This window comes from Hypanus sabinus, chromosome 3, assembly GCF_030144855.1.
Source record: "Hypanus sabinus isolate sHypSab1 chromosome 3, sHypSab1.hap1, whole genome shotgun sequence".
Taxonomy (NCBI): Eukaryota; Metazoa; Chordata; class Chondrichthyes; order Myliobatiformes; family Dasyatidae; genus Hypanus; species Hypanus sabinus.
Genome location: NC_082708.1, coordinates 175,857,902 through 175,929,990, shown reverse-complemented (window position 1 = coordinate 175,929,990; position 72,089 = coordinate 175,857,902).

Sequence of the window (72,089 nt, the reverse complement as noted above, 5' to 3'; positions counted from 1 at the left end):
CCACCAAGATTCTACGTTAGCTCTTCAAGAGTATGCAGCTGGCTGTAATGTGTTTTGGGAGCATTCTTTAGATGAAGTGTGCTGTGGAAGTACATTTTTTTCTTCTTCACAGCATTGTAAAGGCATTTTTCTTGGAGGAATATCCCAAGGGACTGCTATATTCTTCTGAAATCCACTAGATAGCATACCTGTATAACTAGTCATTAATACAGATGTGTACATAAAGGTTTACTTGTTGTGGAGTGTCATGTATTGTGCTCCTGTTAATGTTCCCCACAACCCTACCACCCCTGCCATAAAGTTCAATTAAAATGGAAAATCAATTGCTGTTTCTGACTGGAGCCAACAGATGGTGGATGAGCATAGAAACGTACAGCAAAACACTAAACGCTGGAGGAACTCAGCAGGTCAGGCAGCAAATGTGGAGGCAAATGGATGGCTTCAGCTCAAGGTCTTTCATCTGCTCAGAAAGCCAAAGCAGAGTCAGCCAGTATTAAAAGGTGGGGGGGGGGGGGGGGAGTCTACAGCAAGAGGTGGAATGGGGCTTGTTTGTTGGTTGTTGTTGGAGGTTTGACCCTGCTTCAAAAGGATGACAATTATACCAGCGCTCAGGAAGAGCAGTGTGAGCTGTCTCAATGACTATCACTTAATGGCACTTACATTTACTGTAATGAAGTCCTCTGAGAGGTTGATCATGGCCAGAGTCAACTTCTTCCTAAGCAAGGACTTGGACCCACTGCAATTTGCCTATCACCACAATAAGTCTACAGTGGATACAATCTCACTGGCTCTCAACCTGGCCTTAGACCTCCTGGAGAATGGTAATATCTACGTCAAGCTGCCGTTTATGGTCTACAGCTTATTGTTCAACACAATCATACCCTGAGTTCGCCTCAAAAAAGCTCCAAAGCCTAGGCCTCTGTACCTCCATCTGCAACTGGATCCTCAATTCGTTCACCAGGAAACCACAGTCAGTGCAGTTTGGAAATAACATCTCCTCATCACTGACAGTCAACACTGCCACACCTCAAGGATGAGTGCTTAGCCCATTGCTCTACTCTCTCTACTCCCGTGACGGTGTGGTTTGGCACAGCTCAAAAGCCATTTATAAATTAGCTGATGACACAACTCTTGTTGGCAGAATTTCAAATGGTAACGAGGCAGCGTGCTGCAGTGAAATAGATTAGCTGTTGCAGCACCCTGCTCGCACTCAATGTCAGTAAGAGCTAGAAATTGATTATGGACTTCAGGAAAGGGAAGTCAAGGGAACACACATCAGTTCTTATCGAGCAATCAGAAGTGGAAAGGGTGAGTAGTTTCAAGTTTCTGGGTGTTAACATCGCTGAGCTTCTATCCTCGGCCCAACATATTGCTGTAGTTACAAAGAAGGCATGACAGTGGTTAGATTTCATTAGGAGCTTAGGAGATTTAGTATGTCACCAAATACACTCATGTATTTCTACAGATGTACCGAGGAAAACATTCTAATTGGTTGCATCACTGTCTGGTATGGAGGGGTCACTGCACAAGATCAGAAAAAGCTGCAGAAGGTTGTAAACTCAGCCAGCTCCATCATGGGCACTGTCCTCTCCAGCACTGAGGGCATCTTCAAATGGCAATGCTTCTAAAGGTAGCATCCATCATTTAGGACCCCTGTCACCTAGGACATTCCTCTGCAGCCATTAAGGAGGAGGTGGAGTGATTGTTAACACAAATAACACAATCAATTTTATGTTTTGGTGTACACGTGATAAATAAACTTGAATCTTGAAGAACTGATAGATGCAGGTGAATGTGTGCATGGCAGCTGAGGGAGGGGGAGAGTGGGTATTATGTCAGAAGCCGGGAGGTGATAGGTGGAAGTGACAACGAGCTGAAGCTGATGGAATCGGATAGGAAAGGAAGGTGCGGCATGGGATGAAGGGAGGAAGTTGGAGAGGAGTATGTAGGTGATGGACAGGGAGAGGAGATGAGGAAGTGGAAATAGATGCAGTGATGGGTATCATCCCCCACAATTCTCCCAGGTTGTAATCATCTCTCACCTGGAACAATTTGTTCCCTGCACTTCCCTTCATCTCTTTATATTGTTCATTTACTCTCTATCTTTTAGTCCAGATGAAGACTCTTATCCCAGAGTGTTGACTGTCCTTAATTAAATTTACCTGACCTGTGTGTTGACCAAGATTCCAGTATTTCCAGTTTGCATGTCTCCATAGTAATATAGAGCAGGATGTGGCTATTCTGACCTGCTTGACCATTCAGTACCATGGCTGATTCTCCATCTCAGTACTCTGCTCTGTCCCCATATACCCTGGTTCCTTTTGATTCTGCAGAGCAGAGGAGAGCTTTCTCAGAAAGAAAATTCATTTATATTTATATCACCACATGGAGGCCCAGGATCATACCTATTCTGCAATGGAACCCTGGAATCTCAGTCATTCCACTTGTGGCTTTCCCTCAGCCAAAGAGATACAGAATTCTGGAAAAATTCAACAGGTCAGGCAGCATCTATGGAAATGAGTAACAGTTAATGTTTTGGGCTGAGACACTTCTTCAGGACTGGAAAGGAAGGAAGGAAGATGCCAGAATGAAAAGGTGGAGGTAGGGGAAAGAGGATAACTAGAAGGTGATAGGTGAAGCCAGGTATGTAGGAAAGATGAAGGGCTGGAGAGGAGAGTGGACCATTGGAGAAAGGGAAGGAGGAGGGGGCGCTTGGGGAGGTGATAGGCAGGTGAGAAGTAGTAAGAGACCAGAATGGAGAACTGAATAAGAGGAGAGGGAGAAATCAATGTTCATGCCATCAGGTTGGAGGCTACCCAGATGGAATATAAAGTGTTGCTCCACCCTGAGGGTGGCCTCATCTTGGTACAAGAGGAGGCTAATGATCTACATTTGTAACAGGAATGGGAAGCAGAATTACTTAATGAAACATTAAAGGAACATCACTTAACATTTAGAAGTGGGAACAACACAATAATTCTATTGGCATGATTTGAAGAAAGCATGGTAAAGTCAGACTGGCAACCCATATTGCAAGTCCTAGCAGTCACTACGGAAGCAGTCCAATCATTTCAAACATCTTCACCTTGCTAAATGCAATCACTCTTAACACATTCACATCTCAAGTTCTGTTATCGGTTTGAGCAGAACCATCTGCCTTCAGTCCCCGCCACCCCATGTCCTCCATCCCTACCACCATCCGGTCTTGGCAACAGGTCGGTGAACAAATGAGTACATACAAAAAGTTGCTGATGATGTTTCTGAACCGTTGAGCACATTGACATGAAATGCTGTCATCGGAGCCAGCATCCATCATCAAGGATCCTCACCATCCAGGCCATGCTCTTTTCTCGCTGCTGCCATCAGGTAGCAGGTACAAGAGTCTTGGGACTCAGGTTCAAGAACAGTTACTATCCCTTGGGAATGAGTACACTCATCTATTGACATGTTCCCACAACCAATTATCACCCTTTAAGGACTCATTATCTTGTTATTTCACACTTCAGTTGTTTATTGCTATTTACATTTATTTGTATTTGTATAGTTTGTTGTCTTTGATGTTCTACTTGATCTTTTATTGAACTTGCTTTAGCTTTCAAATACGTTTTGGTTCCTGAATCAAGGATCATATTGTCATTACACTCTCCCATCGGCAGTGCCTCCATTGGTGGGAGGGTGTATTTACAGCCTGACCAGACTACCACAGGGAGTTATCCAGCAAATTGTAATGTTGCATGAAAAAAATCTGCAGTTCAATATATTTATGTAGATGTATGGATGAGGCAAAGCCCAAAGGTAACCAAGAGGAAAAAAAGCAGCGTTTTCTACAAAAATTGACCCCATTAATTCTGGCTTAGACGGAGGTTCTGAATAAATTTAAAATCTAAACGTATTCCAGCAGAAGATATTGAATTTTAAATACCTGTTTATGCAAGCAAAACATCTTGGAAAAGAGTAGCAGAGCTACTTGAGGAAGAAGTTTCAGTACAAAATGATTACAGCTTCTAGGGGTTTACAAATTTGTTACTTTCATCTCAGAGAAACAGAAATAAACAAATAGAATTATTTCCCACTTGTTCTACAAAGTGTTTGTAGAGAATTCATTTGAAGGAAAATGGACTTATGACAAGTTTACAAATATTTAAAATATTAATGCATGAAAATTAGTTGGAAATATCTGCACTGCTAAAAGAGTGAAACCCCATGTTGGGAGCCTAGTAACCCTTGAATCCTGGCAGAGTATATCATCCTCATACAGAAACTGTTTACATTATGTAACAGCTTCACTTGATCTGAAAACTTAGGGTTAAGTGACCTGAAAATCAAAAGCACCACCTATACATTCAATGTTGGAGTTTCGCAGAAATACTAAATCAAAGATTCAGTATACAATTAGAAGGACAAATACTCTCTAGGAGCCCCCACATTCCAAGGACGTATGGATTAGGGTTAGTGAGTTGTGGGCATGCTATGCGGGTGCCAGAAGTGTGGTGACACTTCCGGGCTGTCCCCAGCACCTCTTGGACTGCGTTGGTAGCTGTTGCAAATGGTATGTTTTGATGTTTCAATGTGAATGTCGCAAAGAGTGCTAATCTTTAATCTTTCTTCAAATTGCTGCAAGTGGTGTGCTATCCAAGTCTGATCTAGTCCAGTTAATGTCCCTGTGCATCAGTAGGCTGAGGTACAGGTACAATGAAAAACTTGCTGAAGGCAGCATGGTCACATGGTCTCAGACAACACACAGAATAGAAATTATATGCTAATGTTATAAAACAGTGAAGGGAGAAAGAAAAAAAGGCATTAGAGCAAAGCAAAATCAACATCCGAGCCAAGCCCACGGTAATGCAAGAAGTGGTCCGCAGTGTTCTGTTGCTGAGGTAGATCCTTGCTCTAAACTGATGAATCTTCTGCGTAAGGCTAAACATGTATCTTCTGTACTCTCAATAACTTCTAGAAGAATAGATAGTTGGAGAAGTAATTAGTTTCAGACTCGTAGGATGAGATGAGCTAGTGAAGTGTTTAAGATTCTATCAAGTGTGTAATCTGGAAAAACACATTAATTAACTCAAGTACTTTACAATCTGTGGTTGTATTGTCTATTAATGCTCTCTCAGGTAGACTGGCTCACATACCAATTACTCTTTACAAGCCTCCCCCCTCTCCTGGATTGGGTTTATGATTCTCAATAGGCTCATCTTCTCTGCCTGATTTCCATTAATCATCCTTCAATGTTCTTTATGGGATCACAGATAATTTCGCTTCAGCCTTCTGCTTTATCTCCCATGCAGGAAATGGAGAAGACGATAATGTTTCGGAAGAATGACCGATTAGGACTCTCTGTTGGTCTTGATAACTGACTTAGATTTAAATGAAGTAAAAGCAAGGCAGGGGAGGAATAGCTAGCCGTCCAGTTGGCATCATCCTTACAAAGCTTCTGCCTAATCAATCTATTTGATCTCCCATTGGATGTAATAACTTAATTCACTCAATCGCAAAACATGGATATCACTGGTAACACCCAAACAATGGGTGTCCTTGTTGAGTCACTTTTATTGACTCGACAACTCATGTACAATTTATCTGTCTGTCTATTTTTTTTTTGTATATGCACAGTTTGGCTTCTTTTGCACATTGCAAGTTTGTCAGTTTTAGTCTGTGAGTAGTTTTTCATTGATTCTATTAAATCTCAGTTGCTCCTTCAGTTCAGAGTTAGTTCAGGGGGTGGATATTTGTAGTTTTGTGTTTCCCCTTTATATTTGTATTACTTTATTTTTTGTATCTGGTCAGTTTTAGTGATGTTTTGAAGGAGTTCTGGGTCCTGCCACTCAGCCTGGAAGACCTGGCTGAACTCAGAGGACACCAGGCTCCGGAGGAGCACAGTCCTGGCGTTTCCAGGTTCTCCACAACCCAAGACAGGAATATGCTTCAAGAAGAGAGCACCCTTCAAACTCATGTGTCACCATATCAGATTACACTGGAACTGGAATAGGTTTATTATTGTCAGACATACTGAGAAGCATACCTTTTATACAGATCAGATCATCTACACAGTGCATGGAGGTAGGACAAAGTAAACAGTACCAAGAACATTGAACGTGACAGTACAGCCCAGGCCCTTCAGCACACGATGTTGTGCTGACTTTTAGCCTACTCTAAGAACTTTCTACCACTTCCCTCTATCATAGCCCTCCATTTCTCTATCATTCATGTGCCTATCTAAGAGTTTATTAAATGGCTGCCATATGTCTTCCTCTACCACCACCCCAGCATGGTGTTCCACATACCTACCATTCTCTGTGTAATAAAAACTTACCTCTGACATTTCCCCTAAACTTTCCTCCAATCACCTTAGTGGTCTCTGCTATTTGTTATTTTCACCCTGGGGGAAATAAAATCTTAACTATCCAGACAGTCTATGCATATTATCATCTTGTACACCTCATCCGCTTTGCTCCGAGGTTGCTCAACCTATTCTCATAAGACATGCTCTCTAATCCAGACAACATCCTGGTAAATCTCCCCTACACCTTCTCTGACATTTTCACATCCTTCCTATAATGAGGTGACCAGAATTGGACACAATGATCCAAGTACAGTCTTCTTAATAATGAAGGATAAAGAGTAACGGCTCTGGAGGAAGTGCAGCGCAGGTAAACAATAAGGTGCAAGATCACAGTGAGGTAGATTGTGAGGCCAAGGGTCCAAATTATTGTACTAGGGAAGTATATAATAGTCATATAGCAGTGGTTAGAAACTATAATTAAGACTGGTGATACAACACGAGCTGAGAGTTTGGACAGCCTGCACTTAGCTGAGGATTAGTGACTTAGAGCTATCTTTGGTCATCTCCTCCTGGCTATCAAAACAAAAATTTCATGCTTTCTTAAAAGTTTCTTTGCTGATCAACCATTTTATTTACCGCACCTCTCATTTCTTCAGTCACTGCACTACACTGTAAACACTTTAAACCACTCTTTATAAAGCTGTTTGCATTGTAAATACAGCTGGTATTTATGTACATTTCATTCTGTATTTGTACTAACTTTATTTTAAACAATTCCTCATTCTGTACAACTATTGAATTCTGTTGTTTATTGTGGCATGCCATACCAACATACCACAGAAATTTCCTAATACACGTAAATATATATGGTGAGTCAAGTTGATCCCTAATCCTTGGTCCCTGATCCTCAGCTCACCTCAGTGATCCTGATTCTTCATGGAGCATGGGTAATCAGGATGAAACTGGGCCATGATAGGGGTTGGGTAAAAGAGAAGGCAGGTGAATGGCTCTTTCGTAATGGTGAAATGGTAGAAAAGACGGCTTCCCATTTATAACAACTGGCAGCGCTGTGGGACTCTGCAGTTACAGCATTTGACCACATAGGACCCACTGGTCGCTACCCGATTCTGTGACTGATGCCCTGACTAATGGCAACAGCACCCAACCCAAACTTCTCACTTGTAACCGGCAGCATTCCATAATGCAAGTAAACATTTACTTCTTCGGGAGTTCCTCTTGCCTCAAGGCTGTTCATCTTTTTTGTCACTTTAGGAGCTAAAATAGCAGCAGACCCAGTGACGTCTGCGACTCTCAGTGTTTTCTCAAGAAGCAAGATACAAACCACTGTCTTGATCTCCACTTGTGAACAAGAGTAATGATTGGCACAGGAAGGATCCAGGAATGCCTGAGCTATAGATATACTGATGCTTTAGTGGTGAATCTTCTATTATTGTATTACATTTGGACAATTCATTGGAGCTACAGTGCTGTAGTTGAGAGTCCTGTGGAAAGGTAGGCACAACATAGGGACACATGAGACTGCAAATGCTGGAATCTGGAGCAAGAAGTACAAAGCTGGAGCTACTCAATGGGTCAGGCAGCATCTGTGGAGGGAAATGGACCATTGTGGTTTCAGTTTGAGACTCATCTCTGGACTTTTTACTGGTGGCATTTAACTTCTTACCATAGTAGCATAGTGGTTGGCCGGCAACCCAGGTTCAGTTCCCACTGCTGCCTGTAAGGAGATTGTATGCTTTTCCTGTGACCACAGGGTTTCCTCTGGGAGTCCGGTTCCCTCCCACATTCCAATGATGCATGGGATAGTAGGTTGATTGGTCACACGGGTGTAATTGGGCGGTGTGTGCTCATTAGTCCTGCTACACTCCTGTACCTCGAACATAAAAAAATAATACAGACCTTTTCAAAAGCATTTAAGAATCAACAAAGGTTAGGGTTACTTGCTAGGACCCGGGATGACTCTGAGCAGCTGCAGAATATTCTCAAGGGGACGGGTGAGCAGCTAGAGGGCGTGGTGCCCAGTGCCACTAATGACACAGGTAGGACGCAGGAAGAGGTCCTGCAGAGGGAGTATAGGAAGTTAGGAAAGAAGCTGAAGAACAGGATGCCAAATGCTCAGGATTACTCCCAGTGCCCAATGCTGATCAGGGAAGGAATAAGATGATGGTACAGATGAATGAGTGGCTGAGTAACTGCTGCAGGGGGCAGGGTTTCAGCTTCTTGGATCATTGGAACCTCTTCTGGGGCAGAGGAGGGGTGGTAACCAGAACACCAGGTCAGAAAGTAGAGGGATGGAGAGGAAGATAGATGTCATGGCAAGTAAAAACAGGCAGGAGAAAGGTAATAGATAGAATAGGACAGGTAGTTTGAAGTGTGTGTATTTTAATCCTAGGAGTATTATGCATAAATGTGGTGAACTTAGAACATAGATCAGTGCATGGAACTATGATGTTGTGGCCATTACAGAGACTTAGTTGAGAGAAGGAAAGGAATGTGTGCCTATTGTCCAACAGCACTGAGTACAGGACAGGTATGTTCTGATCAGAAGGAAGGACAATGATGGCAAGGTAAGAGAATCTTGGATGGCGAGGGAGCTGATGGATTTAGTCAAGAAGAAGAAAAGTATGCAAGACTTTGGAAGCTAGAATCAAACAGAACACTGGAGGTTTACAATGAAGCTAGAAAATAACTCAGGAAGGGAATTAAGAAAGCCAGGAGCAGCCATGAAAAGTTCTTGGCAAGTAGGATTAAGGAGATTCCCAAGGCATTCTAAACATAGATGAAGAGCAACAGAATAACTAAGGAGAGGGTAAGAGGATAACTGGAGAGAGGGTAGGATCACTCAAGGATAAAGTCCTCCCATTTGGCAGATCCTCCTTTCTGTGCAGGAGATAACATTTGCTTGAATGTAGAGGATATGGATGAGGTCCTTAAAGAGTACTTTACATTAATATTTACTAATGAGAAGGACATGGATGATAGGGAGATCAGTGCAGAGCATATTCATATGCTAAGTCATTTCTAAGTAAGGAAGGAGATAGTATTGGGTCTCTTAAAGAGCATTAAGGTGAATAAGTTCCCAGGGCCTGATGAGATATACTCCAGGTTATTGAGAGAAACAAGAGAAGAGATTGCAGGGGCCTTCTTTGTGTCAGCCACAGGTCAGGTCCCAGAGGACTGGTGAGTAGTTAATGTTGTTCCATTATTCAAAAAGGGAATCAGGGATAAATTTGGAAACTATAGAGTAGTTAGTCTCATATCAATGGCTGGAAGGTTACTGGAGAGGATGGACAAATTTGGATTGTTTTCTCTGGGTTGGTGGAAACTGAGGGGAGATCTGATAGAAGTTTCTAAGATTCTGAGAGGCATAGTCAGGCAGTATCTTCTCAGGGTTGAAATGTCTGATACCAGAGGGCATGCATTTGACAGGGGGTAATTTCAAAGGAGATGTGAGGGGCAGGTTTTTTACATAGAGAATGATGGATGCCTGGAACCTGCTGCCTGGTGTGATGGTAGAGGCAGATACATCAGGGACTGTTAAGGAACGTTTAGATAGGCTCGTGAATGTGAGGAAAATAGAGGAATATGGCCATTGTGTAAGCACAAGGGATTAGTTCAGTTGGCAATTTTAATTGATTTAATTGGTTCTAGTAATTTAATTGGTTTGGCACAACACTGTGGGTTGAATGACTTGTTCCTGTGCTGTACGTTCTGTTTCAATACAGGTACAGAAAAACAACATACATAGCTTGAATTATATTGTGAAAATTAATGAAATAAGAGAAGGTTCAAACAAGCAAATGCATCTGACTTCCTTTTATATCATAAACTCACCACTGAGTTAAAAGATTTGCCCCAGAGAGAAGGGAAGCAAGTGGAAATGCCTTGGTGGACATTCATATTATGAGAGTGGAGATATTTAAAGCTTTACAGTGCACTATGGTGGGTAAATCGCCAGGGCCTGACCAGGTGCATGCCTGGACTTTAAAGATTAAAGAAAATTTTTCGGAGGCTCTTGTGGAGCTATTTGCTTGATTGGTTAATTTTTTCATGACACAAAATGAGGAGGTGATGTTGATAGTAATAAAGATGATCATAGACTACGGGGATCTTGATCAGTTAGGGAAGTGGGCTGAGGAGTGGCAAATAGATTTCAATGCAGATAAGTGTGAGATGAGGCATTTTGAAGAGTCAAACCAGTGTCAGACTTGCACTATGAAAGCAGGGCATTAGGCAGGGAGTATAATGGAATGGGGGGACCCAGGGTACAAGTGCATAGTTCACTGAAAGTGGCTTCGTAGGTAGACAGTGTGGGTGTTTAGCGTGCTGGCCTTCATCAGTCAGGGAACTGATTTCAAGTGTTGGGCATTATGTTGTAATTGAGTAATTTGTTGGTGAGATCTGTGGTCAGAGGGACTCATTGAGCTGAAGGACTTCATCTGTGCTGTGTTACTTAGATTCTGTGAGTCTAGACCAGGGGATCCCAACCTTTTTAATGCCATGGACCAACACCATTAAGCAAGGTTGGGAACCCTTGATCTGGAGACTGGATGTATGTCATATTAACAAATGGGTGGAATATCTAACACGGCCACATAGATTGGAATGGAGTAGCAATCTTAATTAAGTATTAAGATTAACTAAGCTCCTTTATATTTTAATTTCTGAATTCTTTAATATTAAAATATTTCAATCAATTTTAATCAATCTCTGATTACTAGTTGGCCTCACTATCTACCTTGATCATTCACTTTATCGATTATCTGCATTTCACTTTTTCCATAGCATTTACACTTTTACTGCATTGTCATGGTTTTACCTAATTCTAGCTCAATGCACTGTGTAATGATCTGATCTGTTTGAACAGTGTGCAAGACAAGCTTTCCACTCTATATAACAATAATAAACCAATCATCATTATCATCATTTTGTGCCATGTCGTTGGACATCATCATTACATGCCATGTCGTATGACATAAATGATGGTGGTCCCATGACCATGGTTGTTCTTGGCAAATTTTTCTACAGAAGTTGTTTGCCATTGCCTTCTGGGCTGTGTCTTTACCAGATGGGTGACCCCAGCCGTTATCAATACTCTGCAGATATGTCTGCCTGGTGGTCGCATAACCAGGACTTGTGATGTCCACCACCTGCTCCCATGGCTTCGTGTGACCCTGACCGGTGGGGGAGGCTAACCGGGTGCTACACTTTGACCAAGGGTGATCTGCAGGCTAGCAGAGGGACAGAGCGCCTTACACGTCCTTTGGCAGAGATGGATCTCCACCCCAATACCTGCAATAAACCAGTATCAATACCAAACCAAACTGAGTGCTAGTGATCAACAGGGCAGTACTGAAGATTGACCCTAAGATACATCAACTGTAACACAGACAAAATGCAGGAGGAGTTCAGCAGGTCAGGCAGCACCTATGGAAAGGAATAAGCATTCAACATTTCAGGCCCAGACCCTTCATCAGGACCTCAGATACCTCATCTGATATGTTTATTTTTTAATGTAACTTACGGTAATTTACTTTTATGTCTTTATTTAGCATTACAGTGTGGAACAGGCCCTTCTGGCCCTTTGAGCTGTAGCACCCAGCAAACCCCCCTCCCACAAGCCCAATTTAACCCTAACCTATTCAAGGGACAATTTATAATGCCCAGTTAACCTACCCAGTACACCTTCAGATTGTGGGAGGAAACCAGAGCGCCAGGAGAAAACCATGGGGAGGACGTACAGAGAGTCCTTACAGAAGACATCAGGATTGAACTCTGAACTCCCAGGCCACAAGCTGTAATAGTGTCGTGCTAACCACTACACTGTCCTGGTGCCCCATCTTGCGGCAGCAGTCTTGTACTCTATTGCTGCCATAAAACGATAAATTGCTTGACATACGCCTGTGATAATGATCTTGATTCTCATTCAGCCTGCTTGAAGGTGCCAAGGTCATTGTCAAGTACATCATGAGGACATGACTGTGTGGGCTTGTAAAACACAATGTCATGACAGGAGGAGCTCGGTGGGTCAGGCGGCATCTACAGAGGGAAACGACGATTCAATATCTTGGTTTGGGTTCCTTCATTCCTCATCTGCTAGTTCTTGTTCCACACCTTCCCTCCCATTTATTTCTATTCTGGCAATGTCCCTTCTGTCATCCAGTCCAGATGAAGGGTTCTGACCCGAAAAGTCAACTATTAACTGTCCACTTCTCTCTGTAGATGCTGCCTCCAGCTTCTTGCTCCAGATTCCATCGACTCCAGTCTCTCAGGTCTCCAGTGTGGGCTTGAGTTGGTCAGTGATTTTGACAGCAATCGATCTGAAACATTGTGGGAGAAGGCATTTAGTTCTTATTATGTTGGAAACCCTCCAGGTGACAAGCTCCAAATCATGCCGTCTTCGCCACTGCAGTCTGCTTTCACACTTCAGGCATGATATTTATTTTTCAACTTAATTTATTTTCTTCTACTGAGCAAGGGAGTGGCAAAGTGACAGCAGCAATGACTTATTAATCTAACATCTGGAGGAGTGGGAGAGCAAGTCGAAATGTTCTGTTTGAGATAGCGGATTGATTGCTGCATATATTAATTTGACACCACGGAGAAGCTGGAGAGTGCCAAGTGGGGGAAGGAGAAGGCACTGTTATTTATTGGTTTTATATTTGGTTTAGCAAGGCAGAAAATATTAGTTTTCCATTTGACAAGATTTCACCGGTCCAAATTTAATAATTAATGAATCATACATTTTCTGTGACAACGAGAGGCTTCGGGCTTCTCTTGATCCATTTTCAGGACGTGGGTATTGCTGGCAAGGTCAGTGCTTATTGCCTAACTTTAGATGCCCATGGCAACAGGGTGGTTGGTTATGGAGGCATAGAGCGGTACTGTACAGCACAAAAACAGGAATGCTGGCTCATCTAGTCCAAAGCACCTACTCCCATTGACCTGAGCCTGGACCATCGTCCTCCACACCCCTCACATCCATATACCGTACTTACCCAAACTTCTCTTAAATGTTGAAATCGAACTCACATCTACCACCTCTACTGGCAGCCCGTTCCACACTTTCCCCTTAAACATTTCACCTTTCACTCTGAAACTCATGACAATATAGACAATAGACAATAGACAGTAGGTGCAGGAGTAGGCCATTCGGCCCTTCTAGCCAGCACCGCCATTCACTGTGATCACGGCTGATCATACACAATCAGTACCCCGTTCCTGCCCTCTCCCCATATCCCTTGACCCCGCTATCTATAAGAGCTCTATCTAACTCTCTCTTGAATGAATCCAGAGACTTGGCCTCCACTGCCTTCTGGGGCAGAGCATTCCACATATTCACCACTCTCTGGGTGAAAAAGTATTTCTGCATCTCTGTTCTAAATGACCTACCCCTTATTCTTAAACTGTGGCCTCTAGTTCTGGACTCACCCATCAGCGGGAACATGCTTCCTGCCTCCAGTGTGTCCAATCCCTTAATAATCTTATATGTTTCAATCAGATCCCCTCTCATCCTTCTAAATTCCAGTGTATACAAGCCCAGTCACTCCAGTCTTTCAACATATGACAGTCCCGCCATTCCGGGAATTAACCTTGTGAACCTACGCTGCACTCCCTCAATAGCAAGAAGGTCCTTCCTCAAATTTGGAGACCAAAACTGCACACAATACTCCAGGTGGGGTCTCACCAGGGCCCTGTACAGCTGCAGAAGGACCTCTTTACTCCTATACTCAATTCCTCTTGTTATAAAAGCCAGCATGCCATTAACTTTCTTCACTGCCTGCTGTACCTGCATGTTTGCTTTCATAGACTGATGTACAAGAACACCTAGATCTCGTTGTACTTCCCCTTTTCCTAACTTGACTCCATTTAGATAGTAATCTGCCTTCCTGTTCTTGCCACCAAAGTGGATAACCTCACATTTATCCACATTAAGCTGCATCTGCCATACATTTGCCCACTCACCCAACCTGTCCAAGTCACCCTGCATTCTCATAACATCCTCCTGACATTTTACACTGCCACCCAGCTTTGTGTCATCATCAAATTTGCTAATGTTACTTTTAATCCCTTCATCTAAATCATTAATGTATATTGTAAACGGCTGCGGTCCCAGCACTGAACCTTGCGGTACCCCACTGGTCACAACCTACCATTCCGAAAGGGACACGTTAATCGCTTCTCTTTGTTTCCTGTCAGCCAGCCAATTTTCAATCCATGTCAGTACTTTGCCCCCAATACCATGTGCCCTAATTTTGCCCACTAACCTCCTATGTGTGACTTTATCAAAAGCTTTCTGGAAGTCCAGGTACACTACATCCACTGGCTCTCCCTTGTGCATTTTCATAGTTACATCCTCAAAAAACTCCAGAAGATTAGTCAAGCATGATTTTCCCTTCATAAATCCATGCTGACTCAGATGGATCCTTCCTTGAGTTTAGACCTTGAGTTCTAATGTAAACGACCTTGACTGATCCTGTAGGGTGAACTGTCTGAGTGGTTTTATTCACAATTGTGTGACCATAGTTTGTGGAGACTGTGTCAAGCATTCATCAGAGGGATTGTTGGCAGCAGGACCTGCTGACAGTTGTAATGTTATGGCTTTCCTCTCCTATCAAGCAAAAACCATCCTGGGATTTGAAGTCATTCATTTTGTGCTACATTTGGTCAATTGTGTTTCAGTAACTGTCTGATCACATAGATGTTCGACCTTTGCAATGAATTAAACATGTCTCATTTCCATCCATGCTATGTTGGGGTTGGAAGTGTGGCAACACTTGTAGACTGCCCAGCACAATCCCCACTGATTTGATTTGATGCAATTGTCTCATTTCATAGAAACATAGAAAACCTACAGCACAATACAGGCCCTTCAGCCCACAAAGCTGTGCTGAACATTTCTTTACCTTAGAAATTGCCTAGGGTTGCCCATAGCCCTCTATTTTTCTGAGCTCCATGCACCTGTTGTAAAAGGTCCACCACCTCCACCATCATCACTAGCAGCCCATTCCATGCACTCACCAGACGCCCCTCCCCACAGATCTCCCACCTGGTACTTAGCCCTGCAAGCATGTGCTACACCTGTCCTTACACCTTACCACCATTTAGGGCCCCAATAAGTCCTTCCAGGTGAGGCAACACTTCACTTGTGAGTCTGTTGGGGTAATCTATTGCATCTGGTGTTCCCTGTGGGGCCTCCCCTACATCGGCGAGACCCGCTCTGTCTGCCACAACAGATAGGATCTCCCGGTTGCCACTCACTTCAACTCTGCTTCACATTCCCCTTCTGATATGCCCATACATGGCCTCCTCTACTGCCATGATGAGGCCAAACTCTGGTTGGAGGAGCAACACCTCATATACCATCTGGGTAGTCTCCAGCCCCTTGGTATGAACATCGAATTCTCTGACTTCCAGTAATTCCCTCCTTCTCTCTTCCCCCATCCCACTTTCACTCTGCCTCCTCTTCTAGCTGCCTATCGCCTCTCATGACTCTGCCTTCTTCTACTACCCATAGTGCTTTCCCCATACATTCCTTCTTCACCTCTCCTGCCTATCCCCTCCCTGCTTACCCTCCCCCACCCCTTGATCTTTCCTCTGATTCAATCAGGCTTGTAAGTTACGACCTGTCTTTCACAAAACCATGCTGCCTATTCCTAATCATATTATGCCTCTCCAAATGTTCATAAATCCTGCCTCTCAGGATTTTCTCCATTAGCTTACCAACCATTGAAGTAAGAATTTCACTGTATGTCTCAATGTTTTGGTGTACATTTGAAAATAAAGCTAACCTTATGAGCTTTTAAAGATATTTAGAATGTGAATATTTAGAAGAGTCACGAATGTGAGGGAAATGGAGGGATTTAGGCTTTGTGCAGGCAGAAGGGATTAGTTTAGTTAGCTGCTTGATTACTAATTTAACCAATGCAACACTGTGGGCCAAAGGACCTGTTGCTATGCTGTACTCTATGTTATCTTTAGCAACCTTACACACTGATGCACCATCAATAACTCTAGGAGACTGGAAGTAAACGATAGGTTTTTTATTAACAGCACAAAGGGAGCACGCCATGTTGAAGACTGAGGGAGGAGCAGTGCCCCAATCGCCTTTATTCAGGGGTCTGTGGGAGGAGTCACGGGAGCAGTCAGCAGGGGGCGTGTCCAGACAGGTATACATAGTTTACTACACACACCTTACACAGCTTAGGGTTTGAAACACTCGTAGGTAGAGAAAGGCATCAGAAGAATCCATAATCTTCAGTTTCTCATTTCAAGTACATCACGGGGAAAGAAAAAATATTTCAATTCGACATCCCACTTCAATTCTGACATGTCTGTACACGGCCTCTTCTACTGCCACAATGAGGCAAAGCTCCAGCTGGAGGAGCAGCACCTCAAATTCCAAATTGATAGTCTCCCACCAAATGACTAAACATTGATTTCTCCATCTTCAGGTGAATTCTCCTGCCTCCCTCCTTCTGTTTTTTTCTCCCTTTCCCCATTCTGGTTACTTTCTCACACCTTCTCTTCTGCTCACCTGCACATCACCTCCCTCTGTTTTCCTCCTTTCCTCTTTTCCATCTCCCCTATCAGATTCCTTCTTCTTCAGCCCTTTACCTCTTCCACCTATCAGCTCCCAGCTTTTCACTTAATCTTCACTCTCCCATTCACCCACATGGTTTCATCTTTCACCTGCCAGTTGTATTTGTCATCCCACCTCCCCTCTTCTCCCCCCCAATCTTATTCCAGTTTCTGCCTCTTCGTTTCTAGTTTTGATGAAGGGTCTAAGCCCAAAATATTGACTACAGTGTTTATTTCTTTCCACTGATGACTTGCTGAGTTCCACTAACTTCTTGTGTGTGCTGTTCGGGTTTGTTTTTAATGATGGTTTCGACCTGGATGTCAGAAGGTACAAATAAGAGGTTTGAAGGAAGAGATAGCCTGCTGAAAGAAACAGCCAATTTTAATCTTGAAAGATTTGTTGGAAAAGATTTTACTGTGTGGATTGTGCTCATTGTTGTAAGGTGCTGCGAGCAGTGAAAAATGGGCTCTACTATTCACTGGGCTGTCCTCATTGAAAGAGTCCTTGCAGATGAGAGGTCACCCAAAGATTTCTTATTTAAGGGAAAATGAACAAGCTGCAGATGTTTCAGATCTGAAATAAACACAGGATACTCTGCAAATGCTCTACAGATCCAGGAGTCATGGAGAGAAAAACACAATTGAAGTTAACTATTTTTCTCTCTGGAGGAGACGTACATTGGATATTTTGCGTATCGATATTTACTCAGGAGGCAGACAAAGAATCTATAGAACTGAGGCAAAACAGCTGTGAAGTTATGGACCATATAAGGATCACAGGGGAGGAGGTGCCTGTTGTCCTGAGGTAAATTAGGGTGGATACATCTCCAGGGCCTGACAAGGTGTTCTCTCGACCATGTGGGAGGCAAGTGCAGGAAAAGTTTGGGTGAGACCTGAACTAAAGGTCATGGGTTAAAGATGAAAGGCAAAATTCGTTGTGTATTTCATAGTTCAGTAATATTTGACATTCTTGACTGAATCTGACGAAAGGTCTCAGCCTGAAACATCGACTGCTTATTCATTTCCATAGATGCTGCCTGGCCTGCTGAGTTCCTCCAGAACTTTGTGTGCATTGCTTGGATTTCCAGCATCTGCAGATTTTCACATGTTTCACATTCTTTGTTGTTTATCTAATTCCTTACTGTTATATGTACGAAGTATGTGAATAGCATATGCCACCACACTGTCATGTGGTATGTGAGCACCTTGCTTAAGGTAAAAATGAACATACATGGGTTTAAAAAAAGCACAGTGAGAAATTGTCAAGTAAAAAAAAAACACAGTATGTTTTCTTTGCAAAGAGAAAGACCGAGTGAAATAAAAGGCAGAAAACAGAAGAATTCATGGATTCGTAAACAGTGTGTACCAGCTGACAATAAACATAAACAAAAAAGAGCAGAAATGACTGGCTACATTGGAATAATTGACATGTTTGATTACACAGAAAATAACTGGAATATGCATACTGAAGAGATTGAGTACTATTTAAAAACAAATAGAATAGCCAATGAGAAGCAAATGCCAATTTTGCTGTGCACTAGGTTTAAAGGCATGCAGTGTGCTTAGAAATTTAACCGCTCCAACCAAACCAACTGAAATGAGCTTTGCTAATATCCTGAAAGTAATGCAGGAACATTTTGAACTGAAGACGTTGATGATTACAGAATGCTTTAGGTTTCAAAGTTTTAATTTCAAAGTACATTTATTATCAAAGTATGTGCACGTTATGTAACCTTGAGATTTGTTTCCTCACAACCTGTCACAAAATAAAGAAACCCAAATGAACCCATAAAAAGACTGTCAAACAGTCAGTGTGCAGAGAGAAATAAAAAATGGTGCAAACAATAACAGTAAGCAAATAGCGTTCAGGACAAAAGTGAGTCCATAGACATGAAGCCCCGAACAGCCTTAGCCTCAGTTTAGGGCAGTGCCAAGTAAACATTGTGGAACAGTCAGACATGGAGCCTGGAGCTGTTGGAGCAGGCCACATCCTCTGCCTCAGTTCAGTGCAGAGCTGAATAAACGTGGGAGAGCAGCAAGCAGACCCGACCCTTGCCTCTTTCCTGAGACCCTGCCTTTTCAATCCATCCGGCCCGGTGTTCAAATCATCAAAATATCGGATCGTTCCTTGCACTAGGACTTGGGTCTTTTTGCATTGATATGCTCTAGGCCTGAACTCTGCCGCCATCTTTCGGTCTGTTCTCAACCTTTCCAAATTGGCCTGGTGCTTAGGTTGATCGAACCTCGCTCTCAGTTTAGGTGGACGGGCCTCAAGTCTGCCTGTCCTCTGCTCTGACCTTGTTTCACTCTGCTTTGACCCATGACTCAGCCTCACCTTTGCTAGCCTCTCCATTGTTTGTAATGATAGTTTAGCATACATTTTACAAGAAAAAGTGTTATTAATATTGTATTTAGTTTTATTCTTTGTTTTGTTTGCTATTAGTAAGTAGACACTGGTCTTCATCAGCATCATCTCAAACTGGAATCAAAAGGAAGCAGAGCCCATTTCAGTTTATGTGACTGAATTAAAGATATATATAATAGTTAAATTAAATAAGTAGTCCAAAAATAGAAATAAAAAACGTAGTGAGGTAATGTTCATGGCTTCAATGTCCATTTAGAAATCTTTTGGCAGAAAGGAAGAAGCTGTTTCTGAATCATTGAGTGTGTCTTCATGCTTCTTTACCTCCTCCCTGATGGTAGCAAAGAGAATAGTCCTGGGTGATGGGCATCCTTAATGATGGATGCTAACTTTTTGAGGCACCGCTCCTTGAAGATGTCCTGAATACTACAGAGGCTAGTACTCATGATAGAGCTGACTAAATTTACAGCTTTCTGCAGTTTACTTTGATCCTGTGTATTAGCCCCTCATCCCCGTACCAGACGATGATGCAGCCTGTCAGAATGTTTTCCACGGTACATCTGTAGAAAATCTTGAGTGTTTCTGGTGACGTACCAAATCTCCTCAAGCTCCAAATGAAATATAGCTGCTTTGTAGCTGCATCAATATGTTGGGTCTAAGTTAGATTCTCAGAGATATTGACACCCAGGAACCTGAAATTGCTCTTTCTTTCCATCTCTGATTCCTCTATGAGGACTGGTGTGTGTTCCCTCATCTTACCCATTCTGAAGTCCACAATCAATTCTTTGGTCTTATTGACATTGAGTGCGAAGTTGTTGCTATGACAGCACTCAACTAGTTGATATATCTCACTCCTATCTGCCCTCTCGTCATCATCTGAAGTTCTGCCACCAATGGTTGCATCATCAGCAAATTTATAGATGGCACTTGAACCCTGTCTAGCCACACAGTCATGGGTGTAAAGAGAGTGGAGCAGTGGGCTAAGCACACATCCTTGAGGTGCACCAGTGTTGATTGTCAGCAAGGTGGAGATGTTTCAAATCCACACAGCTTGTGGTCTTCTGGCTAGGAAGGCAAGGATCCAGTTACAGAGGGAGATACATAGTCAGGAGTTAATTCTACCCATAACTAACCGCACAAAGCACTTCATCACCATAGATGTAAGTGCTACTGTATGATATTCATTAAGGCAGCTCATCCTGCTCTTCTTGGGTACTGGTACAGTTGTTGCCCTTTTGAAGCAGGTGGAAACTTCTGACTGCAGCAACAAGAGACTGAAAATGGACTTTGAACACCCACGCCAGTTGATTGGCAAGGGTTTTCAGGGTCCTACGAGGTACTCCATCGAGACCTGTCACTTTGTGGAGGTTTGCCCTCTTGAAAGACAGCCTGACATCAGCCTCTGAGATAGGGATCACAGGGTCACAAGGTGTTGCAATGATCTGTATAGCTATAGCTTTATTCTCCCTTTCAAAGCAAGCATGAAAAGCATTGAACTCATCTGGGAGTGAAGCATCACTGCCATTCAGTTCATTGATGAGCTTAATGATACACAGAGAGATGACTTAGTTTGTAGAATCATGCAAGATAACATTCCAATACAGCTCCTGCAACTTACATTTAAAAGAGCAGTTGAAATAGCTGTATCAATGGAAACAGCAGGAGAGACGCAGTTGAGTTGTAGTCAGGAATGAAAATGAGTGTGAAACAAAATTGTAATGTTTAAATAAAAGTGGTCTGGCCGAGCAAGTTGTTTTACTGGTGTGGCAGGGGCTCAGATACACCAGACTAACGTGGGTTTAAAGGTGAAACTTGCAGAAAATGTAACAAGGTCGGACACATGCAAAAAGCATATTGGGCGGACAAAAATAAATGGACTGCACAGGGAAGAGAAAAGGATAAAAAGCCTTTTCAATCAGAGCACTAATCTGCATATTGTTGAAGAAAAATCTGATAATGATAAACATGACAGAGGACTGAGCAGCTTTGAGATTAGCAATTTGAAAACAAACAATAGACAAGTAACACAGCTTTCACCAGAAGTGAATGGAGAACTAATGTTTCAGTCATTCCACAAAATGAATTTGAATGCCACTTCAAAGATACTGAACTGAAGCCTGCAAACTTCTAACTAAGAATGTGTACTGGAGAAATGATAACTCTGGTGAGAATGATGTTTGTAACAGTGAAATACAACAACCAATGAGCCACATTTGGCTTGCTTGTGGTAAAAGCAGAAGGGCCAGCATTCTGGGGCCATGAGTGGCTGAAGCAACTACAACTTGATTGGAGCTGCTGCAACCACAATTTGCATGCCACATCCCTTGCAACAGAGTCAATTTAAAGCAAATTAAGGAAGGCACTTGATGATGCCACAACAATCTTCATGCTGTACACCATGAATCATTGTCCACCAGAGGGCAAACAGGTGTTGGCTTAAAACTCTGTACCTCCAGTTGGAAAGCATATTGGACCATGCTGTTCAGAGAGATCATGAAAGTGACAAAAGCAGTGGCCCAACTACAACAGTTTTTGTAGGTTTCTGATAGCTAATCAGGCAGTTACTTGCAAATGTGGCTTGGTTTTATGCTGGAAGAGCGTTCAAGGAGATTCAGGAAAGTTGCAAGCATTTGGCATTTGTGAGTATAACGAACCAGAATCTACTCTGCGTGCATTAATGTTATTGCATGAACTTCAAGTGGTAGACAACAAGCTGCTTGCAAAAGTAGTTGCAAAGACCAAAGCTCTGCTGGATGAATGGAAGACCTGCAAGAAAGGAGTCAGTGGAGACACAAAAACAGAGGATTCATCAGCTACACGAGGAAGTCTGAAGATGGTGGAAACCCAGAGCAACAGACTGAAAATGCTTGAGTTCCTGCAGGATCTTGTGTGGATTCTTCAGATGATGTGGCTGAGGAAACCAAGAGAAGAGATCCAATCATGAAGTAGAAATGATGAATAAACTTTTCTTGGGTTCCAGCTGGGTACAAGAATCAATTATAACTGACATTTCTATGACAAACTCTGCCATCTTCTGCAGCGATGATGCTTGGGCATGTCTAGTCTGGTGGTACTTACACCCTGTAGTCCATCCCTCTTGATTGGTTAGTCCTCATCCAATCAGGTTTCTGCTTTCCCACCTTGTTTACATTTGAATTCCAGTTCTAACTTAGAGCGAGCCCTTTGGCTTTGTTAAAATTCTTTTCCTCTAGTTTTTTTTTCAATGTCTTCCTTCACCAGGTGGTCCCAAAAGCCATTGGTGTGGCATAGTAGTTTTGTGCCATCAAAATCAATCCTATGGCCATTGTGAATGCAGTGTTCTGCTACCACAGGTTTTGCCGGGCGACCCAAATGGATACACCTCCTGTACTCCTTGATGCGGGTTTCCACCGTGCCCCGCCTGGTCGATATACACTGCTCTGCATTCGCAGGGAATCCTGTAACTGCCAGCCGACTGAGTCCCAGGTGATCTTTGACCTGCATAAGCATTGACTTGAGCCTCCTTATGGGTTTGTGAATGGGACTGATCTGCTGTCTCTTCAGGATCCTAGTGATCCTTCCAGAAACTGTGGAAGTATAGGGAAGACAGGTGGTAGTGACAAGTTCTCATTGTTAGGTTTCCTGGACTTTCTGTCAGCCCTTTTGTACTTCCTGTCAGTGACTGGGAGTACATCGACAGGTCCACCGCTGCCCAAGGTGACCTAGTTTCATGACCAAATACTGTGAAGCAGGTTAGCAAATACAACAAACTATGCAAACAAAGTGCAGCCATCGCATCATTGGACCCAGAAAGGATTATTACTGGTCAAACAGGGCAAAGCATTGACAAGGTGACTAGAATGGTCCTCGCCAAGGGCCTAAACCTCACTCTGGTACCCAGAGATTATCACAGCCTTACTTACTCGTTTTGCCCCGGTGGAACCATTGACTTAATTTGCAGGTCTCAGGGAATTCCTGCGTAAAAATTATTGTATCTACAGTATGTTAGCATGATCAGTAAGTTGTAGATACAATAATCCAAAAATAATTGTCAATGCTCTTTTGAGTACAGAATGAATTGTTAGCCTACCTTTCTTGAAAGCTTAGCTTACCTACCTTGAAATTAATCTTTCTTTCCCTTTCATATATTTTAATAACTCATAAGGCAAACATAAATTTCTGTTAGATAACTAGCTTAAGCCAAAATGGGATTTAATTTTTCTAAAGGTAGGCTCGGTAGATTTAACTTTAAATAAAGGCTGTAAATTGATTTTAATTAGTTTACAACACGAAAATTTATTGACAATGTTGAATAGTAAAGTTACTAAAAACCATAAGCCACAACAATATGAATAAAATCATAGCCTGGGACATAATTTTATATAAGACTTTGAAAAAACGTTTTCTTACTGTGTGACCTCAACAGGCTCAAATACAGGCCTAGCAAGTGAAAACTGTGCTTGTTTTTGATGCCCAAGGACCCAATTCTGGGTCCTACTTGAGATATGCACACACAGATTTCACCTTCAGCTGAAATAAGACAATTTCTATCCTAGCTCTTGATGCTTGTTAAACAAAAAAAAGCTTGCTCACACATGTACGAAGTTGAAAACTGCAGCAAAATGTTCATTGTTTTCCTAGGATTGGCAGGATACTCTTTTTTTCACAGAAATCCAGAGCTTGTCCAGGGGCAAGTCTGTAAACCTCATCTTGAGTGCACGATCAGACTGCAGATCATAAAGTTCTTCCTCTTCTCTCAAAGCCAATTTCCCTACACCGGTAGAGTTTGTTTGCTTCCATAAGGTGGTGCATAAGGGGAAGTTGGGGGAGGTAATTCAGGGCAGAGAGGTTGACAACACGGTCCGAGTTGGGCGAGTCCATTCAATGGTTGGAAAATGCACTTCACTGTCCTCATCAGACTACTGTCTTCTGCATTGTGCAATATCACACTCACCAGTTATCAATGGCCTCCCCTAACTCACATCAAAAACTGAGAATGGACTCAACCAAATAAACACGGACTGACTGCGCAATGCCGTACTGGGCTGAGAGACCTCCAATAAGATTGCTAAGAGAGCTGCTCGGTCACAGCCCACCAAAGCGAGTGCTGGCCTCATGCATTTGCACTAAGTTCAAAAAAGGTGTTTCTTTTTAAATCACAATCTCTTGCGGTACCCTGAGCGACCTCTCACAGGATCCTGGTTGAGGAACCCTACGTTGGCGAAACAGAGGAAGCAAACCAAAAACTATTGTCGGATACCTTGGAGGAGGTAAGAATAGATCTCCGTGATCCTACAAAGAGCCTTTTTGCTGAAACCAAACATCACTAAAGGAGAGCAACTTACCCTCCAGACACTACGGTGAAACCCGGACATCATGATTTTACCAGCAGACAAAGGAAATGCAATGGTTCTGATGTCCTCTGAAGAATACCACAGGGAAGTCCAACAAATTTTGGGTGATCCCGCCTACAGAGTGCTACAGTGGGGTCCCACGGATTTGATTTGTCAGGGTGACTTCCACTTTATTGGAGAAATCCGGGCTGCCAGCAGACCTATGCTTCAGGCGCCGGTACCACCAAGACTTTACGGGCTCCCCAGGATACACAAGGAGGGTTCCCTCATTGTCAGTGGGATAGATTCTCTGACTTACTACCTCACTAAGCATTTAGCGACCATGCTGCCTCCCTTTGTTGGGGTCTGTGAGCATCAGATCATGAACTTGACCGACTTTGTTAAAACGATAGTCAATATCCAGCTGAACCTGGAGGATGTAATGGTCAGTTTTGACGTGGTGTCCCTGTTCATGAGAGTTCCCATTAAGGACAACTTGGTCCTCCTGCAGTCAAGGTCTGATAAGGATATCATTGACCTTTTTGACACATCCTTACATTAACATACTTCCTCAATAAGGGGAACTACCATGAACAAATGGGCAGTGTGGCCATGGGATCACCCTTGTCACCGGCTATACTCATTTATATAAATAGTGCGTTGAGGAGAGGGCTCTGACTTCATCACCCTTATGCCCCAAATGTTTCTTCAGATACGCTGATGACACCTTTATAGTGCAGACTCTTGGACTCTTGGACCCCTGGCATTCCATTCTATGACCTTCTGAACAGCATACATCCAAATAATCAATTTACAGTGGAGGTGTGGAAGAATGGCTGCCTCCCATTCCTGGGGGTTCTAATACAACGGAAACTGGATGACATTTATCGGAAACCCACTCACACGACTTATACCTCAGCAATAGCAGGCACCATCGCACCTCCCAACGTCGATTGGTTCTTTCTACTTTGATTAACCGTGTGAAAACTATTTCAGACCCGGAGAGTATCCCCGAGGAAATAAGGCAGTTACGCACAATGTTCCTACACAATGGCTACGAGGTGAAAGAAATCAACTGGGCTCTTAAAAGGCTGACAGAAAAACCAGGAAACCTAACAATGAGGAGGACGCTGTTGCTACCCTCTGTCCTCCATAAATTTCTAATGTTTCTGGAAGGATCGCCCCTTCCTGAAGAAATACTAGATAACCTGTCTGGATAACTTCACTCACCTCAACACTGATCTGATTCCACAATCTATGGACTCACCATCAAGGACTTCATGACTCATGCTCTCAGTATTTATTTATTTATTGTACTTGCACAGTTTGTTTTCTTTTGTGCTTTGGTTTTTTTCTCAGTCTTCACTTGTGTATGGCTTTTCATTGATTCTATTGTGTTCCTTTGTTCCACTGTAAATGCAAGTTGGTAAATTATTTCAGTGGTTGGTAAATTGATGGAGAAGATCCTGAGAGGCAGGATTTATGAACATTTGGAGAGGCATAATATGATTAGGAGTAGTCAGCATGGTTTTGTCAAAGGCAGGTCGTGCCTTATGAGCCTGATTGAATTTTTTGAGGACGTGTCTAAGCACATTGATGAAAGTAGAGCCGTAGATGCAGTGTATATGGATTTCAGCAAGGCATTTGATAAGGTTCCCCATCCAGGATTTATTGAGAAAGTAAGGAGACATGGGATCCGAGGGGACATTGCTTTGTGGATCCAGAACTGGCTTGCTCACAGAAGGTAAAGAGTGGTTGTAGATGGATCATATTCTGCATGGAAGTTGATGACCAGTGGTGTGCCTCAGGGATCTGTTCTGGCACCCCTACTCTTCGTGATTTTTATAAACGACCTGTATGAGGAAGTGGATGGATGGGTTAGTAAATTTGCTGATGACACAAGGCTTGGTGCTGTTGTGGATAGTATGGTGGGCTGTCAGATGTTACAGCGGGACATCGATAGGATGCAAAACTGGGCTGAGAAGTGGCAGATAGAGCTCAACCCAGATAAGTGTGAGGTAGTTCATTTTGGTATGTCAAATATGATGGCAGAATATGGTATTAATGGTAAGACTCTTGGCAGTGTGGAGGATCAGAGGGATCTTGGGGTCCAAGTCCATTGGACACTCAAAACTGCTCTGCAGGTTGACTCTGTGGTTAAGAAAGCATACAGCGCATTGGTCTTCATCAATCTTGGGATTCAGTTTAGGAGCCGAGAGGTAATGGTGCAGCTATATCAGACCCTGGTCCGACCCCACTTGGAGTACTGTGCTCAGTTCTGGTCGCCTCACTACAGGATGGATGTGGAAATCATAGGAAGGGTGCAGAGGAGATTTACAAAGATGTTGCCTGGATTGGGGAGCATGCCTTACGAAAGTAGGTTGAGTGATCTTGGCCCTTTTTCCTTGGAGCAACAGAGAATGAGAGGTGACCTAAGATGGTGAGAGGCAGTGATCATATAGGTAGTCAGAGGCTTTTTCCCCAGGGCTGAAGTGTCCAGGACACGAGGGCACAGTTTTAAGGTGCTTGGAAATAGGTACAGAGGAGATGTCAGGGGTAGGTTTTTTATGCAGGGAGTGGTGGGTGCGTGGAATGGGCTGCCAGCGACAGTGGTGAAAGTGGATATGATAGTTTCTTTTAAGAGACTTTTGGACAGGTACATGGAGGTCAGAAAAATAGAGGGCTCTGGGTAACCCTAGGTAATTTCTAAGGAAAGGACTTATTTGGTACAGCTTTGTGGGCTTGTACTTGTATAATAAATTTACCTTGAACTTTGAACTGTATCACTCTCTTCCCCCTGACTCCCCCTACTGGTTAAATGGATAAAGAAACACTATGGCAATCTCATGCAGGCAAACACAACCAATCGTACAGATTAACATATTACATAATCTTTTCTCTCTTATTAATTCATTCCTTGTTTGGTTTCCTGTGAACATAGGAAATATTGTAACAAGCTTTCCACCACCACATAGTTATTTTAGCTTCCTTGTTAATGTGTTGCAGAAGGAGAGGATGGGTAGGTATTCTTTAGTGCTTCAATTGCTTGTGTCGAATCAGGCTGCCTCTTTCCAGGGAAAATAGTTCTGATTTAATTGGCTTTTTACCTTGTTACTAATGGATTTCCAGCTGAGGATGCAAGTAGCAGGCAGACTGCACCTCTTTTATACATTGCTCCTTTAGCCTTCATTTTGACACCATTTTGTGGGCTGAATTCATACTGATTTTACAGCTAAATGCACACTTCACTATGCTATTTCCCCAGAAGTACATAATCTCTCTTGCTAATTTCAGTTATTTTTGTTACCACGTCACAATGGATATTTATCACATGGTATCTTTACTGCAGAATTATTGTTATGCTTTCTGCCCTTTGTACTAATGCAGAATCTTTAAAGTTCAAAGTTCAAAGTAAATTTATTATCAAAGTACCAAATATGTCACAATATACTACCCTGAGACTCATTCTCTTGCAGACATTCACAGTAGAAATAAAGAAATAAAATAGAATCAATGAAAAGCTAGGCCCAAACAAAGACTGACAAACAACCAATGTGCAAAAGGATTCTAACTGTGCAAATACAAAAATAAATACTACTAATAAAAAATATCTGAGAAAAGAGCATAGCCTGGATGCTCGATGTCCACAATGATGGATGATACTTTCTTGTAGGTGTGTTCAATGGTGGGAGGGCTTTTCCTGTGCTGTACTGGGCCGTATGCACCACTATAGGCTTTTCCTGTCTTGGGCATTGGGCATACCAGGCCACAATGCAGCCACTCAAGGGTACGCTCCACAGTGCACATATTGAAGTTTGTCAAAGTTTTAGGTGGCATGCTGATATTATTGACTCTCTCCACCTCTGATCCCTTAAAGAGGACAAAGTAAACAAAATGAATGGGTTGGACCAGCCTATGCAGGACTTATAAAATGAGGGAAGCTCCTCAACCCAAAATGGGGAGTAGCCTTGTATTCCATTCAATGCAGAGAATTCAATAGACTACACTTGTTCTTGCTTTAACCAAGTTTAAGCTCAGTATCAAGGAGGACCATAGTGACTTTATCTTTTTAATAAATGTAACACACACAAAACCCTGGAGTAACTCAGCAGGCCAGGCAGCATCTATGGAAAAGAGAAAACTATCAATGTTTTGAGCCTCCCCCACCTTCATACTCTTTTTCCTCTTCCTTTGCAGACCTGAAGAAGACCCTTGGCCTGAAACCTTGACTGTTTGCATGGATGCTGCCTGGCCTACTGAGTTCCTCCAGCATTTTGTGTGTGTTGCTTGGATTTCCAGCATCTGCAGATTTGCTCATCTGTGATTTGCCTTTATCTTTACCTTATAGTTGTTATTTTTGCATGGATTGGGGCTGTTGCTGGAAAGGTCACAACTCTTTGGAGATATCTGCATTCTTGGTGAAGGTACTCAGAGTACTGTTAAGGGTGGAATTCCAGAACTCGGACATTGTGAAAATTAAGGAACGATGATTTATTTCTTTGCATGTGGAGTTTCTTGTGATTAATATTAAGATTAGCTTTATTTCGAAACATTGAAATGTACAATGAAAAGTGTTTGCATCAACAAGCAACACAGTTGTGGAAGTGTTGGGGGCTGCCCGCAACCAGTACCAAAATGTTATACCTACAACATACTCACCCTAACCCATTAGTATTTGTAATGTGGGAGCACCTGGAGGAAACCCACACAGTCAGAGGGAGAACGTATAAACTCCTCACAAACAGTGGCTGTAATAAAATTCCAATTGTACAACTGGTGCTGTAAAGCCTTAAGCTAACTGCTATGTATGATCCATGGAGCATGTTGGATGAGTGAATACGTTCTTAATTCTCATGAACACATTGGCATGTTCTCCTGGTTGGTATGGAGCTGATGGGCTGAATAGAGTCCTCTTGTGCCATAAATTCAATGATCCTGTGGTAGCCATAGAAGTGGGCAACAAGCATATTTCATTTTAACAAGATCACAGCTAATTTGTGATCATATATCTATCCCCCTCTTCCTTAGGGCCTTTAATAAGTGTGATTAATAAATAGTACCTTTGGTTCCATTTCATTGTTCACTTAGAAGGAGAGAATAAGTTCAAAATCATTATTTATCCTCTTATCAATGAAAAGTTGCAAAGCTATGCTCTGCCTTGTTGACCAGCGTTCCTCTGTTAACCTGTCTAAGTGGGCTATTAAGTACATCATTTTCAATATCTATGGAATGTAATTCTGCTCTGCTTAATTAAAGAGAGAAAAAATAATTGGACAGTGTTAGTTGAGCAGATTGGAAGCCAGGTGCAATGAGGAGAATTCACTTGCATTTTAAAATACACCAGTAGAACCCCAGAAGACTGTCCTGGAATGGAGCGTACTTTGCAGAGTTCAATTTTGCTCTGTTCTATTTGCAATTAATTCAGTGGGAATCACATTTGACCAAACAATGGGTGAGTTATCCTGGGTCCACTTAACCTATCACAAACAAGAGAAAATCTGCAAATACTGGAAATCTGAGCAACACACACAAAATGCTGGAGGAATTCAGTAGGCCAGGCAGCATCCAGGAAAAGAGGACAGGCAATGTTTTGGGTCGAAATCTTCCATCTACATGAACTGCTGTTGTAGGACAGCAGTGTCCATCTTTAGGGATGCCATCATACTCTCTTCTTGATTCTGCCATTGGGAAAAGGTACAGGAACCTTAGGATTCACACACCACCAGCTTCAGGAACAGTTATTATCCCTCAACCATCAGGATCTTGAACCAAAGGGGACAACTTCATGCAATTTCACTCTCCCCATTATTGGAATGTTCTCACAACCTTTGGATGCACTTTCAATAACATTTCTTCTCATCTGTTCTTAATATTTATTGCTTATTTATTGATTATTATAATTTCTTTCTTTTTGTATTTGCACAGCTCGTTGTCTTTTGAACACCGGTTGAATTCCCACGTTGACGTGGTCCTTCATCAATTCTATTATGGTTATTGTCCTATTATGGACTTATTGAACGTGCCCAAAAGAAAATGAATCTCAGTGTTGTATATGGTGACATATACGTTCTTTGATAAAAAGTTTATTTTGTACTTTGAATTTTGGACTTGCTGTTCTCCTCCCCCAGGAACCTGGCAGTATGGATTAAAGAGTTGCCAGAAGGAGTGAAGTTAGATTCTAGGGGGGCAGAGTTAGGTAGGTCTGGAATCTGCCCTCATATTGACTATCCCCAAGCAGCTTGTAACATGAGATTTCTATGCCTTCCATTCATTGAGCCTTGACATTTACCCATTTGGTAGAGGTATCAGTGCTGGCTCCTCACAGTTTTCCATCTCACCCACTCAACAGATGGGACAGTGACCTTAAATTCAGATGACATCTGATGTCCCCTGCAATCTGTTCCATGTGTAAGTTGTCAAGGCCTATCAGATCAGCAGAGCCCCAGGTGAGCACGGCTATTTCACCACAGTATCCCAAAAGGCATTTGAATTCTCACTGCCAACCTCCAGCTTTCTGCTTTGGTAGTGTTTCTCTGCCCAAGGATTCCCAACATGAGTGTGCCTCTCGGGAGAGAATTATTGAAAATTTGCAGTGTAGTAGAAGGTTGTTTGGCCCATGTCTGTGTCCGTCAGAAAAACCTAATTCCATAGTGTCATAAAGGCATACAGTATGGAATTAGGGCCTTCAGCCCAACTGGCCCATGCTAACCAAGATTTCCACTTGCCCATATTTGGTCCATATCTCTCTAAACCTTTCCTATCCACGTACATCTCCTAGTGCTTTTTAGGTGTTGTTAATGTACCGGCATCAGCCACTTCTGGCTGCTCATTTCATAAATGGACCATCTACTGTGAAAGATTTGCCCCTCAGGTTCCTCGTGAACTTGGAATATTGTTTTCAGTTCTGGTCATCTTAGAGGAAGGATGTGGAAGCATTAGAGAGTGTGCAGAGGAGATTTACCACAATGCTACCCCGATTAGAGATCCTGTTGCACTGTGTGAGGATAGGCTAAGTGAGCTAAAGCTTTTCTCTTTGGAGAGAAGGAGGATGAGAGGTCACTTGATGGAGGTGTACAAGGTGATCAGAGTCATAGTGTGACTTTTTTCCAGGGTGGAAATGGCTACTATGAGAGGGCATAATTTTAAGGTGATTGGAGGAACTTATCAGGGGATGTCAGATGTAGGTTACACGAAAAGTAGAGGGTGCATGGAATGCATTGCCAGGGATCATGGTAGAGGCCGGTTAATTAGGCACATGGATGAAAGGAAGATGGAGAACTATGTAGAAGGGAAGCATTAGATTGTTCTTGGAGTAGGTGATAAGAGTGTCCCAACATTGTGGGCCAAAATACCTGTACTGTACTCTTCTATGTTCTGTGTTAATTGTGACTTTGACCATCTCCCCCACGCAATTATGAACCCTTCCCCTATCAACTCAGTGCTCAAGGTGCTAGTTCATACTTCCTGACTGAACCTTTCCTCGCAACTGGGAGCTTCCTGAATCTGTTCCACACCCCATGACCTACAACCTGTGTCCCACCTGAATTCCTCCACTCAGTCTTTCATTGTGCAGTCGGCTAAAAGTTTGGCAGAATAGCATGAGCTGAAGGCCCTGTGTATGCTGTACTATGTACTATGTGTTATATTCTATGTTTAGAGGGATAGGGACCAAACATGAGCAAATGGAATGATCTTAGATTAGCTCCTTTGTTGGAATTGGTATATTGAGCTGAAGGGCCTGTTTCTGTGCTGTATAACCTTATGGATCCATTCATTTCAAGTTGATGAGGGAATGAAGACTAGGACATTTGGACCTTCCCAGTCAATATTGACTTGAGTGGTGGAAGACCCTCATTATGCATGGAGGTCGCTGAAGTGGGTGTCCCAGTGGCTGCTTCATAACATCAATGACCAGGGTTCAGTCCTAACCTCTCCTGCTGTCCGTGTGGAGTTTGCACACCCTTCTTCTGACCACACGTATTTCCTCTGGGTGCTCCAGTTTCATTCCAGTCCCAAGCACGTGTACCAGTTGATAAGTTCATTGGCCATGTAAATTGCCACTAATTTGTTGATGGGTGGTAGAACCTCGAGTGTGTTGATAATGTGAGGAGAACTAAAGGGGAATAGTGTAGGATTTGTGTGAGGGGATGCTTGATAATCAGCATGGATTCAGTGGGCTGAATGGCCTCTTTCTGTACTGTATGGTGTGACTCCAGAAATGTAAATCCGTGTTATCCTTTTGGGGATATAGATGATGAAGAGATCAAAAATAGTCTTTAAAAATTAGAAAAGATTTTGACAGAGCTAATGAGATAAAAGATTAACCCGTGCAAACTAGTTGTTAACCAGATGACTTGGAACTAAAGTAATGGTTAAACAAAACAATGAGGAGTCAAAGATGCTTCTTCTCCATTAGTTTGAGCATTTCTCAGCAGTTGGTGCGAAATTTTGCTGTGAGATTGCGGTTTGATTCCTGCCACTGTCTGGAAGGAGTTTGTTCATTCTCCCCGTGACCACATGGGTTTCCTGCCACGTTGCAAAGATGGTCAGTCAGGGTAAGGGAGTCGAGGGCATGCTCCGTTGGTGCTGCAAGTGTGGCTGTGCAAGAAAATCTTCGCTGATTTGATTTGACACAAACGACACACTTAACTGTTTGCTTTGATGTTGTGATGTACATGTAACAAATAAAACTGCACAGTGGTGCAGTGCTTAGCACAACACTTCACAGGACCAGTGCCCCAGGTTCAATTCCTGCTGCTGCCTGTAAGCAGTTCTCCCTGTGACTGCGTGGCTTTCTTCCGGGTACTTCAATTTCCTCTCACATTCCAAAGATATGGTAGGTTAATTGGTCATTGTAAATTGACCTGTGATTAGGCTGGGATTACAACACACACAGAATTGTAAGATTATAATTTATAACATATAAGATTATTAAGGGATTGGACACGCTAGAGGCAGGAAACATGTTCCTGATGTTGGGAGAGTCCAGAACCAGAGGCCACAGTTTAAGAATAAGGGGTAGGCCATTTAGAACAGAGTTGAGGAAAAACTTTTTCACCCAGAGAGTTGTGGATCTATGGAATGCTCTGCCTCAGAAGGCAATGGAGGCCAATTCTCTGGATGCTTTCAAGAAAGTGTTAGATAGCGCTCTTAAAGATAGCAGAGTCAAGGGATAAGGGGAGAAGGCAGGAACGGGGTACTGATTGTGGATGATCAGCCAAGATCACATTGAATGGCCATCCTGGCTTGAAGGGCCAAATGGCCTACTCCTGAAAGTAGGCCTATTATAATAGACCTATTGTCTATTGCCAGGCAGCATCTATGGGAAAGAGTAAACAGTCAATGTTTTAGGCAGAGACCCTTAAGGAAGAAGAGGTTAGAGTAAGAAGATGGTGATGGGGAAGAAGAACAGGGTGGTAGGTGACAGGTGAAACTGGGAGAGGGTGAAGTAAAGAGTTGGAAAGTTGATTGGTGAAAGAGATAAAGGGCTGGAGAAGAGGATCTCTAATATGAGAGGATAGAAGAACATGGAAGAAAAGGATGTGGGCGGAACACCCGAGGGAGGTGATAGGCAAGTAAGGAGATAAAGTGAGAGGGGGAAACAGGAATGGGGAATGGTGAGGGGGGTGGTGCAAATACCAGAAGACTGAGAAATTGAAGTTCATGCCATTAGGTTGGAGGCTACCCTGATGGAATATAAGGTGATGCTCCTCCAACATGAGTGTGGCCTCATCATGGTAGTAGAAGCAACCTTAGACTGACAAGTCAGAATGGGAATGAGAAGTAGAATTGAAATGGGAGGCCACCAGGAGTATCTGCTTTTTGTGGCAGACAGAACTTGGCAAGGCAGTCTCCCAATCTACGTCAGGTCTCACTGATATACAGGAGGCCACACTGGGAGCACTGGATAGAGTAGATGATCCCAACAGACTCATAGGTGAAGTGTCTTCTCACCTGGAAGGACTGTTTGGGGCCCTGAATGGTAGTGCGGGAGGAGGTGTAGGGGCAGGAGTTGCTCTTGCTCTGCTTGCAAGGACAAATACCAGGAGGGAGATCAGTGGGGAGGGACACTTGGACAAGGGAGATGTGCAGGGAACAATTCCTGCGGGGAACAAAAAGTGGGGTGGAGGGAAAGATGTGCTTGGTATTGTGATTCCATTGGAGATGGCGGAAGTTTTGGTGAATTATATGCTGGGCAAAGAGGCTAGAGGACTGATAGATGAGGACAAGAGGAACATTATCCCTGGTGTCTTGGCAGGAGGATAGGGTGAAGACTCATCCTGACGAAGGGTCTCGGCCCAAAACGTTGACAGTGCTTCTCCTTATAGATGCTGCCTGGCCTGTTGTGTTCCACCAGTATTTTGTGTGTTTTGTTTGAATTTCCAGCATCTGCAGATTTCCCAGTGTAGTTATTGATGTAGCATACAAAGAGTTGAGGAGAGATACCAGTGTAGGCTTGAAACATTGATTGCTCCACGTAGCCAATAGAAAGCAGGCAGAACTGAGGCCCAGGTGAGTGCCCATGGCTACACCTTTGGTTTGAAGGACATGCAAGGAGTGGAAGGAGACATTATTGAGGGTGAGGACCAGTTCCACCAGATGGAGGAGAGTGGTGGTGGAGGAGAGAGCTTTGAGGCCCTCCTGAAGGAGGGTGGATGTGTATACGGACTGGACATCAGGGTTAAGTTGGAGGTTGCTGGCCAGTATGGTCAAAGGGTTGGAAGCTCCTATTCCATGCTGTACCTCAAGAAATAAATAAACTCTAATCTCTTAATCAATTTGACTTTGAAAATAAATTGATGATGCTGGAAATCCTACATAAAAACAGAAATTTCTTGAAACACTCAGCAGGTAAGATAGTCACTGCGGAAAGAGAAGCAGAGCTAATGTTTCAGACCAAGTTTCTTCGAGAGCATGGAAAGCCCTTCTATCCAAGTACATCACAAAACCACAAGAAATTACAACAATTTATGAATGCAGGCTAGTCCATCATGAAAACCAACCTCTTCTCCATTGACTCCCGCTACACTTTCCTGCTGCCTCCGGAAATCAGCCAACATCATTACATGACCCCTCCCATCCTGATATTCACCCTTCTCCCTCTTCCCTTCTGGCAGAATGTAGAAAAGCCGGATATTTGGGTACACCAGGCTGTAGCACAGTTTCTATCCCGCTTTTATAAGACTAATGAAAGGACTTCTTGAACGATAGTGATTAATCTTTAGATCTCGCAATCGCCCTTGCACTTCATTTGTCGACCGGCACTGAATCTCTTCACCAAGAGTAGCCTTATATTCTGCATTCTGTTTGTTTTTCTTGTGTACTGCCTTAGGTATGGAATTGTCTGTCTGGACAGCATGAAGCAACACTTTTTCGCTGTATCTGGTAACATGAGTCACATTCATTTCCTCATAGTCCTATCTCTTCTTGGAAAATTACCCTCACCCTCACTCTTTTTTCATCTATCCACAAAGCTGAGGTCCTCCCCATCCTTGTCCGGATTCTCGCTAACCTACTCCACCCATCACCGATCTAGTAATGTCTTTCCCGAGCTGCATTGTGAAGAGAGCGCAGTACTCCAGGAGGGAGTTGGATATCAAGAATCAAGAAGGGGTTAAAAGAGCTTTAGTGAAATGTTAAAATGGGTGCGGAGATCAGAGGAGGAGGGGAGGCAGCAATTGCATGGTTTGGATGCAAGATCGATGAGCATTCTGGAGTTCTGCCTGGTAACCTTGGAGACAAGGGAGCATTTATTTTGAAGTAACAATCTAAAAAGCTGCACTGACACGGAAGGCATGACTGTGACTATAAAGTGCAAAGCTTATTTAATATTTTGGTCACATCCTGAAGCATTAACACTGCTTTTTGCTTTTCAGTGTTAATGGGCCTCTTCTTTCTCTCTAGCATTTTCTGAGTTTTATTTCCATTTCTGTAGAAATTAATCTCCTTGAGTTTTCTTTGTGCAAGTGTTCTCTCACAGCCTGGGCATTGTGTGAGCATGGAATGAATTTTATTGGCTGAATTAGAACTAAAAAAAATTGCATTGGTATAGCAGCTTATAAGGAGCCCAGAAGCAAGCTGTAACAAAGATACTTTTGTTTATGGATGTATGGTGTATGGGGTGAACATTGGATTCATGGGGTGTATGGGGTGCATGAGCACTTCTGTTGAAAGGCTTGTGGTGTCTATTCTGGGGCAGCTCACTCACTTCCGGTCCCCACTGGACATTCAGCTCTCAGCTGCGGCTCCAAGTAGTTCTTGCCATGTGACAGCGACCACACCCTGGTACACCTCTTCGACAGGCGGGCAAAACCATGTGAGGGTAGCCGGCAGCCTCATACCCTGGTAAGTTAGTGATGTACCTGTCCTAGCATGCGAAGTCAGCTCCGGCAGACTGGGCAGCTGAGATCTATCGACAGAACCAATGGCCAGGAAGGTAATTATGCCACACTCCGTGGAGAGTGAAGGTCATGACAAGGCACAGAAGATACCATGGTCATCCACTGGAACCAAGAAAGACCCCAGTTTGTGACACTTGTTCGTATCATTGGACCCAAGCTTCTGAGGTCAGGTGAATGGAACTGCCCCAATGCAACGACTTTTCCACTTTAAAAACTCTCCCACACAGGTTTCCCATCATTATTGGACATGGTGGACAACCACCACTTTAACTTATGTTCAGGAGATAATCAGATTTAGAGTCATAGAGTACAATAGGACAGGAGCAACTTAATCTCCTCTCTAGACCGACAATATCTGGTCTAGCTGCTCTTTGCTCAGAGTGACTACTAGATTTCAACCTTTCTCCAGTTAAAAAAAAACTCTTCCCCAAGTTCCCTCTAAATCCTTTCTTGGAGGGCTGTGGCTGTTGGTGTTCTGCAAGGACCAGTGCTGAAATCATGGTTTGTAATATATATTGTTAGATTAGAGTGTAAAAGTTCTATTTTTCTTGAAGATTAATTTTTCCGATGCGTGCTCATATTTTTATATAATTGCCTATATGTGTGTAATTGTGGAATACTGTTCAAAAGGCTTTTCAGTAATTGTAGCATAGCTGATTCTGTATTCTTCTCGAAGTTTCCCTGCAGCCAGTGTCATACCACTGGAACAGACCATTTCATAGGCTGAATCTTATCACGGAATCTTTTTATCTGTATTACTTGGTTAAGACAACCACGAGTTTTTCTTTCGTCTTTCTTTGTTCTGTCTCTTCCTTACAGAAGAAATTGGTGATAGTTATTTTTTTCATTCTGAACTCGTAATAAAATGGCCGTAACCGTCAAGTTTAATGCCTCCTTCTTGGACTTCGGAAGAATCTCTGTATCATAACATCTCCATATCCAACAATATTAATGGCTTAGAACAGAATTTAAGTTAGATAGGTAGATACTTTATTGATCCCAGAGGAAATCACAGTAGCATTACAAACATACAAATCTTAGAAGAGAAGTAAGAAAGAATGTTACCTCGAAACAGTCTAACAGGAGGGGCTAATCACTTCCCTGGCTGTAGGTTGACTATAGAGACATTATAGAGCCTAATGGCCGAGGGTAAGATTTACCTCATATAGCGCTCTTTGGAGTGGCACAGTTGTCTTAGTCTATTACTGAAAGTGCTCTTCTGGTCACCCAACGTGGCATGCAGAGGGTGAGAGGCATTGTCCAGAATTGTCAGGATTTTCCATAAGATCCTGATTTGTAAGTTTGCAGACAGCACATAAAATGGAGGGATTTGTGGATAGCAAGGAAAGTTATCGGAGGATACAGCAGGATTGGATGAAAATCTGGTGGAGAAATGGCTGACAGAGCTTAATCTGGACATGTAAAGTGATGAATTTTACAAGGTTAAATGTAAGAGGAAAATACACAGTAAGTGGCAGGAGGTTTTGGATCACTGATGTACAGAAGGAATTTATGGTGCAAGTCCATAGCTCCTTGAAAGAGACACCACAAGCAGAAAGGGTGGCAAAGAAGGCAACCAACGTATTACCTTCATTGACTGGGTATTGGGTATAAAAGGTGATGAAATTTGTTTGTTACATGTATATTGAAGCGTACAGTGAAATGCATCGTCAATGACCATCACAGTCTAAATACATACTGGGGGCTGCCCCAAAGTGTCTCCATGCTTCCAGTACCATACTAGCATGCTCTTTGGAGACAGTGATGGGAACTGAACCCTGATCATTTGTCACAGGCACTGTAAGGAGTTACACTGACTGTGCCACCACATTATGAGTAGAGAAGTTATGGTGCAGCTGTACAGAATGTGTTACACTGCATTTGGAGTATTGTCTGTGCTTGGTTGTGACCCTATCGGAAGAACGTGGCAGCTTTGGAGAAAATGCAAAAGGCATTCGTGAGGGTGTTGCCTGGATTGGAGAGTATTAGTTATAAGGAGAGTTTGGGTAGACTTGGATTTTTTTTCTCTCTCTGGTGTGTTGTCGGCTGAAGGTAACCTGACAGAGATATTCCGTCTTTTTCCAGGGTGGAAACATCAATGACTAGAAAATACAGGGTTAAAGTGAGGGATTTGCAAGGCAAGTTTTTCAAACATAGAGAGGGGTAGGTGCCTGGAATGTGCTGCTTGGGGAGATTGGAGGAGCAGATATGTTAACAGCAAGGGATTTAAGTAGACGTGAAGAGTAGGAAACGTAGGGTTTGATATGGTGCTGCTTGCTGGTGGAAAATGAACCTTTGAACTTTGGTATGGTCCATGTGCAAGATGCAGGGATTAGTCTAGATCTGCGTCATAGTCACTGTGAACATGATGGGCAAAAGGGCCTGCTCCTGTGTTCTGCTGTTCTATGTTTAATGAGAGTGGGCTGATGAGGCTGAATGTATTTGCCCTGGAGTGGATGGAATTGAGGGAGGCCCCTCCTTTGGTCAGGGTTGACCATGGATGTTGTGCCTCAGCTGTCTATATAATATGCAAGCCAGGGCAGTATGATATGGAGAGCAAGCTGTTGCCCATGTAGCAGGGTCTCCCTTTCCATGCAAATGATGAATCCAAAGGAACGGCAGAGACTGATACAGTTTGGTACCAGCAGCATCACAGGAGTTGCCAGTCTGTGTTGAACTCAATGTAGGACTGGACTCCAGCACCAGAATTTTCCTCGGGGTTTAATTCTGAAGTCTCCTCCATCTGTGGTTATACCCGCAAGGCAGTGGAGGTTTGAGATCAGAGATTTCATTCTCCTAGATAGGCTGCCAACCATGGCTGACAAGCCCCATCTGCCCAAAGTGACTGGTTTTAAACCACCAGTAACCTGCCTTTGCTCCTTCTCCTGTTAGTAGAAATGGTTTTGCTGGGCTTAGGCACACATGAAGGCCAGGAGCTGGACGGTTGTCAGGAGCTATTTGAGATGCATGTTATTGGGAGTATTTAACAAGTAGTGAAAGCTTATCCCCATTACCATCCCCATCTATAACAAAAGTGTACGACATTCTGAGTACCCTTGGCCACGATCGATGATAGGAAACATATCCCAATGGCAGAGATGTTCAAAACTAGAGGGCTTAGGTTTGGTCTGAGGAGGATTTTTTTTCATCCAGCAAGTGGTTGGAATCTGAACAGCTTTGCCTGAAGGCATGGTGGAGACAAGTACACTCTCATGTAGTAGCTAGACAAGCACTTGAGTTGCCAAGATGCAGAAAGCAATGGGCCAAGTAGAATTGAATGGGATTAGTACAGATGCTCACATGAACGTTATGGACTGAGGGGGTTGTTTCTGTGCATTTGCTCTTTAAGAAAAAGAGTAAATGTTTAAAGTTGAATATTAATCATCACGTCTCTGATAAATGGGCCTCGTTCTGTTTTATTAATTCAGCCTCTCTTTCCAAAGATGCTGTGAATCATCCTGGTGCATCTCCTTTGTATTCCCTCCATTTGAAACACATCCTATCTATAGTATCTTTTTTCCATATTCACTGCCTTATTAGTTGAGTATTTCCACCATTCTCCTTTTTTTCATATAAACAGGATTTGCAGTGATCTGCATCTTTACTCATGTCTCCTGATTCTCTTTGTCTCCAACTGGAAGCAAACATTCCCATTATTCTCACCAACTTAAACCCATCTCTGAAATTTAATACATACTTCTTTTCCCCCGTTCCCATTCTGATGAAATGTTATCGACCTGATCATTAACCACACACCTCTCCACAAATGCTGCCTGACTTGTTGGGTGTTTCCAGCATTCTCAGATTTTATTGTACAGTATATTCAATAATTAAATAAAGAAAATATAGTAATTTAATAATGTTCGTAAATTCTTAATATATTATAAATTAATAATATATACAAACCATAATGATCCAACTGGTGGGTTAGTGGCATCAGCGCTGGACTTTGGAGCGAAGGCTCCTGAGTTCGAATCCAGCCGGCTCCAAAAACCTGGAGAGGGACGGGCTCCGCCATGTTTCAGACGCCCAAGACACGCTGTATGATGAACAATCACCAAAAATATTGGTGCAAAAAGCTTGTTATAATGGCGCCTGGATATACACACACACACACACACATTAATAATAAGAATATAAGAATAATAAAAGATAAGAACCTCCAAAAGGACCACAACCTTGTTGTAGGGTTTGGAGGCTTGCATGCCTCAATAATCTGGAGAGCTATGTTGGCTGGAGTCAGGGCCTTGTGCTTTGACTCTTGGCAGAGTCACCCATGCCAAACAGGTCAAAGGGTAAAGCCCAACTAAGAGTGGTCCACTGTTCCTCGAGGTTCAGTGGTTCAGTTGAAGGCCAACAACCCTGACTGGTCAAAAACTGTTACAGAAACAGCAATGAAGAAAAGCTTCATTGCTATCCTAAATGCCAGTGGCGTAATGGGCAGTGAATCAGTAAAATATAAGAAATAAAGAATTAAATTCAAGGAAATATCTCATTTGGAATCAAAATATATCCAGCATTGGTGACAATAATTAGAACATACAACGTAGAAATCTAGAGCACATTTCAGGCCCTTCGGCCCACAATGTTGTGCCGACCATGTAACCTACTCTATAAACTGCCTAGAATTTCCCTACCACAAAGCCCTCAATATTTCTATGCTCTGCGTACCTATCTAAGAGTCTCTTAAAAGACCCTATTGGAACCACCTCTACCACCGTCACAGACAGTGCATTCCATGCACCCACCACTCTCTGTGTGGAAAAGCTTACCCCTAATGTCCCCCTTGTACCTACTTCCAAGCACTTTAAAACTATGCCCCCTCATGTTAGCCATTTCAGCCCTGGGAAAAAGCCTCTGGCTATCCTCATGATCAATGCCTCTTATATCTTATGCACCTCTTTCAGGTCACCTCTCATCCTCCATCACTCCAAGGATAAAAGGTCAAGTTCACTCAACCTATTCTCATAAGGTACACCCGCCAATCCTTGTAAATCTCCTCTCTATTCTGTCTATAGTATCCATATCTTTCCTGTAGTGAGGTGACCAGAACTGAACACAGTACTCCAAGTGGGGTCTGACCAAGGTCTTACATTGCTGTAACATTACCTCATTGTTTATCTTATAATTATCTTTAAAGCTATCAGTTAAAGTAATGGCATGAAGGGAATTAAATCTTTATCCTCTAGTGAGGTTGACTAGTTACTGTCTTCTGAACAGTCCACTTAAGTCACTCAAATTGGAGATAATGAACATAAACTTTGTCATCCTGATAATGAATAAATAAGAGAGAGAAATCACCGTCATGGTCTGCACAATCCTTTGAGTGAACGACTGACCAGTTAACAAAGGAGGCAAAGAACTAAATCTTAAAAGAGCAGCTGTTTATGAGTTGGAACCTCATTAACGGCTCTGAAACTGAAACTCTGTGCAAGTAATTGGCTGATAAAGTTAGTTGACACAAAACATAACTGAGGTTAGAAAAGTTCAGATATGTCACATTAATTCAGTGTTGATTACATTATAGCTGAGATCTGTGTTCGAGGTTGATATAAATTGGCGAGATTAATTTAGAATTAGTCTCCTTTGATCACTGACAAGTTAGCGGCAATAAATTGCCAGCTTATTGAAAATAGTACATAACGGGAAATTAAAATTGGGTGAGATGTGAGGCTGAATTGATATGGTGTGATTTATGTTATCACCAAAAGGCAAATCTGTCCCAAAGTGATTACAGAATTTATACAACCTTGTCTTGACATGTTGTGTAGATGTATCAGTTGCTTTGTGAGCCTCTGGGGGTTGCTATTGGTCTTTTGAGATGTCAGTGTGATGATCTTCTGTCTTAGTGATGATACCCATTCCTCTTGGACATAATTTTGGAAGAGCTTGCCTTCTGCTCTGGTACCTGCAAATGAAACAGTTTGTTTAACTAATATTTCTCTTTACAATGGGTACTTAATTGATGCATTTGCAACCAGATACTATTTTCAGCAATTTTTATCGTTGTTATCTGTTCTTCTGTCCATAAAAGATTAATTTCCCAATTTCTCAATTTTTATTACTTATTTATTATTATTATTTCTTTGTTTTTGTACTTGCACCATTTGTTATTTTTTGTACATGGGTTGAATGCCCAATCAGTGCAGTCTTTCATTACCGTAATTCTATAATGGTTCTTTCTCCAAGAAGACCACAACCTTGCCATGGATTGGAGGCTTACATGCCTCACTGACCTGGAGAGGTATGTCGGCTGGAGTCAGGGCTTTATGCTTGCCAAACAGGTCAAAGGGTAGAGGTCAGACTAAGAGTGGTCTACTGGTCCTCCATGTTTGGGGGTTCATCTCAGGACCAAAATCCCTGACTGGTAAAACAAAACTGTTACAGAAACTGCAATGAAGTGTCCTACATCTGAGCGTGACAGTGTTTCAGAGTCTCCACTGGGATTTGCATGACTGACAGCAGTGAAAACTGAGAGGAAGCTACTAACTCGATGAGTGAAGCTGTGAACACTGCCACAGATGGGGGACCTTCAATGCTGCTCTAAGCGTCAACGACATAACAGACAGTAAGTATTATAGTTATTGTTCTATTATGGATTTATTGACTATGCCTGCATGAAAATGAATCTCAGATGACATATATGTACTTTGATAATAAATTTACCTTGAACGTTATTGAAGTATTGTTACTTTAACAACAACACAGAACTAAAAGTAATAATTAACTTCCTAAATTCTAACAGCTGTTACAAACCAAAATTAAATTGTTGGCAATTGTAAAGTAATTTGGGATATTCCGCAAGGGATGTAGAAAGAGTTATGAAAGTTTCTCTTTTTCATTTCACTGGTTGTAAAGCTCTGATAGGCTCTTGATCAAAGCAGGGTGCTATATGGTGTGTTGGTCTTCATTAGTTGGCGACTGAGTTCACAAACTGTGAGTAATGTTGCACTCTATAAAACCCTGGTTACCACACTTGGAATATTCTGTTCAGTTCTGGTGGTCTCATTATAGTAAGGATGTAGAAGCTATAGAGAGAGTCCAGCGGAGATTACCAGGATGCTGTCTGAATAAGAAGACAGGTTGAGTGAGCTGGGGCTTTTCTCTTTGAAGCGAGGGAGAATGAAAGTCGACTTGATGGAGGTGTACAAGATGATAAGCATAGATTGTGATCCAGAGACTTTTTCCCAGGGCGGAAATGGTTAATACAACGATACATAATGTTAAGGTGATTGGAAGAAAGTGTAGCTGAGATGTCAAAGGTAATTGTTTTATTACACAGAGAGAGGTTTATGTGTTGCCAGGGTGGTGTAGAGGCAGATGCATTAAGGGATTTAAGACAATCATAGATATGGAGGGTTATGTAGGAGGGACATGTTAGATTGAGCTTACAGTAGGTTAAAAGGCTGGCACAAAATCATGGGCTGAAGGGCCTGTATTGTGCTATAGTGTTCTATGACTCCCAAGTCTCTTTGCATTTCTGATCTCTGAATTCACTCCCTGTTCAGAAAATAGCCTACACCTTTTTTCCCTTCTACCAAAATGCATGACTGTACAATACTCTACACTGTAGTCCATTTCAAAGTTCAAAGTAAGTTTATTATCAAAGTACATGTACAACCCCGAGAATCATTTTCTTGTGGGCATACACAGTAAATCTAAGAATTGTAAGAGAATCAATGAATGACCACCCAATAGGACAGTCAACCAACCAATGTGCAAAAGACAACAAACCACATACACAAAAGAGAAGAACAATAAACAATTAATATCGAGAACATGAGATGAAGAGTCCTTGAAAGTGAGTTCACAGGTTGAGTGATCAGTTAAGTGATGGGGTGTGTGAGGTTATCTCCACTGGTTCATGAGCCTGATGGTTGAGGGGTAGTAACTCTTCATGAATCTGGTTGTGTGGGTCATGATGTAGGGTAATATACAAAATTCACAATCACCGACACTGGTTGGGGTTCACTTTAGGGGGCTGTTCTGATGTGAAGAGGTAATTATGAAAAAGGCTTTTACTGCCTTCATGTGTTCAGTTTTTGGTGTTTAATCAATGAGTTGCTACGGTTTTTCTTAAACATAAAATACCTCTGCCACTTTATTTGTGAAAACCTACACTGATGGTCCTGTGCAATCGTCCTGATGGTAGCAGTGAGAGGAGATCATGCGCTGGATGGTGGGGGTCCTCGATATGGATGTTGCTTTTCTCTGACTGCACTCTTTTGTCATTGCTTTGCCCATTATCCTAATCAGTTCAAGTCCTCCTGCTTCCTCAGTAATACCTACCTTTGCAGCTCTCTATGTGTCTTCCATAAACTTTCACAAAGCCATCAATTGCATGAAGGCCACTCAGTTCCAGATTTCATCACAGCCTTTGCTTAACCCGGACTAAAGAGCTCAATTCCAGGGGTCAGCTGGGAGAGACAATCAGGCAGAATCTGAGTAAGTGGGTATCAAGGAGCATTAGTTTAACTGGAGTCAAGGGGTATCAAGGGGAAATCACTGGAAAGCATTGGAGTCATGCATGGCTGTGACCTTTGGAAGTCAGGTGTCCTAGCTCAGTGCAGGATAACAGAGCAGGAAGTGAAAATTTAGGGAAAAAAACTGAAGATGGAAATCTAAAATAATAACAGAAAATTTACAGAACACAGAAGATATTACAAATTGTGGAATTCCTAAGCAACACATATGAAATGCTGAAGGAACTCAACAGGTTGGCCCTCATCTATAGAGGGGAATAAAGCATTGATGTTTCAGGCTGAGGCCCTTTTCCTGGATGATGAAGGGTCTTGGCTCAAAATATTGGCTGTTTATTCCTTTGTACAGATCCTGTCTGACTTGTTGAGTTCCTCTGGCATTTTGTGCATGTTACAAAAAGTTTCCAGGCAATTTTCTCCAACAAGATAGAGTCTAACCTCCTTGTATTGACATTTCATGGTATTAGCATCAGGGAGTCTCCTATTACTAATATAATGGGGTTAGCAACTGATTCGAAACTTAGCTTGGACCAGTCCATTTAATATCACAGTTACAAGAGTAATTCAGTGGCTGGGTATCCTGTGCGGCTGACTTGAATCCTGATAATCCAAGGTCTTTCTGTCATTTGCAAGGTGCGCAATGGAAATTTTATTTAGAGACACAACATAGTAACAAGCCCTTCCAGCCCAATGGACCCACACTGCCCAATTACACCCCTGTGACCAATTAATCCACTAACCCTTATGCCTTTGGAATGTGAGTGGGGACCGGAGCACCTGCAGGAAACTCACGTGATCACGAGGAGAATGTACAACCACCTTACTGATGGTAGTGGGAGTTGAACCCGGATTGCTGGTGCTGTAAGAGCATTTTGCTACTATGCCACCCAGTGGAAATGTTCTCCACTGGCCTGGATGAATGCAGGATTCACAATTCTCAAGCTGCCTGATCACTTGGCCCCTTATCCTCTGCTTAACCATTCATTTCCTCCATCACTAATGCACAATATCTTTATTGTGTGGCATCTATAAAATACACTGCGTTAAATGCTCAGGCTACTCTGACACCATATCCCAAATTTGCGATCTCTGCCACTGAGATATGAATGTCACCATCTGAAAACTGGGGACTATCCTGACAAGGTCTAAATCGTGGAACTCCCTTCCCAACAGCACTGAAGGAGTCAAATCACGAACAAGAGGAAATCTGCAGATGCTGGATATCAAAGTCATGCACACAAATTGCTGGAGGAACTCAGCATTCCAGGCAGTATCTATGGAAAAGAGTAAACAGTTGACATTTCAGGCCATGTCCCTTCATCAGGACCTGATACATGGCCTGCTGGTTTCATCCAGCTTTTCCTGTGTAGCGCTGAAGGAGTATCTTTATGTTAATGGATTTTAGGGAGACTAGGCCAGCACTGTTTCCGGTTATTATTGATGGTGAGGACCTACAAGTACCTGGGGGTGCACTTGGATGACAAACTTGAGCAGAGCACCAACACAGAGGCTGTGTACAAGAATGGCCAGAGTCGCCTCTACTTCCTGAGGAGACTGAGGTCGTCTGGAGTATGAAGGCCTGTCCTTCACCTGTTCCCAGTCTGTTGTTGCCAGTACAACCTCCTATGTGGTGGTGTGCTGGCACAATGGCATCAACACAGGTGATGTCAACAGGCTCAATAAACTAATTAGAATGCTGTTTTAGGAGTCAAACTGGACACACTGGAGACTGTGGTAGAACAAATGACGCTACGGAAAATCCTGGCAATTCGGACAACGTTTCTCACCCTCTGCATGCCACTTTAGCTGAATAGAGGAGCACATTTAGTAATAAACTAAGACAACAGTGCTGTTCCAAAGTGCGCTTTATAAGGTCATTCTTAACCCTTGGCCATTAGGCTCTATAATGAGTCAACCTAAATCTGGGGAAGTGATGACCCTCTTCTGTTTGAGGTAACTTATTTCTTATTCTTTCTTAATTCTCTTTTAATATTTGTATATTTGTGTATCTGTGCACTTGTAGTGCTACTGTGACACTGTAATTTCCTTTGGGATCAATCAAGTACCTATCTATGTTATCAGCAGAAATTCAAGGATGTCATGTTTTAGTTTTACCACATGGGGGTGCTAAGGTCCTCCAGGCCCTAACACTCATCCTCCCCTGATTATTAGCTGATCATTTTCACTTCTGCCTTGTTTTATTATCAGTGCACCGGCACCTTGTTTGTCAATTTACTTTTCCCGCTTTGTTCTTCTTTGCTCAGTCTTGAACCTACCTATCCAATGTGTATTTAATCTCGAGTGCAAGCCTGAGTTTGCCACTAACCAATCCACAAGTAAAGATCCTTTGTTCAATTCCATCCTCGTCTCCGTTGTCCTGTGCACCTGGTCGTAGTCTCTCCAGCGACAACCTTGAGAACTCTAGTTCAGACACAGCCTGGCAATCATCTGTCATACAGTGGGGAGCTTAGCACTGTTTTCTCAAAAGCAACTAGAAGTGACCATTTAATGTTGATATTTCTGCAATACCCACATTTCAAAAATCCAACAAATCCAAACACTGCTTCTCCTTTTTTCAAAGAGTGATTATTCATTTATAGATCTCACCTGTGGCAGGTGAAACAAAGGTTGTTTGTGTTGTGGATAGTGTAGATGGTTGGCATAGTTTGCAACAGCACATTGATAGGATGCAGAGCCGGGCTGAGAAGTGGCTAGATGGAGTTCAATTCGAAAGTGTATAAATGATGCACTTTAGAAGGTTAAAAATGAAGTCCAAGTGCAGGGTAAATGGCAGGATTCTTGTTAGCGAGGAGGAACTAAAAAGATTTTGGGCTCTCTGTTCATAGATCACAAAAAGTTGCTGCACAGGTTTATGAAGGTGTATGGTGAGTTGGCCTTCATTAGTTTGGGGAGGCAGCAGTGAATGAGTTGAGTTCAACAAGCATATGGAAATGTTCTTTCTCTATAAAACTCGATTAGATCCCATTTACGGTATTGTCTTCAGTTCTGGTTGCCTCATTAGAGGAAGGATGGTGAAGCTTTAATGAGGGTGCAGAGGGGATTTACTTGGATGCTGCCTGGTTAAAAGAGCATATCATATGTGAATAGGTTGAGCGAGCTAGGGCTTTTCTCTTTGGAGTGAAGGAGGATGAAAGGTGATTTGACAGAGGTGTATGAGATGATAAGAGGTGTTGATAGATTAGTTAGTCAGTGACTTTTTCCTGGGGAGGAAATGGCTATTACAAGTGGGCATCATTTTAAGATGATTGTGGGAAAGTACTGGGGAAATCAGAGATAGTTTTATTACAGAGAGTGGTGGGTCCTTGGAATGTGCTGCCAAGGGGTCTGTCAGAGGCAGAAACATTAGACATTTCAGAGACTCTTAGATAGCAACATGGATGAAAGGAAAATGGAGGGCTGTGTGGGAGGGAGGGGTTAGATTGATCTTGTAGCAGGCTAAATGGTTGGCACAACATTCTGGGTAGAAGGGCCTGAACTGTGCAATAATGTTCTATGTTCCATGCTCTCTGTCCGCCCATTTTCTGAGCTTCTTTAATCTCCGTAAAGAAAGTTGTTTTGTCAGTGCTAGAATACACTTCTTAAAATAGGTGACATTATTTTTTTGATTCGGTGCAATAGAATCTTGTGTTGTTTCATTCACAATCTTTTCATTATCTACTTCTGGAATATGTCATAATTGCACAATTCTTCCATATTCTGTAGTATTGCTCTTGTAGGAGTTAAATGATTAATGTGTACAATTCAAATTCTGTCTCCTATCTTTGTACAGCATACTTCAATGATTATTCTGAAATCTCATTTCTGAATGTCAAAATTGTATGGCAGTGTTAATATACATATTCCATCATGGTGTTTAAAAGGTTTCACTCCATGGTATGAGTCGTAATTCTGTTTCAGTCTCAATGCTTCCCTTTCACTCTGGCTAAATTAAGTTCAATCACCTTCTGTTTCTTCTATATACATAGCTTGGCAGAAATATAACCTGTTTACTTATAGTCGAAAGAGGCTGTTTGGATAATTCAGTCCAAAACGTTCCTGACAGAACAATCCATTCCATCTCTCAGAGAATCAGGATGCACATGGGTCTTCAGGCCCTTGTAAGGAGAAGTGGGCATGGCCTAGATCGGGGTCTAATTCAGGATCCGTGGACCCCTTGTTTAATGGCATTAAAAAGTTGTGAATGCTGGGCCTAGATTGTGTGGGTCTTTAATGATGCATCTCGGCTTCCTGAGACATCATCTCTAGTGGTTGTCCTTAATGGTGGGAAGAGCTGTATGTTGGTGGAACTGGTTGAGTCTACCACCTGCTGTAGCCTCTGCATTCCTATGCACTGAAGCTCCCATATCAGACCATGATGTAGCTAGAAGCACCACCATTGGTAACTGATAGCTGAAATCTGACAGTGGTTACCAACATACAGCTCTCCCCACTAACTACCAGAGACGATGTCTCAGGAAGGCAACATCCACCATTAAGGACCCACATATTCTAGGCTATGTCCTCTTTTCCTTACTGCAGAATGTACAGGAACTGAATACACATGCCTCAAACTTCAAGCACAGAGTATATACTGTATACCCATGAAAGTAGACTTGAAATTGAATGTCAAACACGAGGAAATAGGCAGATGCTGGAAATTCAAGCAACACACACAAAATGCTGGTGGAACGTAGCAGGCCAGGACTCCTGACAAAGAGTCTCGGCTCAAAACGTCGACAGTGCTTCTCCCTATAGATGCTGCCTGACCTGCTGCGATCCACCAGCATTTTGTGTGTGTTGCTTGAAATTGAATGTCCTTGTTTACCTGACATGAGGTAACTTATCCTCCCTGTCAAATCAACTCCCTTTCTAAATCTTTTACCACTTACCTCTACTAAGTGGTTTTCTACTGTAGCCATTTAATTGACGGACATGACTTTGGGACATGGGAGGGAACTCAAGGATCAAGGTGCAGACCTCAGACAAACAGCACCAGAGCCCAGGATTCATTCCAGTTGTTGGGATTCAGAGGCAGTCCCATTTTGTTAAATGCAATGTCATTGTTCTGTCATTTAGCAAAGTGTTAGCTCATTGACATCTCAGTGTTAAACTTGAGCACTCCTGCAATACAGTGAGACAAGAGATTCCGCAGGCACTAGAAATCTTGAGCTGGAGAAACTCTCAAGTCAGGCAGCATTCTGAAGACGCACAGAATGCTGGAGAAACTCAGCAGGCAAGTCATAATGAAGGGTCTTGGCCATCAAAATCGGTGTAACACCACTTAGAACATGTTCTCTTCTCACAGTTGCCACCAGGAAGAAGGCATAGGAGCCTTAGGACCCACACCACCAAGTTCATGAACAGTTACTATCCTGCAACCATCAGGCACTTGAACCAGAGAGGATAACTTCACTTGCTCCATCATTGAATTATTCCCACAACCTATGAATTCACTTTAAAGGACTCTTCATCTCATGTTCTCAATATTTATTGCGTATCTATCTATCTATCTATCTATCTATCTATCCATCTATTTATTTATTTATTTATTTATCTATCTATCTATCTATCTATTTATCTATCTATCTATTTATCTATTTATTTATTTTTGTACCTTCACATTTTGTTGTCTTTTGCACACTGGTTGAATGACCAAGTTGGTGAAGACTTTTAATTGATTCTACTACCATTACTATTCTATTATGGGCTTATTGAGTATGCGTGCAAGAAAATGAATCTGGGTTGTATATTGTGATAAATATGTAATTTGATAATAAGTTTACTTTGAATTTATTTATTTATATGATTGCTTCCTCTTTTTGCATTTGCACAGTTTGTTGTCTTCTGCACTCTGGTTGAACATCCTAGTTGGACAGACTTTCATTGATTCTGATATGGTTATTATTCTGTGGATTTGTTGAGTATGTCCACAAGAAAATGAATCACAAGGTTGTAAATGGTGGCATATATATGCTTCAATAATAAAATTTCCTTTGAACTTTATTCCTCTGCATAGATGCTGCCTGACCTGCTGAGTTCTTCCAGCATTTTGTGTGTGAACTCATTTAATGCATTTTTTATTATGCTTCTATATCAACTTCCACTGATTTCTCTGAACATTGGTTGATTCTAGACACCAAAGAAGTCTGTATTTAATGTACAAGTGGAAATGAATAAACTTCAGGACCATCTCTACTAGTGAAATTGTGAAATCATGGTTTCATACATTTTGTCTGTATTTTCAAATGGTAACCTTCACAGCACATCTCCAATTTTATTTTGAACTCTCGTATTTGATTTTGTAATCCTATTGAGATAAGAGAATGTCCCACTTTGCCTTATCGGTGCAGCTATTGTTGGTATTGTGAATGCAGGTCTAAGAATTGCTAACAAAAGCTTATAATCTGTGACTGGCTGTGGTCTGTACAAGAGGAATTGATGAAACCTTTGCAATGTTTTTCTCAACCTGAACATGGATCCTCTTTCCCTTTATTCATGCACACGTGGATTGTCTTCGACTGTGCTTGTTATTGCGGAAAGGTGGCTTCAGGACGACATCCCATGCACCATCATCCTTCATTGAAGCTCATTGAGGGAAGAATTGAGGCCATATCACTCAAGGATTTGTACTAATATTTTTTTGTGACTGTATGTGCTGTGTTTGACCATATGTACTGTGCATAACACATTGTGCAAAACACCAAATGTTTCATTTGGCTGTATACATGTGTATGGTTGAATGACCATTAGACTTGAACTTGATGTTACGAAGATTATTGCTTATTTCATCATCACCCGTTTCAAGGTCCTTCTCCTCAACTCACAGCACCATATGCTACTTTTAACTTCCCAGACTCACTTCCATGACTCTTTTAATCTTCTGCTGTTCTTTACCTCCATTCCATTTTTATCCTTTGTTAAAAACTGTTGTAGTAGTAAATGAGCAGTCTGGCAAGATCTAGGAAAAGCCTAGTCTGATTCTGAACCATGTTTAGATTCAACAATGGTTCTGACCAATTTCCTTAACTATACAGTCAAGACTTTGGAACACATACAATTATTCCTTTTGAGCTTTGCGTTCTGTTTGTGTAAGCATATGGACATTTCTAACAGAGATGAGGAGGAACTTCTTTAGTCAGACAGTGGTGAATCTGTGGAATCTATTGCCCAGACAACTGTGGATGTCCAGTGATTAGGTATATTTAAAAAGGGAATTGATAGGTTCTTGATTAGTAAGGGTGTCAAAGGAAGACAGTGAATGGGATTGAGAAGGATCATATTTCAGCCATGATGGAATGGGCTCAATGGGCTGACTGGCTTAATTCTGCTTCTATGTCTTATGGTTTAATATTGGAAGATATTTTTTGGAATGTGTAACTATTATTTTAACATCTTGATTATACAAGTAGTGATTTCTAACTTGTACTGCATTGTTCATAATAGCTCGAAGGATCCTTCAGAGATGACTTCATAACTTAAAGTGGTTATGGCTACAAATGCAATTCCTTAAGTGTATTAATTATCAAATATTGCTGATGCATCTTAATGGTACTCAGCTGCAGAAGTGCACGTAATAGATCTACTTTGGTTTAGGCAGATCTAGGGAAATCAGTCACCTGAAACATGAATTCTTCTGCCCAAAAATTATTATTTCTATTAATTTCCCAATTTATTTTGGACATCCAGGATATGCAGGTTCTTTGGGTTCTTGATTGGTTTGATGAGCACTTTGGTTCCTACAAAATCTTCATTCTATCCCATGAAGTAGATAATGGTTGGCCACTACCAACTGGTAGGTTCAAGGTCAGCTTGTAGTCAGCATACAGTTGAATGTTTCTCCCCACTTCAGGTGCTCCTGCAATGATCATTTCCCTGTCACCTTCACATGTCATCATCAGAATTTGTAACACACACAAATGTGTAACAGCATCTCCATTTTTTTGTCCACCTCGACCTTCCACATAGATGGCAACTGTGGATTTTGGTAGATTTATCTTTCATCTGGATTGACATGACAATGCGAATTTTACCTGTAACCCTCATGCAAATCTTGAGCATTTTCATATACTTTCCCAATATTATCTTTAACTGTAACAGCAGACAGCTTTTCAATTTCCAAGCCAGTTTTTGCCATCAATCTTGGTCAATTAGTATAACCAGGTACAACTAATAGTGGTTTACTTTGCTGACTATTATGATCACTAAACTTCTCATTTGGTCTAAAAGTCTGGAAGCTTTAGAGAGAGAGAGCAGAGGAGTTTCACCATGACGCTTCCTGGATAGAGTTCATGTCTTATGAGGATAGATTGAGTGAGCTAAAACTATTCTTTTTGGAGTGAAGGAGGATCAGAGTTACCCAATAGCGACATACAAGAGGATAAGAGGCATTGATCGAATGGATAGCCAGAGACTTTTTTCCCCAAGGTAGAAATGGCTAATACAAGGGGGAATAATTTTAAGATGATTGGAGGAAGGACAAGGGGGATGGCAGAGATATGTTTTTTACAGAATGTTGGATGAATCAAACACTGTCAGAGGTGGTGGTAGAAGCGGATACATTAGGGACATTTAAGAAACTCTTAGATAGGCACATCAATGATAGAAAAAATGGAGGACTATGTAGGAGACCAGGGTGAGGATGATCTTGAAGAAGGTAAAAAGGCCGGCACAGCATTGTGTCCTGAAACACCTGTGCTGTAATATCCTATGTTCTATAAAAGTATCTGCAATATGTTTTCATGTTCACTGTCCATGGTATTTAACTGAAGGGAATTAGATGTGGAGATGTCCCCCCCTTTACAAAGGTAAAGTGTTCCTATGAAACCTTTCTTAAGCCGAAATGGCGTAAAGCGAGAATCATTAATGTATATGGGAAACATTTTTGTAAAAGCGAAAATCCTCTTTGTAATGCAAAAACAGGTTACTAATATAGGTCTTTCATAAAAGTGAAGTGGCATAAGATGAACATTCATAAAGCGGGGGACAGTTGTATACCTTGTCCATGTTTGAGCATTCTCCTGCTATGGTAATGACCATGGCATTTAATCAAATGTTTGTTTAAAGTCAGCCCAACATCATGATTGATGACATAAGTGCCTATTTTCCAAACCAGTTTTAATACTGTGTAGTCTTGTTTCCTGTGTTTTTTTAAATCTTAAAATCTGCCTCTACTGAAACGCCATTGGAGCTACTATAGATTAGTTGCCTTGGCCTTTGACCTATCAAATCAAGTTATGTGCTTTGTATCTGACAGTTAATATAATTTGCCATTGTAAATCGAAATCTGTATCAATTATTTACACATTTTAGATTGTCCTCTGGAGTACTACTGATCTTTGCCCATAAACTGCTGCCATACATTGGACAAAATTCTTCAGAGTTTTGCATGAAATTTCAAAAGTGAGGTCCTTGTGTTCCATGCCCTCAGGAAAATTGTTTTATCAACCAAGCCATCATCTAATTTTCACACAATGCCTGGTTGTAGAAGGTGCTGAGGTTGCATTTCCAAGTCAGGTTCCTCAACAGGGCAATGTATTTAGTGACAGTCTTGCTTGACTTCTGGTTACTGCAGCCTCTGATTGAAGTAATCCTGTAACTTTTGTGCTACTTTACTGGATGAACCAAGTTCCCTATTCCTTGGTGTTAGAAATTTCTGAACTTATTTCAGTGAACTGAGTGGAATTCTTGTCCCTGACACAAACACAGGAGGTTCCGCAGATCCAGAGCAACAAATACAAAATGCTGCAGGAACTCAGCAGGTCAAGCAGCGTCTATGGAGAAATGACATTTCCGGCTGAGGTCCTTCATCAGGACTTGGAAAGAAAGGGAAAAAAAGCTAGAATAAGGAGGTGGTGGGGGGGGGGAGGGGAAAGAGTACAAGCTGGAAAATGATTAGTGAAACCAGTGAGGGGAAGGTAGGTGGGTGTGAGAGAGCAGCTGGGTGGTGGTAAGTGGAAAAGGTAAAGGCCTGAAGAAGAAGGAATCTATTAGGGGCAAAGAGTGGACCATGGGAGAACGGGCAGGAGGAGAGGCATCAGATGGATGTGATAGGCATGCGACGAGAAGGGAAGGGATAAGAGGGGAGCCAGAATGAGGAATGGAAAAAGAGAGAAGGGGAGAAGGGATAAATTATTGTAAGTTAGAGAAATCAATGCTCATGCCATCACGTTGGAGTCTACCCAGATGGAATATGATGTGCTGCTACTCCAACATGAGAGCGGATCAGCTTGGCAGTAGAGGAGTCCTTGGGATGACAGATGGAGTGGAAGGGCTAAAGAAGAAGGAATTTAATTGGAGAGATTTCTTGCATCCCTGTACAATGTTGTAATATACAGAATCATTCCTAACATTAGCATAGATTCCCTTTTTGCTCTTTGTTGTGAAAACTATTTCCATAGTGTGAAGCATGAGCTGACAAACGCACACATCTGACAGCATATAGCAAAACTCTCTGGTGGAGAGTGCTTTCAAACCTTTGTGTCTTCTGCTTAACAGGAAAAGGGAAATTTGGTAATTTATATTATCAATGTCATGTGCTTTGAGGTAGGGTGGAAGACCTGTATGCATATCATATCATTGAGGTAGTACAAGGTTAAACTATGTGGTGGTGATTGGCATCTGTCTGTCTCGGAGGACAATGGTGACAAGCCTGGGCAGAAGATATGGAGATCATGAGATGCCCAGTCATCAACATCCCCCTCTCGGTCTCACAAAGGAAAGCTTATAAAGCAATACATTTGACACCAGCAGCTGCCGGAAGGATGTTCAATGATGTCCAGTTGCCTTAGGGGCTTCACTCTGGATTTCCTCTCTGGGTTTACTCCCGTACGGTTCATCTCTCCAAGAGGCTGCCAAACAAGGCAGTCGAGCTAATTACCCTTAGCTGGGGATCTGGTTCACGAGCACCAGTGTGCATCCATGTGCTGGTGGGCCTAGGTGCTACCTGTGCAGGGGCCAGACCTCCTCCAGCCCTCTGTCGTTCAGCCTGAGTCTGAAAGGAGTTCGGTTTCTGTGTGTTGCCAGCAAGAAGGCATTACATGAGGCTTGCATTTGGTGAGGCTGTGTACTGGCAGAGAGATATTTACACATTCAGCTCTCCTTTTCGTAAGGCTACTAGCCAGCAGTGGAAGCTGAAAGAGAGGGCAACAAGCACTACCCACTACACTACCACACTAGACGCATCACAACAACTATTTTGACATCATGATTAAACAATAACAGTGCAAAATAAAGTGTTCCAATTACAGAAGAAATGCAGTGCAAGTGGACAATAAGGTGCAAGGTCTCAACAATGTAGACTGTGATGACAAGCATCTATTCTATAGTACCATTCAATAGACATAACAGGTGGGGCAGAAGCTGTCCTTTAGCTTGGCAGTGCAAGCTTCCTTCTACAGGATGGGAGAGGAGAGAGGAGGGAATGTTTGGGGTGGGTGTGATCGTTGGTTATGTTGGCTGCTTAACTGAGACAGCTGGAAGTGTAGACAGAGTCCATAGATGGGTTCTCAGCGGTTTCTTGTGGTCTTGGGTAGAACAGCTGCCATTCCAAGCCATGGTGCATCTGGACAAGGAGGTGCATCAATAAAAATTGGTGAGGATCAAAGGGGACGTACTGAATTTCTTTAGCCTTCTGAGGAGGAAGAATCTCTGGTGCGTTTTCCTGGCTGTGTTGTCAATGTAGTTGAAACGTGGCAGTTTATTGGTGATGTTCACTCCTGGAAACCTGAATCTCTCAAGCTCAGCACCATTGATGCAACCAGAAGCATGTGCACCTCTCCCCTTTCTGCAGACAGTGACCAGCTCTTTTAACTTGCTGAAATAAGCAAGTATTTTTGTCATGAAACCATGTCTTTAGGTTCATTATCTTCTTCCTGTACTCTGATTCATCGTTATTTGAGATGAGAAGAGAGGATGACCAAGGACGGAGGGATCCTTGGCAATATCAGCTGCTTTCCCAAGAGAGTGGGAAGGGTAGATGGAATCAGTGGAGGGGAAACTGGTTTGTATGATGGACTGGTTCACACTTTTTGGGGTCTTAGGCAGTGCCATATCTAATATGGTGCACCAGGATAAGGTGGTTTCTCTAGTACGTTTGTAAAATATTGGTAGCAGTGTTTGGAGACATGCTGAATTTCCTTGGCCTGCCAAGGAGGTAGAGGCATTGGTATGCTTTCTTCAAGTTCAAATTTCAGTTAATTGTCACCTAATTATAAATACATACAACCAAGTGAAATAACATTCCTCCGGACCATGGTACACCCACAAAACTTATGTCACACATGGCACATAAACTAAAATATTATATTAATAATAAGTTAATAAAATATAAATCAAAATGCATGTAGTAAAGTGCAGCACAGGTAAACAGTAAACAGGTCGCTGTCCTAGTGACGAGACCTCGGTGGTGGCAGGGTATTCATTAGTCTCACAGCCTGAGGGATGAAGCTGTTACCCATGGCCACAGAGTCCATGTGGCCAGACCAGGACAAATCATTGGTGACATTTTCACCTAAGAACCTGGAGCTCTCAGCCGTCTCCTCCTCAGAAACATTGCTACAGGCAGCGATGTGTATACTTTTCCTCTTTCTGAACTTAGAGATCAGTTTCTTCCTTCATTTTGCTGACATAGAGAGAAAGGACATTGTCTTGACACCACGTCACTGGGCTATCTATTTATTTATTTATCTGGATACAGTACAGAGTAGGCCCTTCCGGCCCATTGAGCTATGCTGACCAGCAACCCCTGATTTACCCTAGCCCAATCACCAGACAATTTACAATGACAAGTAACCTATCAACTGGTACGTCTTGGAGGAATCAGGAGCACCTAGAGGAAATCCATGCAGTCATGGGGAGAACGTACGAAGTCCTCACAGACAGTGGCAGGAATTGATCCTGGGCCACCGGTAGTGTAAAGCATTGTGCTAACCACTATGCTACTGTGCCATAATAATCAGGGCATTTGTAATTGCCAGACCCCTTCAGGTACTAAACAAGATGTAATGGCTTCTCGAAGCATTTCCAGTGCTGTTGGAGCTCTCTTGTCCCAGTGTACAGGGAACATCTGTGGATCCCTCCTGCACCAATACTAGCCGCCTTAGTCACTGTCATACTCAGCAGTACCGCCAATGCTCCAAGCTGCCTTTGTTTCAACAACACTGTCACCTCACTTGCAAAGCTCCTTAGCTCACCCTAGGTTCTTTTGCTCCTTCATGAATGATAGACTCTTCACCACCTTGCCACTCAAGGCTTATGTAGGTGTGGATACTTATTCTCATCCACTGAGGCTGGGTGAGTGTAGAGCTAGAGGTCATGGGTTAAGGGTGAAAGGTCAAATGCTGAAGGGGAACCTGAGTGGGAACTTCTTTCCCTCAGAGGATGGTGGGTGTGTGGTTTGAGCTGCCAGTGAATTTCAACATTTAAAATTTTACATAGGGTGAATGGATGGGAGGGGACTGGAGGCTGTGGTCCAGGTGCAGATCGATGGGACAAAGCAGAATAAAAGTTTGACACGGACTAGTTGGGCCAAAGGGCCTGTTTCTCTGCTGTAGTACTCTACAGCTCTCTAACTGTACTTGGTGCCAGGAATATAAAGTATTACTATGAGACTTGAAGAAGTACTAATATGCTTACACACATCCATCATGTATAAAAGCCACAGTTCTGCATACCCTGATATTCAGCACTGTATGTTCAATCCATTCACAATCCCTTACAAATGAAACATGTTATGCATGTTATGTAACATTTAGACATGGGTTAGCAAATGGCAAAAAAAGGCCATAAGACAATAAGACATAGGAGCAGAATTATGGCATTCAGCCCATTGTGTCTGCTCTGGCTACATCAAAACTGACTTATTATCCCTCTCAACCCTATTCTCCTGCCTTCTCCTTGTAACCTTTGAGGCCCCGTAACAAAGAAGCTATTAATCTCCTTTTTTAAATATACCCGATGACTTGGTGTTCACAGCCATTTATAGCAATGAATTGCTTAGGTTCACCACTCTCTGGCTAAAGATGTCCTTCTCATCTCTGCTCTGAAGAGAGATCCCTCTCTTCTGAGGCTGTGTCCCTGGCCCTAGACTCCCCCATCATAGTAAAGGCGAGACAGTGACTGCAGTGTCCGAAAAGTTACTCAGCTGGATCAAGAGCTGAATGCCTGGAATCCAAGGGTTTATTTAACCTAGGGTTGAAGGTCAAATATCCCTAGCCTAAAGATAGCTTTCCTCCGAGAGGACCACAACCTTGTCATAGTGTTTGGAGGCTTGCGTTCCTCAATGACCCAGAGAGCTATGCTGGCTGGGGTCAGGGCTTTGTGCTTTGGCTTCTGGTAGGGTCACCCATGCCAAACAGGTCAAAGGGTAGAGGCCAGACTAAGAGTGATCCATGGGTCCTCCAGGTTTGGGAGTTCAGCTCAGGGCCAACAATCTTGACTGGTCAAAAAGCAAGTGATATGGAAACAGCAATGAATAATTCTTCTATACAGAGATAATCTTCATTGCTGCCCTAACAGCCAGCAAAAATTGGCATAATGGGCAGTAAATAAAGAACACTTTGAATATTCATGAAATAGGACATTGAATGCATGAATAATAATATTATGTGAGGAGGAATGTGTAGTAAAGGAGAGTGCTGGGAGGGGGCTGGGGTGAAATGTTCCAATTAGGCAGACTGGAGGAAGACTTTAATTGCTTTTTAGTGACACAGGGATCTTGCTTCCCAGAAAGCTTTCAAAAGTTTGACATGAATGCAGACAAAACAAAGAAACATCTCTTGCAGTTGTCCCGATGACACTGGCAAGGATAGTGGGGGGTTTGTTGGTGAGAGAGAGGCTTTTAATATCCAGGCTGAAGATGAAGTGGAATTGCTTCAGATTGTCAGTTTGTGTGAAAATTACTTCCATTAGATTGAAGTCTCCAGCAGCTCCACAGGAAAACAGAAACATTTGTCTTACACTGAAAGAAAAGACAACAAACCCTTTTACCAAGGCCAGAGGTATCATGGTGATTTCAGGGTGAGAGATTTTTTAAATATTTAAAGGGACCTCGTGGGGAAGTTTCTTCAGTTAGAGGGGGTGGTGTGAGTGTGGAATGAGCTGCCAGAGATGTGGTGGATGTGCTTTTGACTGCAACATTTAAAGAGGTTTGGATAAGCACGTGGATAGGAGGGGTATGTAGGGCTATGGTCCAGATGCGGGTCAATGGGACCAGGTGGAATAACAGGATAGGACTGGATAGGCCAAAGGGCCTGTTTCTGTGCTATTGTGCACTATGACTCTAACTCAATCCCTGGAAAAGAAGATCCCCTGGAAAGCTACCTTCGCCTTCTCTCTGCCCTCACTGTTGGACTTTGTCAAGCCACTTCAGGTTAAATCTCAACCACACTGAGTTGGGTGCTAGTCTAGAGGCACACACAACTGGGTCAGGTGTGGAGGGTGGACATTCCTACCAAAATATTATGAAAAAATAATTGTTTAACTAATCGGGTGAGCACATTCCCTCCATCAGCCATGTCATTTGGGAATTCCTGGTGTCCAGCCATTTTAATTCCACTTCCCACTCCTTCTACAACAGGTTCTTCACTGCTGGGTTGAGACTAAGTGCATATTAGAGGAAAAGCACCTCATATTCTGCCTGGGCAGTCCTCAACCTGACAGCTTGAACATCATATTCTCAAACTTCTGGTATGTGCTCCTCTCTGTCCCTTTTCCCATTTTTTCCATTAGACCATAAGACCATTATACATTGGAGCAAATTAGGCCATTTGACCCATTTAGTCTGCTCCACCATTTCATCATGGCCCATCCATTTCCCTCTCAGCCCCAGTCTCCTGCCTTCTCTGCATATCCCTTCATGCCCTGACTTATTAAAAATCTATAAACCTCTACCTTAAATATATTTAAAGACTCAGACTCCACAGCCTCTTGTGGCAATGAGTACCATTGACTCACCACTCTGGCTAAAGAAATTCCTTTTCATCTCTGTTCTAAATGGATGTCCTTCTATCCTGCAGTTGTGTCCTCTGGTCTTTGACTCCTCCACCATAGGAAACATCCTTTACACATCCACTCTATTGAGGCCTTACGACGTTCAATAGATTTTGGTGAGGTCACACCTGAATTCCAGTAAGTACAGGCCCAGAGACATCAAACATACCCCTTGGTTGATTGGCTCCCAACGCCCTATCTTCTTCCTGTCTTCCAACTTCTCCAGCTGCCCAACACACAACACTCCCCTCATCGGTTTCCCTCCCTTCATTCCATGTTCTACCTTCCTCTCCTTTCCAATCCCATCAACTTCAGCCCTTTGGCACTTCCATTGATCACCTCTCAGCTTCTGACATAGTTCCCACTTTCCTGCTTCCCTCATCTGCATATCACCGCCTCACCTGGGCCACCTGCAAATGCTGTGCAAAAGCCTTAGGCACCCTATATTTTCTATATGGCTTCAGATGGTATGGCCTCCATAGGGCCCTGATCTCAACATCTTCGAGGCTGTGTGCGATTACCTAGCAAGGCAGAAGCAAGTGAGACAGCTGAAGTCTGCAGAAGAATTGTGGCAAATTCTCCAAGATGCTTGAAACAATCTACCAGCTGATTTACTTATAAAACTGCATGACTGTGTACTCAAGTGAAGTGATGCAGTTTTAAAAGCAAAGGTTGGTCACAGCAGGTATTGATCTGATTTATTTTTTTTTACTGTTTACAGCTCTTTATAATAACCTTTTTGATATTTAGAAATTTCCGTTTCATTACTTCTTTTAAGCATCTTCACTTTACAGAATTTTTTTACATGTAACGTAGACTTTTACGCATTACTGCATCATCTGCCACCTCTTGCTCCATGTCTTCCCCCATACTTTTAAACTGGATGCGTGCCCTCTTTCAGTCCATGTGAAGGGTCCACATATGAGCAGCTGGTGCATATCAAAAGTCCTAGTTATGTGACCACTGATGTCAGGCAGATGATCTCTAAAGTGGCTGGGAGTCACCCCTCTTGTAAAGGTGCTAGTCAGAAGAAGGCAATGGCAATCCGCTCCTGTGGAAAATAATTGGCAAGAACAATCATGGTCATGGAAAGAGCATGATTGTCCACATCATACGATATGGCACATAACGATCAAACGAACATGGAGGGGAGGAGGCTGGAGGGTAATGGGCTGAAAGCAGGCATCTGGGTCTAGCAGGCAGGGTATTGTGATTCTCATGGACTCAGTGGGCTGAAGAGTCTGTTTCTGTATTGTTTCTGTTACTCTATCACAAGTTCAACAATCTTATCCTCCTTTTTCAACAAGTAATCCCAAGATTTACTCTGGCAGTTCTGCTTTTTAACCTTCTATCTCATTCTCTGAAACAAATTTTATAGAACTAACCCTGATGAAGGATCTTGGCATGAAATGTCGACTGTTCACTCCTTTCCATAGATGCTGCCTGGCCTGCTGAGTTCCTCCAGTATTTTGTGCGAGTTACCTTGTAGAACTTCATCTCTCTTTCTACCGATGTCATTAGTGCCAAATGTAATCTGACCTTTGGCTTTCCTGCCTCGTCTTTGGAAAGCCCCATACGCGATACGAGACACCCGCGGACCCTGGCACCAGGGCAGCAGCCGACTATTCTGGCTAGTTTCCTCAGCTTTAGCAGAAGTCTGGGATGCCTTTCGAGTGAATACACCCATCAAGATGGAATGCACACAACAGCACTTTGTTTTTTATCACAGGTTGGGTTGGGTAAATGATAATAAGAGACCTTTAGATAACCCCTAGATTGTGCACTTAACAGCCTCAGGTAAAAAAAAATCCAAACTGATCTGGACTTTCAGCTGTGCCTGTGTGTAGAGGTGCTCTGTTTTGTAAATTGAAAATGACATCCTGCTGGCTGACTAAGAATGCCATGTGTGATATCAGATTGGAAAAATAATACAGTTCCTTTCCTAAGAAAATCCAATTTGGAATGAGTACCACTTGGTGCTCTTCTATTCTCAGCTGAGAACAGGCTGTGACATGGAAGCTCTGATTGCTTCTGAAGGCTTCTGCTCTGGTTTGACAGAGGGCCTGCAGAGAGTAAGCCCCTGAGATCTGGAATCTCATCAATCATCAGCCACTTGCTATGTCTAGGCAATAAAGCACGAGGAAAAAGACTGAATTGATTTTAGAGTGACTGAAAGATTGGTTTTTATAACAGAAAAAAATGCTATTAACTTGTAGCAGTTTTCACCACTCTGGAACTAATGCTAGTAATGAAAGATATATGCTGATAGAAAGTACGGACTACATTTTGTGCCAAGTATTAAAGTGGTAGCAGTTCTTATGTAACAAATAGATAAAAAAAAAATGAAGCCAGGTCCTCCTTAATGCATTTGGAATGAGAGCTTCAGAGATGAAAGCATTTGGATTTTCTCTGTGGTTGAAAGGTTTACCAAATGTAGAGTATAACTCAGTACAGCTTCCTCGTGTTTGTTCCTGATCACTGCCAACTCATGCCGAGCTCCAGTTAAAAGGTGCCAAATCCTTTTTTTTAATAAAGTGTTAAACCAAGGGCATTTCTCCTTCTCACCACAACTATCCCTGTATTTCACCCCTCGGAAGAGATCCCACTGCAGCTTGAGTAGTACCTGCTGTTCTCATGAAGCACTGATCTCATGAAGGCAAATGATCTGCTCCTATGATAATGTATGTAAATGTAACTCAGGAAATTCTGCAGATGCTGCAACTGCTCAGCAGGTCGAGCAGCATCTGTGGAGAGGAATAAACAGTCGGCGTTTGACCAGGACTGAAAATAACGGGAAGAAGCCAGAATAAGAAGGAGGGGAAGAGGCACCTGCCAGCTTGTGCTCCTTCCCGTCACCCCCACCTTCTTATTCTGGCTACCCCCTCCCCTTCTTTTCCAGTCCTGATGAAGGATCTCAGCCCGAAATGTCGACTCTTTATTCCCATTCATAGATGCTGCCGGACCTGCTGAGTTCCTCCAGCATTTTGTGTGTGTTTAAATGTGATATTTTGTTTTTGGACAAATTTATGTCGGCTTTTTACAAGACGACACAAACTGAGTGCACTCTCATAGAACCTCGGCAGCTATAAAATGCTTTGTGTTTAGTACTGTCTGCCTCATTGTAGGAAAGAAGTGGAAGCTTTAGAGAGGGTGCAGAGGCGATTTACTCGGACCTTGCCTGGATTAGAGAGTATATATTACGTGGAAAGGTTGAGTGAGCTGGGGCTTCTCTCTTTTGGAGTGCAGGAGGTTGAGAGGTGACTTGATAGAGGTGTGTAAAAGGTGGATAAGCACAGCCTTCAGGCAGTAATGGCCAATACCAGAGGTCATCCTTTAAGGTGAGAGGAGGAAAGTTTAGGGAGACATATTTTATTTATTTATTTGGAAATGTGGAGTGGAACGGCCTTTCCAGCCCAAAGAACAACACTTCTCAGCAACCCACCTGGAGGGAATCTGTACAAATTTTCTTTCAGAGGAAGCTCGAAATGAACTCTGACGCCCGGAGTTATAATAGAGTTAAGGTAACAGTGATGTTGCCGTGGTGCCCCAGTGATGAAATATCAGAGGTAAGGTTTTTACAGAGAGTGGTGGGGGCCTGGAAGACATTACTAGGGTTGGCGGTTGAGGCTGATGCACTACAGATTGGATTGGCAGATGGATGAACCAAAAACAGAGGGTTTCGTGTTATGTGGAAGAGAAGGGTTAGACTGATTGTCAAGTTGGTTTACATACAGTACTGTGCAAAAGTCTTAGGCACCCAGGATTTTTTATATGGTTTCAGATGAAATGGACCCCATAGAGCCCTGATCTCAACTGCATTGAGGCTATCTGGTAATACCTGGAGCAACAGAAGCAAACAAGACCATCAAAATCTGCAGAAGAACCGTGGCAAGTTCTCCAAGATGCTAAGAACAACTTAACAGCCAATTTTCTTATAAAACTGCCTGACGGTGTACCAAAGAGAAATGATGCAGTTTTAATGGTAAAGGGTGATCATACTAAACATTGATCTGATTTATCTTTTTTACTGTTTACTGCTCTTTATTGTAATTTTTTTAGTATTTAGAAACTTTTAATTTCCTTACTTTTGAAAGTACTTTTGCTTTTCAGTACGTTTTACACGTGCCAAAGACTGTTGAACAGTACTGCGGATTGGCAAAACATAGTGGGATGAAGAACTTGTACTGTGCTGTACTGTTCTATGTTCTATAAAAAGGGAGTGCCTCTGCTTCTCTTCTTACAGAAGTAATCTACACTTGCATTCTGTTTCCATCTGCCATGTCCACATGTACTCTATTTTCCTGTTACATTTCAGTACCCTGTGTAGTATTGAACAAAGCTTCCAGTCCTACACACTTTCTTTAGCTCACTGTATGCAGTCTCCTCAGTCCTATTGTGAAGTGTTACACCCATTCATCTCTTTCACTGCACAATTATTCTGATTCATCTCTGTCCCACTCTGTATTGTTGGACCACTCTCCAACTCACTGTACACTGTTATACCCATCCATCAGTCTCACTGTGTGCTGGAGTGCCTATATCTGTTGAAGGGAAGACATGCACTTACCCGGTTGTCCCAGCTAAAGCATTTTGGAGCCTATCAAGTGATTTCGAGGTGTATGTGGATTTGTAGAAATCACAGAAGATGAATTACCAAGCAGTGAGTATCTTGAATGTGCTGTCAGAGGAAGTGGTTGAGTTGGGTACAATTGCAAAATCTTTGAAGGATTTGGACAGGTACATGGAGAGGAAGAGCTTGGTGGGGTTATAGGACAAACATAGTGTGACAAAATATGTTTTGAAATTTTCTACCTTTTCTTTTTTGATTTGATTCAGCACCAAGAGGCACTTACAAACGACAGAGGCACTATACATGTGTAAAGTTGCATTCAGTTATGCAGAAATAGAGAAAACTCTGCAAGCTTTCCAGCACCACTGTAGAACAGTACAGCACAGTACAGGCCCTTTGACCCATAGTGCTGTGCTGAATTCCCTCATCACCCTTCATTTTTCTTTTATCCATGTGTCTATCTAGGAGTCTCTTAAATGGATCTTCCCCTACCCCCAGCACTGGCAGTGCACTCCACACACTAAATATTCTCCATGTAAAAGGCTACCTCTGACATCCCCCATTATACTTTTCTCAAATCACCCTAAAAGAATGCCCTCTCATATTGGCTACTGCTGCCTAAGAAAAGGGCATTGGCTGCCTACTCTATCAATACCTCTTATCGCCTTATACAAGTTGCCTCTCATCCTCCTTGGCACCAAAGAGAAAAGCCCGACCTTTCCTCATAAGACATGCTTCCTAGTCCAGGCAGCATGCTAGTAAATCCCTTCTATACCCCCTCCCCCTCTCTCCTTCCAATCTTCCTCTGGTTTTCCAGTTTTCGTCCCGTTCCCACCTCCTACATCTCCCAGACCTCATCACTTCCCTGGTTCTCACCTGTTAAAGTTCACTCACAGACTCCATCTCCTCCCTCCCATCTCATTTTGGCTCCTCCATCATTGCCAGTCCCTGCACTTATCAGATTCCAGTACTGGCAGCCTTTTCTATTTCCACTTATCACCACCCTGCTTTTGTCTCAAATTTCACAATTCCTTCCAGCTTCCATTTATCTCTACTTCCTTTGTCTACCTCCACCTATCATCCACCTTCATGCCTCCCAACTCCACCCCTTCCTAGCTTGACCTTTCCTTACCCTTCAGCTCTCCTCAGTCTACCAACAATCTTGGACTCCCTTCTCATCACTCCCCTCTCCTCTTTATACTGACCATCTCTCCTCTCACCAGTCACCTCAGACTCCCTTCTCATCACTCCCTCTCCTTTTTATATTGATCATTTCCCCTCTCACCAATCATCTCAGTCTCCTTTCTCATCAGTCCCCCCTCCTCTCCTCTTTATACTAACCATCTCCCCTCTCACCAATCACCTCAGACTCCCTTCTCATCACTCCCCTCTCCTTTCATCAGTCCCCTCTCCTCTCCTCTTTATACTGATCAACTCCCCTCTCACCAAACACCCTAGACCCCTTTCTTACTATTCCTCTCTCCTCTTTGTACTGGCCATTCTCAACACCGGTGTAAGATTTTGCCCTGGAATTCTGCCAATTCCTCCCCACCCCAGCCCCACCCCTGCCACAGATTCTGCTCAACCTCTAGCAGATGTTTTGTTGCTTCATTTTCCAGCATCTGCAGTTTCTCAGGTCTTCCTGAAGTTGTTGCTTTGGATGAGGATCTGATCTAATGAGGTGGAATGGTACAAGTTGTGTATATATCTCTGGAATTTAGAAGTGTGAGGTAACATAATTAAACCAAATAACAGAAGTTTTAGCAGGACAGTTTCTCAGAAGATGTTTCCCTTAATGGAGGCATCTCCTATAATAATTCAAGGGTAGGGGGATACCCGTCATGAACCCTGCGGCCTCTGCAGCTTTCTGTAGAGCGTTGGGCTTCTCGGTTTCTCGTGCACCTGTGTTTACTAATTGTTGTCTTAACTAGAGTTGCAAGTCCACCATTCCTCTGCTCCTGGCTCGAGTCGTGGGTCTGAGACCTGGGTGTCATTGTACACTAATCATTGAAGGTGGGCATGCAGGTACAGCAGGCGGTGAAAAAGGCAAATGGTATGTTGGCATTCATAGCAAAAGGATTTGAGTACAGGAGCAGGGAGGTTCTACTGCAGTTGTACAAGGCCTTGGTGAGACTGCACCTAGAATATTGTGTGCAGTTTTGGTCCCCTAATCTGAGGAAAGACATTCTTGCCATAGAGGGAGTACAGAGAAGGTTCACCAGATTGATTCCTGGGATGGCAGGACTTTCATATGAAGAAAGACTGGATCGACTAGGCTTATACTCACTGGAATTTAGAAGGTTGAAGGGGGATCTTATTGAAGCGTATAAAATTCTAAAGGGATTGGACAGACTAGATGCAGGAAGATTGTTTCCGATGTTGGGGAAATCCAGAACGAGGAGTCACAGTTTAAGGATAAAGGGGAAGTCTTTTAGGACCAAGATGAGGAAAAACTTCTTCACACAGAGAGTGGTGAATCTGTGGAATTCTCTGCCACAGGAAACAGTTGAGGCCAGTTCATTGGCTATATTTAAGAGGAAGTTAGATATGGCCCTTGTGGCTAAAGGGATCGGGGGTATGGAGAGAAAGCAGGTACAGGGTTCTGAGTTGGATGATCAGCCATGATCATACTGAATGGTGGTGCAGGATTGAAGGGCCGAATGGCCTACTTCTGCACCTATTTTCTATGTTTCTATGTCTGCCATTCCTCCACTCCTGGGTCAAGTTATGAGTTCTTCATCTGCCTTTGTTCTTGGATCCAGTCCTGCGAGCGCATACCTATTTTAAACAGAGATCGAGAAAGAATTCCTTCTCTCAGATGGTGTTGAATCCTTTGCATTCATTGCATGAACTCAAGACCGAGGTGAATTAGGGAAGTTGGGCCAAGATCTGAGCCATGATTTTCTCGACTGACTGACATTCCTCTCCTTTTCTTTATGTTCTTATTCCATACTACAGTATTTTACAGTAAAATGACAGTATAAAACAAATGTCAGGGTTGTATATGGTGACATATACATATATGCTTTGATAATAAATTTACTTTGCCTTTATATTTCACAACGTGGCTCCACCTCATTCTACGCTGCAGCAGCCATCTGTCTCCCTCTACTGTTCTGTGTCCTCTTTCCAATGTACTTCATTCTGCTACATAGTCTTTGATTTTCTTCCCCCATCTGGAGCTGATGAAAGTGAGCAGAGTTTGAGAGAGTACATTCCTCAGGGGTTGCTTCGTCCAGTGGAATCAAACAGTGCCAATTTTCCCTTAATGAATTAAATAAGTATCTGTCAGACCTGGTGAAGGAGATCTTCTGAAGCTGATTTCTAGTAAATGTTAAGAAAAAACTCTCTGGCAGACATAACGGCATAAAGTGCATTGGATTCAGCCTGAATCTCTCAGTGGGGAATGCTTTAAACACAAAATTGAAGCAAATATATAAATGGGCAACAGAATAAATTAAAAGGTGAAGATAGAATTGAAACGCCTTAGAAATTGGGAGACAATGCTTGTTGAATTGCAGCAACATTTCCATGTTTTGATCTAAGGTCGAGATCCAACGTCAAGATTTCTGCGTATTATTCATATCCTGCTCGCAGTGCAGTAGGATCTGTACTCACCAGGCTTCCAGCGCCATTTATATGCAAACAAGAAGCTGTCAGTTCACTCGCAAGGACTTAGCCGAAACCATCTGCTCAGTTGGAGGCTCCAGCAACAAGCTGAGGTCATTCTTTCAATCTCATCGCAGTTTCACCAAGGGAATGTTGGTCTTTCGCACAAGGGGAGACAGGTTAACCCGCCGGACTCGTGAATGGATGCCTGTCCCAAGCAAATGAGTTTGAATCAAACATGGCAGCAATGAATTGAAATTCGTAATTTAAATGAATCTGATTTGACAGGGTTAAGAAAAACATGACGCTGCCAGATTTGCTGCTTAAAATCAACTGAACCCTACAACCATCAGGATCCTGAAACTGTGTCAACTTTACTCATCTCAATCCTGAATTGATTTCACAACATATGGGCTCACTTTCAAAGACTACAACTCATGTTCTCAGAATCAATTTTGTAAAAATTTGCTCAGTTTGTCTTCTTTAACACATTGGTTGTTTGTCAGTCTTTGATCATATATGGTTTTTCTAAATTGTATTGCATTCTTTTATTTTTCTGTGAATGCCTGCAAGAAAATGAATCTAATGTTGGATATGGTGACGTTGATAATAAATTTTACTTTGAGTTGGATTTTGACTTCAGGGAAGGGCATTGTTGAATCAGGAGCGAAATATCAGATTAAAATGTCAGATTTTCTGTGCATAGAGCTGAAAGAGATAAAGGAGTCCAATCAGAAACACGAAAAAGTCTGCATTTGCTCGACAAGCAAGACGCACAAAATACTGGAGCAACGCAGCAGCTCAGGTGAGATAGAGGAGGATTTCTTGCATCTGTATTTACTTGGGAGATGGACACAGAGTCTATATAAGTGAGGCAAAGCAGCCACAGGGTCATGGACCCCATACAGACTACAGGCGAAGGGGTTTTGCTGTGTCGAGGCAAGTTATGATGCCTGGAGATAAATTAGAGTGTTCCCTCAGACTCTGTGGGAGGCATGTGCGGAAATTGCAGGGGTGCAGCAGAGATATTTAAAACTGTTAGCCACGGATGAGGTGCCGGAGGATTGGAGGATAGCTGATGTTCCTCCTGTACAGGAGTTGGGATTTTATGTTGAAGTTGCACAAGGTGTCAGTGAGGCCTACTTTAGAGTATTGTGTGCAGTTCTTGTCACCTATCTACTGGTTTCAATAGGCACATTTCATGTCAGAGTAATGTATACAATATATATCCTGAAATTCTTTTTTACAGGAAAAGTACAAATAAATTTGAAAGAATACAAAGAAAATTTTCATGGATGTTACCGGGTCTGGAAGACCTGAGTTATAAGGAAAGGTTGAACAGGTTAGGACTTTATTCCTTGGAATGCAAAAGATTCGGGAGAGATTTGATTGATGTATACAAAATTATGAGGGGTATAGATTGGGTAAATGCAAGAAGGCTTTTTCCACTGAGGTTGGGTGGGACAAGAAGATAAGTGGTTTAAGTATGAAAGGTGAAAAGTTTAAGGGGAAGTTGAGAAGAAACTTCTTCACTCAGAGGGCCATGAGAGTTGAGGAATGAGCTGCCAGCACAAGTGGTCCATGCAAACTCAATTGCAATGTTTAAGAGAAGTTTGGATAGGTCTATCGATGGCAGGATTATGGAGAGTTATGGTCCTGGTGCAGGTAATTGAGTGTAGAGGGATTAAATGGTTTGGTGTAGATTTGCTGGGCCAAAGGGCCTGTGTGTATGCTGTACTTCTCTATGATGTTATGACTATATTAATGAGCAGATGCACGGGTGGCTAATAATGTGGCTACTGAGTGTAGATTCTCCAGAACAAGATTTAGACAGGGGTTGCCAACCTGGGGTCCATCACTTTTTGGTTAATAGTAGTTCCAAGGCATAAAATACTTTGCAAACCCCTGATTTAGTGGGGTGAATTATGAAGACAGTTGGCAAGAAACCTGACACGTCCTCCAGAGTTTTAAGGTTTCATTAAGGCATGTGGAGGGATGCAGTGGAGAAGAGTTGATAGAGAGAAGCAATTCCCTCTGGTGATTTTAACCTGAATGTTTGGAAGAAATCAGAAAGCAGTTTTGTTTTGGATAAGTTGAATTGTGAAATCCTCTCCCCCAGCAGACTGTGGCTGCTGAGATATTTTCAATGTCACCACTGAAGCCGATAGATTTCTGTCAGGTAAGGGAAAAAGGTCAAAGATGGGTAAATGACATTGAAGTACAGATCAGCAATTTAGCTGACTGCTGGTGTAGGAATATTTCAAAGAAATATTCTCAAAGGAATATTTCTGAACATTTCTGTTACCATTTCCTTAGTTTACTCTCCACTTTAACCGAAAGTGGTGATTCATGTCCTCGTTGTAATCATTTTTCCCCTGGTGCCTTGTTAAATCTATCCTCTTTCCTGTACCTCCTTTTAATTTCCCTCTTGATTCTTTTTGAAGCATGTTTTATTTGCCCTGCAGAGATGTGCTATGACATGTAAT